At 45.5% G+C, this 72,089-nt stretch overlaps 1 protein-coding gene across 1 annotated transcript; it reads left to right on the forward strand.

The window, feature by feature from the left end:
• Positions 1–16,482: 16,482 nt before the first annotated feature.
• LOC146183066 (uncharacterized) lies at positions 16,483–41,274 on the forward strand. Its single transcript, XM_084608687.1, has 4 exons — positions 16,483–16,551; positions 17,173–17,283; positions 25,582–25,687; positions 40,798–41,274. The coding sequence occupies exons 1-4, from the start codon at positions 16,502–16,504 to the stop codon at positions 41,197–41,199; spliced, it is 669 nt and encodes a 222-aa protein (XP_084464813.1). The 5' UTR covers positions 16,483–16,501; the 3' UTR covers positions 41,200–41,274.
• The last annotated feature ends 30,815 nt before the right edge of the window (positions 41,275–72,089 follow it).

Raw genomic sequence — 72,089 nt, forward strand, 5'->3', positions numbered from 1 at the left:
GCCCTGGGTGGCTGGGGACAGGACATCATTATAGATTATTGTGTGATGTCGCCAGAATTGTACGACAAACTTAACTTCATGGAAATTGATGAAGAGGGTCTAAAAAGCCTAGGCAGTGACCACAACAGTATCCGACTGGTGTTCGGGGGCAGCTGTCAACATAGGGAGTGTGCAAAAAAGCAAATTTATCGACACAAGCTATCACCCAAACAGATAGAAAACCTCATCACACTGTTGGAGGAAGATGCTGAAAATGTTGAGGTTGAAGATTATGAGAATTTTATTCACTGGGTGAAAGAGTGGATGATGAAGTGTCAAAGCAGTGCACCGAGAAGTGGAAGAAGACTGAAAGGATGGTGGGGTCAAGAAATAGCCGAGGCAATGCACAGGCGGAAGAAAATCTGCAGGGAACACCACCATGCGCTCCGATGAATAGAACAGTCCCAGATAACAACTCTATGGGAGTAGTATAGAATAGCTAAACAAACTGCTCCACAACTTGTACAGGAGAAGGCTCACAAGCTCAGTTCTGAACTTATTGAAGATCTCAAGGCGGCTGGTCATGATGCCCCCGAAAAGTTTTGGCAGCATGCCCGTGCAGAACAGGCCGGGCCAACTCAGACGGCGACTACCCTTAGAGATCATGTCTCTGGGGAGCTACATGAAGGATCGGCATGCTTGAGGTATGTTCAAGGTTTCATGGCACAGAAACTCGCCCAGGTCATGCCAGGCGAGCACCACAGTGCTGAAGCGCTGACAGCTGGGCAGGACCGGGAGTCTATCACAAAGCGTGAGCTAGAGAAAGTCATCAAGCATATGAATGGATGCACAGTTGAAGGCCTCGATGGTATACCAGTACAGCTAATGAAGGCACTGCAGCCAAAAGCGAAAGAACATTGCGCCAGGCACTCAGCTCCGTAATGGCGAAGGGCACAGTGCCCGATGATTGGAGGTGTTGCAGAGTATGGCTGATACGGAAGAAAGGTGGAGATGCCCAGTCACTAGCTGACTACCGACGGATTTCAATAACATCGGTCCTATATAGACGTTTCGCACTCATCGTCGGCACAAGACTACTCCTGGGCTGAAAAAGAGGGCATCCTTGGGGACCTGGAGATGGGCTTTCGACCAGGTCATCGCTTGGACAACTGCCTGTTTGTAGTCACCCAAGCCTGGGAGATCGCGACGCAGGAAAACAGGACTCTCCTGCTAGGATTTCTTGACATCTACCAGGCATACGATGCTACAGCGCACAAAACACTCTGGACAGTATTGAATGACCTTGGACTTCCAGCTCAATGGATACAGCTGATTCAAGAACTGTATAAAGGAAATCTGGCAGTCATACAGTGGGGCAGCGATTGCTCTGAAACGGGGAAGGTACAGCGAGGTTTGAGGCAAGGGTGCCCGTTGTCCCCCCTCTTCTTCAAGCTGTTCATATCTCCATTGACCCGACGGCTAGAGACGAGTGGCCTTGGTTTCAACTTCACATATATGGAGGAGGAAATAACCAAGCAGCGATATCTTCCGGCGTTCCTGTATGCCGATGACATTGTTCTCCTGAGGAATTTGAGCGAAGAACTCCAGGCACTTTTGGAGATCGGCTCAAAGGAAAGCGGCAAACTGGGCCTGAAATATAACCCTAGAAAGCCGGCTATTATGGCGGGAAATGAAGCCAGCGCTGACGCTACAAAGAGAGGACCCATGCTGTTCCAGGGGAACGAGGTAGAATGGGCAGACACCTATACATACTTGGGCGTCTTGCTCACGAATGACAAACATTACCTCCGAGATTCGAGACAAAGCTTGGAGCAAAGGCGGTGCAGCGACGGGCCTACCTCATGCACAGAACCCTTTGCACTTTTACTCGTTTCGAGGGTGTGCGCGCACTGTGGAAACTGGGGGCTGTGCCCTCTCTGAGCTTTGCGAATGCGGTACTGTGCCTCTCCTCCCTTACACGACAGGCCCTTTAGGTCCGTCAGCGAGAAGCCGGACGTGCGGCCCTGGCCGTGCACAGATTCGTCCCTAATGCTGCCATTCAAAGGGACGTCGGATGGTTCATGTTTGAGGCCCGTGAGGCCAAGTAAAAGCTCCTATTCGAGCGACGACTCAGCACATTACCGGACTGCAGGTGGGCCGGAGATGTCTACAAGTATGTGCACCTACGATGCCTACAAACTAGGTGGATCAAGCGGACCCGGCGGCTCGAAGAAAAGTTCGAGATACCGGGAGTGGCACTGAAAGCTATACACGAACCCACCTGGCGCCGAAATGTGGGCGCAAAATCAAAGAAGTTGAGATGACCATGTGGAGACAGGAAGCAGCACGCAAGTTGTCCCTAGCACTCTACAACACAACAAACAGTGATTGAAAAGGGGGCTATCTACGATAATACCACTGGAAGTGGCCTCCTATGCGAGGCTAGGACCGACGTGCTGCGCACCCGACAACTTCGAGCGAAGTTCTCCTCTGGGCTGGACACGGCATGCCCCCGATGTCAATTTGCTGAGGAGACGATCAAGCATATCATATTGGAGTGCCCATAGTTATCGCCACCACCCCCTCCGGCCGCACACGACATGACGGACAAAGACGATATGCTGGTGATGGCCCTCGGGGTGCGCCATGAAGTGCATGACACAAGCTGCAAAAACAAGGCAGTGGAAACAACAAAACGACGCCTTGAGCACTGGTGGCGAGGACATCTGGACAAGAATTTTTTGTGAACAACGCACTTGCGTTTTATAGAACGTTTGCTTTTGGCCTGATACAGAACCGACTGTGATCACCCGTTGAAAAGGGTTTGGGCCACATCATCATCATCATCGTGATCTTTAGCTAGTCTATTGGGAACCTTATTGGCTGTCCCATTACTGTGGCCTGGTACCCACACTACATGTGTGAGGATGAAATGTGAGGGGAGCAATGAAAGAAAGGTGTTTAATATTGGCGATTCCATATTCTAAGAAAGCGACAAGCATAAGCAATAAGAGTCTGTAATTACAGCCGCTTTTGAGTATGGTGGGTCTAGTTGGCGCAGAGCAAGCACCACCGCCAGCAACTCCGCCTGGAAAATTGAGGTAAAATCCGGAAGACGGAGTGAAAAAGCCCAGTCTAAAAGAGGACAGTATGTTCCAACTGTGGCGTTTTCATAAAAATGAGAAGCATCAGTTGCTATATCCATGTTCAAAAAAAGCGACAAGCACAAGGATTAAGAGTCTAATTACAGCCACTGTTGAGTATGGTGGCTCTAGTTTGCGTAGAGCAAGCACCACCGTCAGCAACTCCGCCTGCAAAATTGGGGTAAAATCCGGACGACGGACTGCAAAAGCCCAGTCTAAAAGCGGACAGTATGTTCCAACTGCGTCCTTTTCATGAAAATGAGAAGCATCATTTGCTATCATTATGCTAACGGGAATACTTTGTAAATGATGTTCTAATAATTAATTTAAAATTTGAGGTAATAAGTGCTTTGCATCATTTCGGAAAATGTCATCATAGACAATTTGAACCGAAGATGCACTTACTTTTGTTGGAAGGATGTTAGAAAGGACTGCGTGCAAAGGTTGTAACAGATTTTGCACTAGTATTACCTGCGGAGTGTGAAACCTAGGTCATCTGACTCCAAAAAAGAAAGCTGGCTCACAACAAAAAATTGATAGGGAGTGGTCGCATTGTGATATTCATATATATTTAGATACGTCTGGACAGTCAAGAATTGCAATCTAGCTAACAAGGGTGGTATTCTGGCATAGCCTCCTTTATTTGTTCTGTGCCTGCTGGATCCCGGAGCGAACAATGGGAGCGCGCCGTCGCTGCAGTTGCGCGCCGCAACCACTGATCGTGGTGGGGGCGCCACTCACGTAGGGGTGCTGCGCATGCAATTTCAAGGGCGCATTGATTGTCGCGCGCCGCTCGTGAAGCAGGTTCCGCATTTTTCTGCGAATTTCCTGCCCAGTGTAATAGCGTCCACGAATAATTTTTCCAAGCTGGCTGATTCTGAAACGTATGCTGAAGGGTACATGCATGAATATTCACGCGAATAGCACATGCATGCTAAAGCAAGGGACTTGTACTTACCACGTCTAAAAAGCATCATTTTAAGCGAGAACTTTTACACCTCGTTCGGTAGCAGCTGTTGTCGGCACCGCATGTCGGAAATAATCGGGGGCTGCGTAAAAAAATCCTATCATGGTATTTTGTGTTTCTAGTGATTGATTGTTGTGTGGCATAGCTAAACAATGTCAAGTAATGTAACTGATGAATTGAAAAATAATGAAATGAAAATATTAAAAAGGGGGCTCAAACGTGTGAAAATGCTCAGAATAAGAAGCGAATACTTAATGATGTTAATTCATGGAATAAAAACTTTCATTCCGCGAATAACAATTAGGGCGGTGTTAAAGGCTCTATATCGGCATCTTCTCTTAAGGCAAAGCTTGAGAGTCCCTCTAATTTTTAGGTACGTAAACACTGCATGCACATCAGACAGAAAAACCAAACTTCTTTTTACACACTCTTGAATAATTCGAGGTTGTGTTCGGCACCCAGTTGTGCCTCCGTATGGCTTTCAACCACTGCCCCCGTAGCGCCGTGTCCGCCGGAATTTCGTGGAACGAGATTCCTGGAATCTTGCTTTTCCCACCTGAGCGGCAACGTGGCACACAGCAGTATGCCATTAAGTACCAGCAAGGCAACTGTCAGCGGCTTAATAATGCGCTTTGAAATTACAATCGTATACTTAAAAAGTTCCGTGCAAGCACAAGTTCATCGAGCACAAGCACAACAACAAAACTAAGGGCTGGCAGTCTGGGAAAATGCGACCACTAATATTGATCGAATTATAGACAGAGTACACCACAGGCAGATTTAGGCAGGCTACAAATAACATTATTGCTATCCAGGCAAAACAATTCTTGGCTCACCGTTGGAAGGGAGCAGATGGTACCGCATGCGTTGATCGTCACCGATTTTTGGGCCCCTGACGCATGAATTTAGCGTCTAAGCAGTGCTGTCACAATAACGAACGCCAGCAAGGTTAAGTTTTTGCACGTGTGAGCCAAAGAGAGTGAATCATGAGTGTATAAGGATCAAAATACGCGCGACGGAGCGACTGCGTGGTGCAGCCGCGGCGAATGCAGACGAACCCCAACGTGACTAGCGCCACCACTCGGCGCTAAGTGGCGTAGCAGCAGAGTCGCGTCGACGGCCGCGGAGGGCGCATCCGGCAGGCACAAAAAAACAGAGGAGGCTATGATTCTGGTGTCAAGGTATAATACAATGTTAGCCACAAATTTGGAGAGCCCAAGGCATAATCTAACCGCTTCCCGCTCTAAAAGAACAAGCGGTCGAATTTCGTAAGCAGGTGAACCGGAAAACAACGTAGGTGTTCAAGCAAGCATCAACCTTTTCTTCAGCTTCATCGTCTGTCCACGGCCGCTCAATGGAGGCGCGTGGTCTGTCACTCTGTAGTCCATCGTCACCCTCTTCAGTGGTACATATGTAAAAATAGATATGATTGTATATGTATATATTGTCTTTGCTTGCATTTTTGTGTCTTTTTATTAGCTGCTGAATCGGTGTCCATAGAGCAAGTGTGACAGATACTGCGCCTTTCCCTTCCTGTGAACCAATTATTATTTTATATTATTATTACCAATTTTAGTCCTTGACGTCATCCTAATTGAGTGCCTTAATTCACTTCTTCAGTCTTTGGCTCATTGAAATTGAGCGCCAATCGCTTCCTATGCCCTTTTTCGGCTCTACTTCTGGTTGCAGGACGTCACATCCTTGAAGTCACATTAATGAACTTGTTTCCCCTTTTTGTGATCTTCGGTAAATCCAAATTGCGCGCCGATCTCTTCCTATGCCCCTTTTCGGCTCTACTTCTGGTTGCGTGAAGTCACATCTTGGACTTCACCCTAATTGACTGATTATTTTACCTATTTTAGTATTTTATACATTCAAATGTGTCACCAAGCCATTCGCTAATGAGACCATTTCACATTTACATTTTTCGTTTTTTTTTGCCTCTAAATAAATACCCTGATTAACCTATTGGCCTAATAATTTTTTCGCACTCAACATTACATCGCCCTCTATCGATTGGCACCACTCATTATCCTCTACGACCTATAAATTGCTCACAACTGCTGCGGACACGATTTTGTGTGTTTTGCCTCTAGATAATTGCTTAACTATCTTATTGGCATAGTTATTATTTCGGACACAACAGTACGTAACTCTCTATTGATTGACACCGCTCATAACCTCTACCACAGCTCAATTACTCACAACTACTGCAGACGACTTTTACATGTTTCGCCTGCAATTAAATACATAATTAACTTATTGGCTTTATTAGTTTTTCAGCAGGAGCTACACGTCAGCGTCTATCAATTGACACCACTCATTAGTTTCTACCACTTCTCAAATACCCGCAAGTGCTGCGGATACGATTTTGCGGACGCTGTCTGCAGACACGGTCTGCGGACAGAAATCTGTGAATATAGCGAAGTAACGCTTTCGTGTTAATAATTGGTGCAGAGGAAGGGAAAGGCGCAGTATCTGTCACATTTGCTTCTGTGGACACCTGAACCGCGCCATAAGGGAAGGAAGGTGGACTGAAAGTGAAAATAGAGAAAGAGGAGCCATAGCGGAGGGCTACGGGGTAATTTCGACCGCCTGGGAATCTAACATGCGCTGACATCGCACAGCACACGGAAGCCTCTTCGCTTCGCCTCCATGGAGACGCAGCCGCCGCGGTCAGGATCGAACCCTGGTACTCCGGCACAGTGGTCGGGCGTCTTACCACTGCACCATCGCGGTTAGGCGGAGCGATGGTGCGATGGCGTACTGTTTAAGCGCACACTTGCTGTAGAAAGTGAGACAGATGCTGCGCCTTTCCTTTCCTGCAAACCAATTATAACTATCTGCAGCACACCTTAGAACGTCGATAAAACGCAAACAATGAGAAGCAAATGGTAGTAAAGAAAGAATAGGCTTTCGCCCTTCTTCGCTTCAGAGATATCTAAGAGATCATCGAATTTTTATAGCTCCTTCTGAGATCTACCGAAAATAAAAATTGCGGCGATTCTGGTAAAGTAAGACTGTTCAGTTCTCTGAGGTGCATCACTCAGATTGCAGTAAAAAAAGCCCAAATGGTTGTTCTAAGCATTCATGTATTAAAAAGTAGATATCCGAAGCGTAGTTAAAAAACATTCCGAGATCACCACAGCATCTGCACTGGATAAGTGCATAAGCCGGAGTGTTGCTGTGTTTTCTTTCTTGAGATGTGTCAGCGGGACTTCGCGAATGGTGCGCGATAGCGCGGCTTTCCTTTGCTGTAATGCCTTGCCGCGGTGAGACGCCGACCACTGTGCCGGAGTTACTGGGCACGATTCCGACCGCAGGAGGCTGCGTTTCGATGGAGGCGAGACGGAAAGGCGTCCGTGTGCTGTGCGATGTTAGCCCACGTCACGGAGTAAGATAGACAGGAGCGCCGACTCCGCTCGTTGGAAGGGCAAAATTTTGCGACGTCGAAGAAAGCTTGGTGGCGGATCCGATAGATGACGCTAGTATATATCACCGACTGCTTACCCAATGCATCGAAATATCTAGAGTGGAAAATAAACCTCTGTATTTGGCCTTCTTGGACATAAACGGGGCATACAACAACGTAAAGAGGGAATTCCTGTGGAACATATTGAAAGAAGAAAGTATCGGTTATGAGATAATAGAGTTCCTACAGTAAATATACCGGGATAACAAAGTAGAAATTGCATGGGAAGGGATAAGAGGTACGGAAGATGTCAAAGTGTGCAAAGAATTAAGACAAGGCTGTCTTCTATAAATTAACTAACAGAACAAACATATTCATCCCCCCCCCCCTTACGTAAACGCCTGTAGCCTTGCGAAACAAGGGGACAAACACAAAGCTTTTGAACATTCCATCCACATTAGCGCGACCCTCACAGCTATGGCGTAACTAATACATCGGCGGTCGTGGCCCTAATACAGCTACACATTGATGAAAAGTATCATTAGCACCTGCAAGAGCACACATTAGGCGAAATATGTTCACAGTTTCTTAAACCGAGCTGTCACACAAACGCAGCAATACCTTATTGCTTGAACAGCAATTGCTAAGTGTTGACTTCTTTTTTACAGATTAATGTATTTTAAAGCGTTCACCCGCTTCAATTTGCAGCTGTCGCCTCCTCAATTTTGAAACACGGGAAGAAAAAAAATACGTTAACGTTTTGCCTTCATGGAAATTCCCTCGATACCGCAGCGGGCAATCGATTCTCCATTCTGCTGCTTAGCGTGCGCCTGCTGCAAAACCGGGTAAAAGGTGGCACCTAGTGGACGCGCGGGGTATATACTTTAAAATTCGGCTGGGCGGCCATTTCTCAATGCAAACAGTAACGTTTGCATCTTTTACAACAAATATCTGCGTTACAGGACGTGTAAGACAAAAGTACGACGCGCACTAACAAGTCCAGCAGCAACCAAAACCGTTCACGCGTCCGAGAGCAGACCTCCGCTGCCCTTTCTGGCTGCCTTGTAAAGCAGAAGACTTTCGGGTGACTTTAAAAGACACGATCGTGTTACATTTGCCCCAGGGACGGGTAAATGCAAAAAAATCGGAAAGGGAAAAGCGTGAGTCAGATTCAAGGAAAAAAATTGTACAGGCTGATATGGGGGAAAAAACAGCAGCATGTTTTTCATCAAATAGGTTTAAAGCGGATAAAATATGTGCATCGACTGACACGTACGTAAGATAAATATACCCCAAAAATCATAAGGTCTAACGACGGTTAAGGTTCCTGGGAGGTATCTACAGGAGGGGAAAAGGATGCACACTACTGCTGTCTACACCACAACCTCAGAGTGCTAACCTTGACCATGCAAACGCACCTCTCAGATTCCTCAGACCACCGAGCCAACTCGCAGCGAGTCTATGCGCGTCATGTTTATATCAGTAAAATAGAAAGGATTTTAACCTGCTGAAACTTCTTCATAAAATGCGCAAACAAAAGGCTCACAGAAACATACTGCATGCGTATCGTAGACGCTCGCTGAACAGTTGCATGGAGCAGCTAGAAATGGCTTCATAACCGTATAGTTAGTGTTCGAACATCCCCAACGTTAGCCCTAAAAGCACTGAGGCTACGGACTGCGGCTACCGTCAACCATTGTCAAATGCCGCCGACTTACGCTTTAGTACCAGCCAATGCACCTTTACAAGTGCCGTCGAGGAAGTCTTGGAGAAGCGAGGCTTGCGCAACGTCCGCCGAGAACAGTGGCGCGTGCACGAGGCGAATCACAAGAGCTGTGTTTGGATAAAAGAGCACGAAGCATAATGACGCTGGTACGCATCTAGAGTGCACGATCCGAAGACGATAAAAAATGTGCTTTCAAATTAAACGCTAAGGCGTTAAGGCTCCGGTTCAGCGGACAAGCCTACGGCGCCGGTTTCGGCCGCCTGCGCGTCGTTATAATCATGATTGGGCGAAAAGGTTTGACGCCACAAACCTAACAATGACGTTTAGAAGGGCATGCCCCCCTCCCACCCCCCCCCCCCCTCCATTTCGCTGAAAATAAAATTTAACGAGGATGGGCTGGTGACCATAACTGACAATTTTGAATCCCGGTTCAGATTCGTGATCTCACGTTCTTACGAACTTGTTAAATAAGTAATTTACATCTCTCGTGTGGTTCCTCACACAACGCTGCATCTCATCGTTGTCTGCTAATCAGTGTGTGGGTTCAGTAAGCAATTACTAGTGCAGTAAATGGCACCCCGTACGCATGCTGCAAATCAACACACATCGGGAAATGTCAACAAACATCTGAAATAGGATGTTGATAATGAGGATAGTACGAGATTGTACCCGTCGTTAGGCTATAGCAAGGCTCTCATTGGTGGTCTTGGAACCGCCATTACGCAAGCCTGATACCTGGCAATAGGCGGCAGATTTGAACCCACTGCTTAAGGCAGAAGTATCACGGCAGAGCACCTGCGCAGAGGTCCATGTCGGTCTAAATAAAGTCTTCTCTCTATCTCTCATGGCGGTAATATTGAAGAATTGAGTAAAACAGTGTTAGGCAAGACTGGGCACGTGAAGGAGTGACACATGCGCTGTCCCGCTTTCCCTAGCACTGTTTTACTAGATTCTTCAACATGTACCAACCAGCCCGTATTCGCCCTTTTTGGGCATATAGCTAGTGGTTCAGATTCTTCCGCCAAGCTACAATACTTGTTTTTGTATTGCATTTTCCCTCCCAAATTCTCCTTCCTACACAGAGTAGCATGCCAGCGAAATCTAAACGACGGCAAAATTCTCTGTTTTTCATTAAAGGGTCTCTCTCTCTCTCTGCGCGAGTGATTTCTGTTCTACTTTTGTTGTGAATATGTCCCTCTTGGTTTAAAGCCTGAAATGGCGATGCAGGTAAGAAATAAGTAAACTTGGTACGAATGCGAGAAAGACGTACGTATAAAGAATAAAGAGGACCCAGAAGATGATCCAAACGGAAGAGGAAAAAGGGACGGCCTAACCGCCTGCAAAACTAACCGCTTCTACCTGCTACGTTGCTGCACAACTGCCTCCTATCCCCCCGTTCCATGCGCTCTTTTACCCAAAAAGTGTGCTCTTAATATATTTCGGCAGCCTCCGTGGTACTTGCCCTCTTAGCAACGATTTGACGTTCCTTTTTTCAGTGTCGACTCTTCTCAAAGATAAAGTTCAGTTGGCCACTACCAGCTTCTCTCTACTTTTTAGGTTTTCAACTCTGCTTCTATGGTTGGACAAGTGCGAACTGAAAAAGAACAAGTATGATTGTAGCTTGAATTCGAGGTTATTTTAATTGTATTAAATATGTAATCGTCATTGATAGAACAAGCTTTTGTTGACTGCGAGAGAGATGTCAGTTTACATCCTGTGCAGGTATGTTCGGACTCCTGCTATAATTCTGGAACAGCACTCACAACGTGGTTGCACAACACAAAATAGGAGCATGAAAAGGAAGGCACAAAAAAGTTGTCGACTACAGCCACCGGCTCAAGATGGAACTGCCAAAAATGCAGCACACTTGGGGCACAAAAATATTTTTGCGTTGTCGCATGTTTCTTTTTTGGCATCCACTTTCGTTTTATGCTAAATTTCCACCACTCGACAATTTCGGTCATGTATCACCAACATTCCCAAGCCAATTTTGCACTCTATGAAAAACAATGAACAGAAAAAATGTCTTAAGGTCGACATTCTTTTATTTTACATGTGTTAGCCAAGCTATCACTCTGCAGTTCGGCTATAAAGTGTGGTTTTGGGAAGAACAAGGAGCAGGGAGAGAAAGTGGCATGCGAAAACTGGCACGCTTCCCCCCCGTACGGTGTGGAGGAGTATCGGTTTTGCCGTCTTGAAAAGCCCACGCCTAATAAAATATAATTCTCAATAAAGCCGAATGAGCCTCCTTATTTTCTCTAAAACACTGTCCACTTACCGGCCGACTCCTCGGCACTCCCCAAGTACCGAAACTCTAACAGCAAACAGTATATATGCGCTCGCCGAAAATCAACTTATACTGCAGAATAAATCCACAAATTTATTCGCCACCAAATGAAACTCTAAACACGAAAGTGGAGGTTATGTGGAGAAAATCTAGTACTCTAGAGCAAATGGAATCCTGAAACCTACGGATCCAAATATAACTTTATTGGCGTGGCAGCAGCCTTGGTTGTTGACATGTCTGACTCACATGGCGACTAGCGCACTATAGAATCTTGGCAGGCTCTATTCAGCAGCCCATACCCTCACGTTCAGCAGGATATCATCTGTCGAGCCCTTATGGCTGCTGTCTCTCGAGTGATCACTGCCGATGGCTGGAGGCGACGGGGGAGATGGAATTTGTTGTGTTGGCGTGGCTGCCATGGACGCTATGTGGCCCGCCGAACGGCGGCGTGCAGGAAGAAACAGATAGCCGTAATCCACGACAGCCAAACGCAGACTTACTTTAATTCCTGAGAGAGGATGCAAGACGGGAGAAAGAGTATGGTGGCGCCGCCACTGCGCAAACCTTGGGTTTCGGTTTCGAAACCAAAAGGACGATACCACAGGTTGTTGAATTGCCTCAAGCTCACGGGATGTCATTTACTGCATTATTTAGTGGCTCTCTTAACTCACACACTCATTTACAGACAACGGTGAGATGCAGCGTTGTGTGCAGAACTACACGACAGAAGTAAATGGGTGCTTTAAAAAGGTCGTACGAACGTGAGATCGCAAGTCTGATCCGGGATTCAAGATCGCCAGTTATGGTCAACAGCCCATACTCGTTAATTTAAATTTTTAGCTAAATGCATTGCCTTCTAAACTTCATTGTCAGATTTGTGGCGTCCACCCTTTTCGCTCAATCATGATTATAACGACGCGCAGGCGACCGAAACCGGCGTCGTAGGCTTGTCCGCTGAACGGCAGCCTTAACGCCGTAGCGTTTAATATGAAAGCACATTTCTATCGTCTTCTGAACGTGCACTCTAGACGCGCACTAGCGTCATTCTGCTTCGTTCTCTTTTATCCAAACACAGCTCTCTCGTGATTCGCCTCGTGCACGCGCCACTATTCTCGGCGCCACTGTTCTCGGTTCTCGGTGCGCAAGCCTTCCTTCACGACTTTCTCGACGGCACTTGTACAGGTGAATTGGCTGGTACTGAAGCGTAAGACGGCGGTATTTGACAATGGTTGGCGGTAGCCGCAGTCCGTAGCCTCACTGCTTTTAGCGCTAACGTTGAGGATGCTCGAACACTAACTCTGCGGTTACGAGGCCATTTCTAGCAGCTACCTGAAACTGTTCAGCGAGCGTCTACGATATGCATGCAGTATGTCGCTTCGAGCCTTTTGTTTGCGCATTTTATGAAGACGTTTCAGCAGGTTAAAATACTTTATATTTTACTGATATGAACATGATGAGCATAGACTCGCTGCGAGTGGGCTCGGTGGTCTGAGGAATCTGAGAGGTGCGTTTGCATGGTCAAGGTTAGCACTCTGAGGTTGTGGTGTAGACAGCAGAAGTGTGCCGCCTTTTGCCCCTCTTGTAGATACCACCCAGAAGCTCTAACCGTCGTTAGACCTTATCAGTTTTTCGGTATATTCATCTTACATGTGTGTCAGTTGATGCACAGATTTTATTCGCTTTAAACCTATTTGATGAAATGCATGCCACTGTTTTATCCCCAATATCAGCCTGTACAATTTTTTTTCTTGAAGCTGACTCACGCTTTTCACTTTCCCACCTGCGCCTTTACTCTTCCCTGGGCAAATGTAGCACCACCAAAACCGCCCCGAAGCCACAAGACAGCCGGAGAGGGCAGCGAGGTTTGCTCTCGGACGCGTGAACGCTGTTGGTTGCTGCTGGACTTGTGAGTGCGCGTCGTACTTTTGTCTTAGACGTCTTGTAACGCAGATATTTGTTGTAAACGATGCAAACATTACTGTTTGCATTGAGAAATGACCGCGCAGCCGCTGTTTTAAAGTATATGTCCCGGGCGTCCACTTGGTGCCACCTGGTACCCGCCTTTGCAACAGGCGCACGCTAAGCTGCGGAATGGAGAATCGATTTCCCGCTGCTGTTTCGAGGGAAAATCGCTGAAGGCAAAACGTTAACGTATTTTTTTTCTTCCCGTGTTTCCCACTTGAGAAGGCGACAGCTGCCACTTGAAGCGAGTTAACGCTTGAAAATAAATTCATCTGTAAAAAAGAAGTCAACACATAGCAATTGCTGTTCAAGCAATAACGTATTGCTGCGTTTGTGTGACAGCTCGGTTTAAGAAACTGTGAACATATTTCGCCTAATGTGTGCTCTTGCAGGTGCTAATGATACTTTTCAACAATGTGTAGCTGTATTAGGGCCACGACCACCGATGTATTAGTTACTCTATAGCTGTGAGCGTCGCGCTAATGTGGATGGAATGTTCGAAAGCTTTGTGTTTGTCCCCTTGTTTGGCAAGGCTACAGGCGTTTACGTACGGGGGGGGGGGGGGGGGGGGAGATAAAACATGAATATTTGTGTTCTGCCAGTTAATGTTTTTTATTGGAACGTGACCTTGGTGGTAGTGAGCAACCGGTGCGTACATACAAGCGCGAAAAGTAGAGCGTGTAGATGTCGCGTTCACTATTCAAATTTATGTTTGTTGTGAAAGTAAGTCACGAACGCGGTGCTTTTCACTTTGGTGGAAATAAAATCCCATGCTACCGCCGGTTAAGCTCTCAGTCTATAAAATATCTTAGTCAATCACATGGTCTGAAAACGTCTGAACCCGCCGAGGTGTCTCAGTGGTTAGGGCGCTCGACGTCTGACTACCTGGTGTCGTAACGAAATCAAGATTTGCGGAGCCCACAACTAAGGTGTTTCTCACAGCCTGAGATTGGGACGTTTAATCCTACAGACCAAGCAAACCAAAAAGACTGAGGTCTTATCAGTTCACAAATCAAATCGATCTTGACTGTTTACCAATACGAATGTTATCTCACACTTGTTAGAGGGCATGGGTAAGGCGTTGATGTCTGTCGCCTGATGCTGGGGACATCCGGTGATCTTGTACCAAGAAGCTTGAGCGGATATCGATTCGTTGCTAAACGAACTCATCCTTTATGCACTATAATGCTGTTAAGAGTACCTAACGGCTATTGAATTTTGAGTAAACGATGAAAGGTTTAGTGGTTATGTCTGGAAAAATGGCAGCGGAATAGTTTTCAAATGATGCAACATTCCTTAGAGATTTCTTAGATTTCTAATCTTCTTCCACCTTCATAGTCTATCTTAGATCAATCCTGAAGGTTATATTTTGCTTAAGCCGAAAATAACGGTGAATATTTTGCGTATCAATTCAGTTTATATAAATCACGGCCCGCGACAAAAATACATCATGAGCATATAGTGGAGCAATATATATTACTGCAAGCTTCCGAAAGCACACACTACTTGTGTGGTGACAAGGAAAACAAAAAAGTGAAGAATGAGATTGAAACCATAGTGAAAGGAGATTTCCACAACTGGGGTTGCAGGTGACAGTCAGATTTCTATATTTGACCGAGGCGCACAAGAGAACGTCACCTAAACGTTGGAAGGCGGGGCGTCGTTACTTGGTAGAGGCTCCCAAGGGACGCTAGCAGCGATACATGAGGCGCTCTCATCGACGCAGGAGTTACATCTGCAGAATGCCTGTCGGTAATAATCGAAAGATTGTTATCCGCAGCTTTTATAAATGCGACCGTTACGAAGAGAGTGCTGCCAAGCAATTACACGCAGCTGGTTCCGAGGTTGCACCGGATGATTGAGCAGGTTCCTCTTGTCTAATTCGTAAGAGTGGCCAGCGCGGTAGGTCAGTGGTTACGGTGCTCGCCTGCACATCCAAAAAGCGCAGCTTCAATCCAGCTGCGGTAGTCACTGAATAATGCAATGAGGGTTTTGAGGTGTCCACCTGCAAGTGGTACAGTATTTGCCGTTTTTCACGCAGAAAAGTTTGAATTTTTCTTTGGTGCAGTGAATTGTCGTCCGCTGCGAAGGCATTAGGGCTAAATGAAGGCGTGGTGCGAGGAAAGGTAAATGAATTGCAGCTTTTAACCACTGACGAAGAGAACGTTCCTTTGTATTCGGGCGCAGGTTAAGGCATCCTTTTAGCAAATGCAAAGGCGGTGCAACGGCATTTTCTTGCGCCGGCATTTTCATCGTTCACATATATATTGTTCGCCATAGGCCTTTATACCTGTCCGAAATTCTACTTCTACACATCTCCCCTCCTTACCTCTTTTCTTCGAATAACCTACCACAATATTTGCTGATACTCATATTTTCTTTAGAAAAACAAACCAGAATCCTTCTGCTTGGGAGCGCTCTCTCTGGCAAAAACCCTAGTGGGATCCAAATTTCGCACAAAGACCCTTGGCACCCGTGCTACTTCAGCGGTTTCAGTTGAAGCCTTTCTTCCTCATCCGCGACACGAGAAACATGCCTTTCAGAGGGCGCTATTTTATATCAAGCGTTGCTTTAGATAATAACAGGGTATGTAGCGCAAAAGAGACACACGCAAGGATTGCACGAAGCGCCCATGATGCCCTCTTTCTTGTTTGTATCTGTGTTGCGCGAAATACCCTCTTATTATGCCTGAAAACTCACTAGCTCAACGGTTAACTCTCTTGAAGGATTGCATGTCCTTTCTTTGAAACAAATATGGAGCTCGAAAGCTCTATCTTAAGATGGCTCCTTGTGACAAAGTTTTTGGGGCTCGTACTTATTACTGGATAAAAGAAACATTTTCAGTGTTTTCACATAGCAGAGTCATCGTTGGACAGAGGCTTTCAGCCTTACCGTTAAATCTGCCGTTGAATTCACACCTGGTGCCTCATTGGATAGCCTGTGGAGTAAAACCGTGCATTTTCCTACATATACAGTGGTCCGCACCTTTGTATTGTCCAGAGCCCCACGAAGTGGCCGATCAAGAATGGGAGATATCCCAGTATCTGCGCGCCATCTTGAAGGCAATCAAGATGCGTAAGTGTTTCAACAGCTTTTATCAGCGAGTGATTCTGTGCCTTCCCTGAATGGAGAACCATCACGTACGCTGTAGAACGCTTTTATTAATTTATGCTCGGCTCGGACAGGGGCATGCTAAAATATTTGAACATGTGGACGAGCGGAAAGAGGCTTTGTTTTTCCGTTAAATCCTTCGTTGAATTCACACCTGTTGCCTCATCAGATGGCCTGTGGAGTAAAACAGTACATTTTCCTACATTATACTTGTAGCCCGCACCGTTTCATTTCCCAGCGGCCCCCCAACCAGTCTAGCCAGCATGAGCGAGACTCCAACGTCTCCTCGCTACTTCGAAATCGGGGAACAAGCGTATGTGACTCAACAGCTTTTATAAACCAATCATTCTGTGTCGCTCACAACTTGAGCGCCATTACGCATCTTTTGCAACGATTCTATTAAATTATGCCTGGTTGCTAGAGGGGCGTGCTAAAATATCTGAACATTTGGACGAGCTGAGAGAGGCTTTGACCGTTTCCTTTACATACGTCATTGAACCCATACCTCTTGCCTTATGCGTTGCCTCACCTGTTGCTTTTCATCTTCATACTTTTTGGTGGCCCTTCGTCTTTTTTCCTCATCAGCCCCCGAAAAACAGAGCCCCCTGATGCACTTGGAAAAGCTTTGACATCGGAGTTGGAACCGCAGTTGGGACCCCAGGCTTCTGCGTGTGATACAGAGAGCGGCCATGAAGCGTAAGTGCTTCAAAACATTTTACCAGCAAGTAATTTTGTTACTTTCATAACTTGAGTGCCGTTATATCTCTTCTTCAATGATTCTAAATATTTATTTATGCTCAATTCATACGAGAAGTGCGCTGCTTTATCTCAAAATCAGCACGATGGCGTGGCTCTCAATCTGCAGAGGTCTTTTGTAAGTCCGCGTGGGCGTCCATTTGACCTTGAAAGAGCACGACAAAACTATTTTTATTCTCGTCAGGTCTCCACGGAGAAACTTGTGATATATACGGGGCTTTTCTTTCTTATACAGGAAAACGAAAAGGACCAAGTGTGGCCATAAACATTTTGTGCCTTCCTTTCCCGCCAAACTCCGGCCACTTGGCTTTCCAAAAGTTGGCATGATCTTGGCCTGATTAAGTTTAGGTGTCCACCCAAATGTATACTGCGCCTTCCTTTCCCCAAAACCTAGGTTATAAAAATTATGTTCCCCTTCGCAATGGCGAAGTGGCTATGACGCCCGACTACTGTTCTGCCGTTCCTGTGTCCGTACGCGACCGTTGGGGACTGCATTTTGATAGAAGCGGAAAGGAAAAGCGTCCGGGTGCTGTGTGATGTCAGTGCACGTTAAAGATCCCCAGGTGGTCGAAATTTCTCCGTGGCCCGCCATTAGAACACCTCATTTTCTTTCCTCCTGCTTGGCCACAATGAAGCCACTTCTAGAGCAAGGTTCATGCGTCCATACAAGAGATGTGATAGCTACTGTGCCTTTTCATTCCCCTATTTAAAATATATAAAGAGAAAACGCGGATTGAAGGCGGTTTTATATAAATATCGCGGCTACTCTTAATGCTTTCGCTTGAATCACTAGGTTCAATTCTTGCTTAAACCCCAACAATTCTTTGAGGGAACCACTCATGCACTAACGGCGGCTTTCTCACTATCCCCGCCCCCCCCTCCCCCCCAAAAAAAAGCTACTAATCAAATGCAGATGGCCAAGGCCTTCTGCTATAATGGATGCATACATCCTGCATACTTCAGTCGTAATGTGGCCGCTCCTCCTTTCTATATACCAGTGAGCGACAAGAAAAATCAAACAAAAACGAAACAAAAATCACTCTACCCAAAGTGATGAAGTCACAGTACTCTACTACCGCGCATACTTGTTTGAGGAGTAACATGACCAACCCTTTCTTTTTATTGAACAGCCCCTGTAGCTGTGATTCTTGCTCTTGCACGGCTACTGAGATGACTCGATGGAATACTGCGTGCCTTGGATCGGGGCTCGGGCTTCCGGAGGGCAATATTTTTACTGTGATATCTTTTCTCGTTCATTACTCAACCTTACACAGTCGAAACTAGTTTGTATTCTTCCACTAAACGGCGCTGTTTCTTTTTCTCCATCGCTCATAATCGAGACAGCGTGAGAGGCAGTAAAAGAACAAATAAATATATATACTAGAAGAAGGCTCCGCATTAACTTCGCCAAGAAAATATTTATTAATTAAAGTGCAATGACATCGCATAGTATACTAGGGAACGTCGTCCACGGCGTTGTTACAAAGATTAGAGCATTCATTTTTCCAACACTGTAATCACTGTGTGACCGCAGCGGAAGACTCTGATTAGCCCAGAGCTCTAGCGACTGCCTTTAGCCAGGTTGCACGGTGGCCAAAAATCTTGCGTTTCAATTGAGACAAATGCAAAATATCCAGTGTGCAGTGTTTTCCAAGTGGTCGTAATTACTTGAGAATCTGCGATGCCGGGGGAATGGAATGGTTAGGGCACTCGACTACTGCGCCCAGGGATGAGAGATCGAATCCCAGCCCCGGCGGTCGCTTTTCGATGAAGGCAAAAATCAAGGCGCCCACATACTGAGAGATGTCAGCGCATGTTAAAGAACTGAAGATGGTCAAAATTTTCGGAGCACTCTACTGCGTCGTCTGTGATAGCTTGAGTCGCTTTGGGACATTAAACCCCATAACCAAGGCAACCAATTATTTCAGAACCCTTGACTACGGCATCTCTTTTGATCTCACTTTTCACCTTTCACCCACCGGGGTGGCGCACTGGTTACGGCCTTCCACTGCGGTTCCCAAGAACGCGGGATCGAATGCTGGCCTCCGCGGTCTCTCCGTCGGTGGCGAACAACACGGCGCCCGTGCTCTGTGCAATGTCAGTGCACGTTAAAGAACCCGAGGCGGTCAAACTTTCCGGAGTCCTCCACTATGGCATTTCTCATAGCCTGAGTCACTTTGGGATGTTAAACCCCACAAACCAAACAAACCAAATTTTTCACCTTTCCTCACGGCGTTTTCAGTGTCTGTTGAGAAGATAGACATTAAGTTTGCGATTTAATTTCCTCATAAGAAAGAAAAGAAAAATTTGTTCGATAACAAAAGGTTGTGTCCACCGATTGAGGAACAGCATTAGTGCATTATAATGCGGTAGCCTCGGTGTGTGCCTTCGCCGAAAACCCCGCCTTTTCGAAAAGCAAATTTCCTGATTCGTTAACGTAGTGATGACTTTGCAGACCCTGATCTAATTCAACCGAAGTTTTTAAATGGTACAGAAAAGAGCACGGTCTTGCGGAAACGGAAATAGGACCGAGTGGGAATCTCTTCGCATGCCTTTGGACAGCAAACCAGGAGGAGAGTTGGCCCAGTGCGATTGTTTCTTCTCTTCTGCGCCCGCCCCATGCCTTAAAATCCGCATCAACCACCCATTCACTGGAGCAGTACATAGATGAAATAATACCCCGTCACCACTCTAAGTAAGACTACTCTTAGTACATACATATAAGCAGCACCACTATATCCAACTTTTCAGCCCGTGCAGCAATGGTTAGAGGTCAAGGCTGTCGTCTACTGACTAAGGGGTTGATGACCCGGTTGCGGCGGGCGCATTTAGGCGGAGGCGCCGCGTTAGACGTCCGTGCATAGTGCACTACGCGATGCCACTGCACGTTAAAAAATCCCAACTAGTCGAGATAATCCAGATCGTTCCACTGCAGTGTTTTTCGTAGTTAGGAGGGCTTTCGGTTGTAAAATAGCCGGAAACTGTCGAAATGACTTCCATAATGTTCGCGTGGGAATCCTAAAGCGTGCAGGGTGCCCGCTTTTTTGACGCAAAACAATAGTGGCAGATGGCATGGCCAAGTGGCAGGCAGGTTCTGTGACGCCAGGAGGCATGAAGAGGCCGATTGGGTGGAAGCAGCAAGCTCTGGCCGGTGTTTTGAGATGTGAAGGTTAGAAGGAACCCTCAGGAAATCATGGATGCCGGATCTCACCACTCCTATGCCCCATGGTCGCGTTCTCGTTGCATTTTACCTGCGTCTGTTGGGCTCCTGCATGATGTGGTAGCTTATGCTAATTCATAACTGAGATGACAGACGCACCAAGCAGCTTTAGTGCTTAAGCGAGTAGGAGAGCGCACGTACGCGAAGGGCCGGAACGGTAGCCGTCAAAGTTTTCTGTGTATCCCTTCATAAAGGTGGAGCAGTTAATTACCTGCCGGATGCATTTTTTTTTAGTTTTGCTGCTCCTGACGCATTAGCAAAAGCAGCCAAACACTGTGCCTCTTGTTCGCAGCACCAAAAGCATTTGAAACATGCACAGTAGAAGCACGTTGACTTCTTCGTTTATTAATGGGAAACATGCTACATATTAAAGCATACGCCACAATTCCAGAGGCAGTTTTAAAAAGAATGCGCCTCAAGCAGGCCCGACTCTATTTGAAGCCAGGTCCCAAAAACCTTCCTTAATGTTTATTGGAAGTGTCCTCATTATTTAGGCGCTATCCTTAGCCGGAATATAATTTCGCAACGCATTTACATCAGCGAATGACTTTAGAAATAGTGCTGGCTTCACGGTTGTGACAAACGTCGTTTCCAAAATCTTAGCACCCTTTCTTACCTGTAGTGTGAACATGTCGGTGGAGCAGCCTCTGCTCTACTGCTTTTCACGTCCCGCTGTTTCCCCAACTCAGGTTCGGCAGGCTCCGATTTTTTGGCCAGGCGGGACTCACCGTCACTCATCTCAGGGTGATGCTAACCTGTTCTTTATGGTGATGACGACACGACTTTATTCTATCAAAGGAGAAATACTCATACAATATTTCGCTAGTCGGTTAATAAAAATCTAATTACTAATCACTAAACATAATTATTCACTGTAAATCCGTTGATTATAAAAATAAGAAATGGCTGTGGTGCGCCATATGGCTGGCATCTGGTTACAAGTGGTTTGTCTTGTCTACCTCAAAGGTTCAATGACTACAATGGCGATAGGAGCCGTTTAAATTAAGCTGGTGCTTATAGAAATGTGATCAATTTGTAATGAGTGACTATGCTTCCACATTTATTCGCGAATATGCAAAATGAGACCTGCTACTATTAAGCATTGCAGCTTGCATAGTTTAATACACGAGGTCTTATTTCCTGTTTGTCATTAACTCAGCAGCTACATTTAGCATTGTCAGTGTACGTGCTGGAAGGCAGAGTAGTGTTATAACGTATGAACACCCGGCGTATGTGCTTGCAGATGGCGTTCTTCAGTTCTAAAATTTCACATGTTTCAATGCTGTGGGATGCGCCCACTGGGCTCTGAACTCCTGAAGAAGCTTCCGATATTTTGGAAAGCAGCGCATCCTACACGGTTCATTGTTGCTGATTGACGTTCTTGAGAATAGCGCTTGACGTAACGCGAGCTCCCTCTCGTTTTATCGAGTTTTCTCAGAATACGAAGTTAGATTTGCATCCAAACAGATATCTTCAGAAGCATATAGCAGATTTCAGGCGTGAGTCACGACGAGATTTGAAGCGCGGACTACTTTTAATGAAAAATCCTGGCAGTTGCCTGGTAACAATTTGGACAGTACGTGTTTTAGATACCGACTTCCATTCATGCCTCCGGATGATCGGACAGGTGGCCCAGTATTCACCGTTGATATGGGTTTGATCATTAGTGTTGCCAGCTTCCCACCGGTATTTAATGGAATAGAAGGTTTCCCTGTCAGCCTGCTTCGGCCTTCCTTGGTGAGATTCTGGGTTAGAGTGCCTCTCGCCAAACCACCCTAACTGAAAAAGTTAATTTTACCTGCCTCGAATTGGTTTTAGTAGCTATTCTCAAATGAGCATTATTAGTGTTCTTTCCGCATATCTATGGGCGCTAACGACAGCGAAATTAAGTGTACCATAGATGCAGATACAAATTTTTGTTTGCAACTTTACGCCGTACGGCAAGTTCCTTCTATCGGTAAACTAATTCTTGTCAGGCGGACAGCCCTTTCCTTGCGCCTGATTTTGTACTGTATTGTGAATCTCTTCGCAGGTTATAGAGCTTCATTCTACTTGATTTCAGGAGCAGAAAAAGTCAGGGAAGACTTCACCTTCGCGTTTTGAGTATAGCTGTGACGTGCTGTAACACCGCATTGCCACTCGGGAACACCTTTATAGCTGTAGTTTAAGCGGGTTTGCGCGGAAAGGAAGGCAATATTCAGTCGATACCTACACTTATCTGAGGTACACTCTTCGTGGAAAGTTTCGATCCCAGGGGGACTGGTTCTGAGACACACTGTGTGGCCCGTAATGCGTGCGCTTCAAAGCTCTTGAAGGTAATGTGTTTTATCCTACACTCCTCAACGAGAAGGACATCCCTGAATGATAACAGCGCGCCGCTACACTGCTACGAAATAGACCCCCTGGACTGTAAACTTTCGACAAACACGGCATATATCGCCGGTTCGAACTCCTACCGGCAACTGGCCTACAGTGGAACTACCAGATTGATGCTAAATGGGAAACTATACGGGATGACACCACCTTGAACATCTGCCAATTGTAATACGAAATCACATGCATGTTTTCCTGGAAACCGTATTTTGCAGGTTTGTTCTACGGCGATGGCTTTTCCAACGAACAAGCTCCATACTCTTCGCGTAAAATAAAGCTTTTAAGGTCAAATGCTGGCGCGCATTCACCTCCAGGATTGTACACGGGAGCTAGCATTTAGAATATGGGGCGAGCTAAGCTCCGCCTTTAAGGATGTGTTTCATTTTTTCGAGTTTATAGAACGCAAATAACCTCGGCTCTCAAGCTGAAGAAATGTTATCTATTCCTCACCTGAACACGTTCACTTTGGAGGAAAACACTATCAGTACAGTCACTCACCGGGGAAACTGCACTATCACCTTTTCCTGACCCGCCTGCTTTGGGCCGTTACTTGTGCGGTAGGAGAGCGCAGGGCTTTTAAAGCGCCAGTCTTTAGACTTGAGATTGTCAAAATGTGTTGAGCCACAGCACCAACTCTGATAACGGTTTATCAATTCTAAAAAACTGATATGGCTGCAATAATGGCCGGCTAACAAACCACACACTGCAACTGGATGGCTACGTGAGGAAGTTAACAAATATGCTATTAATAACGCATTTTAGAAATTAACCGTATATATTAATAATAAGTAACTAGCTACCTAGCGAACATAACCTTATTATGTTGTTTTCTGAGGTCTGGAATTAAAGGTACAGATATACCGCAGATGCCGTCTCCTAGTTTATAAAAGGCTATATTCTAAAGATTTATGGCCGCACTTCATGAAACAGTTCCTATACAGTGCCTTGTCTGTGTCTTGTGGATCTTTTAGTTCATCATAATTTACGGCGGCCTTAAATTTTCCTCTATTGTAGCGAACGTCCTACCCACCTTTTTTCGTCTGATACTGCAAACCCATGCAGCAATAATGCTTAGCGGAATGAAATCCTTACTTTTCGCACCTTGAGCTTTTCTGCTTTTTTGTGCTTTGGTTAAAAGCTATTGTTTGCTGCGGCGGCACGTTGCAGCGCCATGTGAGAGAATGGGGATTCATTCAAGTAGGGAACAGTTATATTTCTTGGAGCTTTCATTACCAACCATGAAAGTCAGATTGTTAATACCTGTTAATTACGGAATAGAGTGAAGAAGCAGTTTCTTTGTTGCGTAGTTATGCTTGTTGCATATCATTGATTTCGTGAGTTGCTATGGCGGTCATGTTTCTTCGATTGCCGTGTATACCACAGTGCCACTGTTCTAAAAGGTAATGCATTCGTTCATCACATGGTTTTTCATAATGCAATTTCCACACATACTTCCTACGACCTTCGTGTTCTTTCGGTCTGTTAGCTACGACATCGGTCATCGTTGATTTTCGCTGCTCTGCTCGTCTTGCCTGTTGCAGTTGGCGTCGTCGCGCAAGACTATATTTCTCATCAGACAATCCAGACGGCACCTGGTTGGTGTCCACGTTAACACAAAAAGCGGAGTCACAGCACACAGTGATGGAGCACGCCTACCTGCGTAGGCAAAGGGAGACGATATTCTTCATGAACCCCTGCGCGGCCGCTGTAATGCAGCAGCATGTCACGTCATCTTTGTTGCTTCGCACATCTCCAGCGTTAATACCCCATTGTCTTTCTTCTCCCTGTTTAGTGACTGCTCAGTACGTGCCGCAGTGTTTTCTCTCCCGACATGAGATGCAGGCATGTTCACCGCACCTCCTGCGCCACGCTGCAGGCTTTGCTAACCGGGCCGCAAACACGTTCTGGAAGAGGTCCACTAGCTACCCCTTGGTGCAGCTGCTTTGTACTTCCTCCTTTCTTCGATTTCCGCATTTTAAGATCAAAGTTCAAATCGATTTCAGAAGGCAGGTTTTTCCGAGAAGAAAGCAATTATGGTTCTGCATAAACCGCAGTGCTTAGTCGCTTAAGCCGCAACAGCCTGATTACGCGTTAGGCATTCCCGCAGCCGGTTTGTTGTCGCTCTTTCACGAAGGATATATCCGCGCTAGCACCAGTGTCGGCCGCCAGGTCAAGGTTATATACTTGAATAGTTTAAATCATTGATAATTAGCTGTAACGAGCTACAAAAAGAGGAATTGAATTATCTGCAGAAAAGACTAAAAATAACAGTTTGGTTTCAAAACATTAAGAAAACTTCATCGATGACAAGTAATTGATTACTTTAAGGCATTCCGATCTGCACGAAACATATGTCATCAAATTTACAAGCGTCTAACTAGTTACCAATTAGGTTTGTACTCTCAAATTGGCATTTTTAACGCTTTTCCCAAACTGCGCAGAACGACACGTGTGAGGATGGTAGGTGGCTCAAACCAGTTTGACAGTGTGATTTTCCTTGCCCACGTTCGTCACTTGCAGATGTCCTTACAGGTGTCCGTAGCGCTTAATACTGTATTGTGTTCTTTTTTCGTTTAGTTCTTGTAGTTTTGCTGTTGAGTGCTTTGTTGCATCATTTAGGTTACTAGAACTTTTTTGTGCCACAGCTGTGAAGGAATGATCGAGTCTTGGACCCTCGATGACTTGGGCGAGCCGCTGGGCAAGGACGGGCTCGCCAGGGAGAAGAGAACCGAACATGTTGTTGCTCTAAAAGTAAGTACACAGTATGTATCGGGAACAGTGCCCGTACTTGATATTACTCCTGTGCACTCTTAAAGAGACGATTTGTTTCTTACACCACTCGACTGCTCCGGCATGGCCTCCCCTAAGTTATCATAGAGGAATGCTGATACAACACCAACAACAACCGCCCTGGAGCTTAAGAAAATGACTAAAGTAGATTCACTAAAGGAACGATAAATGGAGCTGGAAAGATGTCGCCCTTGTTGATAGGAACAAAAGAAAAAAAAAAAGCCTGAAAATTTTGTTTTCAATATTCTTTGCTTCAAATGAATTGACATTTCGGGAATTTGTGGGTGCATTAACCTGAGAGCTTTAGAGTCCCTGTTTAATGGGAAATAAGCCGTCGCCATTGTCATTGTAATAAACACGTCACTGGCAAAGAGTGGTTCGAAGGCGACGAGGCTGGACAGACACTGGTAGATCGGTGGATCATGTGACGTCCCGAGACCACGTGAAACGGCAGAGTTGTAGGCGCAGCAAATAATCAAGCTCCTATAGATAAGGTGAAGTGAGAATCGTACCGGGAGCCCGCGGATACCGAGTCAGGCAACCTACCGCTAGGTGCCATAGGCATGTTTGCAGGGCAATTGGTTTCAACGGAACGGGTGGTCGGGCACAGAGTGCAGCAGTTTACGACGACTGTACGTTAATTATGCATTACAAACAGACGCACAACTTAAGGAATATGTACAGCCTCGTCCACTTCTAGCTAGAACACGCTCACTGTTTTCAAGGTGCCATTGCATCCGACCCGGCCACGCAGTAATCTAAAGTGGCTGGCCATGTGAAGCAGCACATCCGTGTCTCTGTGTGCTTGCATCGCTTTGCATTGATATCTGCCTGCGTCAGATACAGTGTTGCTTTAAAAGCAGTGACCGTGTTCTAGCTAGAAGTGGACGACCCTGTACATAAGCGATAAGCAAAATTCATGTGCGCATACGAGGATCCAGCGGATGACCGATCCAGTGACGCTGCTGCATCATATCTTCTAAGCGCAACTTAAGGTCCTCAAATGTTTGCCGCGTTTATATGTTCCCGTGCTCGTTGTTACAAAATGCGATAATCTCAACAATGTAACCAGATTGGTTCTAACGTACTCTACAGAATTGTAAAAATTCAGCGCATTTTACTCAGCGAAAAACAGCTGATAATTCAATTGAGCGGTCTTAACAAGCAACTAATAAGGTGGACCACACGTGAATACTCTTAGAAGCAGCATCGCAGCATCTGGAATAGCCAGCCCAGACTGGGGGGTTGACGCATACCTTCGAAAGGCATCAGCACTACTATACACGAAACTAAGCAGTTGCCAACGCAGCGCATTGCCTGGGCCCTTTATTTCGTTTCAGATTAGTCCAAAATTCGGCTACATTAACGAAACCTTTTTTCTGTCCAAATTTTCGCACTTTTTATGCATTTTGAGGGCCAGTTCCTGTTAACAGACAAGCTACATTGAGGCCTTTCAATCTGGGTGCCGCTGCATCTAGAACTCGTTTGATTCGCATCGCTGCTTAACTTAGGTATTGAAGCCATCAGTACTTCGAGCAATGGCCACTGCAGAACATAAACAGAACTGATTGCCTCTGACGTCAGATTTTGGTGTACGCAAATGTTTGGGAAGTTAGCATCCATAAACCAGATACTAGCTGCACATTACCCGGTAGGTGATATCGACAAGCCATTTGTAAGGCCGTGCGTGTACAGTCAGTTTCATTCTCCCTCGCTTCGACAGAAATCGCGCGGGCGTACAAGCTCGCAGTCATATAGGCATGTCTCTGAGTCTACGCCTGCCGCGTCTTCGGGGTGTGACAGTTGAATGAGGTTAAGGTCTTGATTGTGTATGAACTACGCGCAATAAAGAAAAAAAGACTGCAGAGGAATAGGGTCATTAAAAAGAAACCATACGACCTGAAATAAATGCTTTCCCCGAGGTTGCGAAATAGCCTTAGTAACGTCTTTGGCCGCTGCAGGATCAAGCAGCAGTGCATTTCCTTGGTATACTGTGCGGTATTAGGTGCCGCCTATACAGGAGCTCATTAACATGCGGAAGTGAGGTTGCTAACAGTAGAATACAAAGTAAAGAGACGTCAGATACGGTCATGAGTAAAATCATTCTCTGTAGGCTTTTGGCGACACTTCCTGCTATCGGTAAATATATTCATGAACTTATTCACCATATGCACAAACGCGATGAAATTCATAAAAGGGAAATGGATGTCGACAAATTCAATGCACTTGTGTTTGAGCAGCTTGAACGGTGTTATGCATTTTGTAGCTGATCTGCGACTGAATTATATTATTCAGAATTTGAGCTTTGCTTGACGTGCAGGTAGCTGTAGCCACAATGGAACACTTGCATGTGCTCTTTATGATGTGATGTCGGTCACCTGGCGAAGTCGTTCTACGATATAATGTCTGGCGTTATAGCATGCGCACAAAGGGAGTCAACAGCCGCTAAACGCAAACAAAGTATATGATTTCATTTTTATTGTTCAATGTGACACATAATTTAATGGGTGATTAGGCTTCGCCTTAAGAGTATACGCGATAGCGTGCGCACACATTTTCTCATTTGTCGTTACTCTTACTCTGCTTTGATCACACCAGCTTCTTTGCGTATTATTAAATGACATTGAAGTTGCTGCTCAGTAGCTTTGGTTGAAAAAATATTTAGAATTGCTGGGAGCTTGCTGACATTCCAGATCGTCTTCCTTTGGTAAACTTAGTGCGCTTCGCTTCCGTCTCGGAGGTTTCTACCTCGATATCCCACAATGGGTTGAACCATATAGCTGCCTTATGCCGATTGTTCTTCTCCGCCTTCTCCGCATATGTCTGGTCTTTGCGCAGGACCATCACGACAAGACAAAACCTCAAACGAAGCCTCTCTGCCATTACACGCATTTGGTTCAATGGCAGACAAGGTTATCGCATTTGTACCAGCCACAGGTCATCGCACATGTTGAAATTAAGCGATACACATGAGGGTATTTGTATGCACCTCTCTGGTTTCATGCTCGTCACTACACATTAATTAATCGGCCAACCAATCACGCTATTAATCATCCCTAATCGATGAACCAACAATACGTATATCACACTCTTTACGTTGAGTTTAAGATTTTTGAGTCATCTCTTTCAATTCAACCTCGACGTGCATTTTAATGATGATACGCTGGAACGTGAAGGCACCATTTATTTTCTTTAACACAGGCGAGATCTGTAGCTATGGTGGGCAGCCGCATCGCATGAGGCGCCATACTAATGTTCGCGCCGGAAGACATTTTACTTATATTTGAAAGCTTCCTCTCAAACCGGGCTACGGTGAGGGCTTTTCAGCACAAAGAGAAGAGTAGGATACGCGAAATGTTATGGACACAAAAATGACTGATTTGAAAGCAAACACTGAACCCACCATATGGCGCTAGTGGAATCCTAACCAACAAGCCACGAATTTTGATTTCGTTAATCTCTGTAATCTCCAAATTTCTTAGGTATTTATGCCGTATGTAACCTGTACTGTAGAGTGTTCGCCAGCGCCATTCTCGTCCTAGCGATGGACACGAAACATCCTCATTTGCTGCGATTGTGACATTGAATGAGCTCTCAATGGAGTGGTAGAAACTGCATTTTAACACTCTTTCGCTACTTATGATATCAACAGTGCCAGATTCGAGGCCTTTGCTAGACGTTTTTCTGGCCGTTTATCGCCATAGTTGTGTTATTATTTCACATTTTTAAGCACAAAATCCAATACTTTGCTTCATGTGAGTGGCTGTTGTCTTCTTTTGTATACACATAGCAATAACTATTTTAGCAGGCAAACAAACTGAGATTTTCGTTTGCAAAAGAAATTACCTTAAAGTACAAAACTGGAACTACAGCTATAAGCAACGCCCTTAGCATCGCTTTACGTACGGCGATTAGCCTTCCACTGGCCTGTTTTTTAGTCTCGCTGTTGTTTTGAGAAAAAGGGTGTTTGAAAGGAACACGTACTACATTTTGAAGCTGCACTATCGGACAGCCGATCTTCTTCAGACCACGATATCCCATCTACGCATGCATTCATAAGCAAGCACAACAATGCACATGTTATCAAAGGGGTAAAAATAGAGTATACTGAATCCACGCACAGTCATGGCTGCCACACACATAGCCAAAGTCGATGAGGTTATGCGTCTTCAATCTCATGCTAGAAATGAACAATATCATGCATACACCAATCCGTCTTGACGGCATGCACTTTGTGGAACAGGTTTCAAGTCACTCATCCAGCAGTGCTTTCCTGTGCCCGCAACAGGAGACATAATATGTTGCGTCTGCAACTAGTTCTCTGTATTATCCAGGTACCTTTATTTATTCCAAGAAACATTTAAAGCTCTAAATTTGTCTGTTCTTTCTGCACATTACTTTGAAAGCGGCCAAAATTTAAAAACTAGCAAAAGATGAAAAACTAATATAATTTAAGAAACTACTGCAACTTCCACTGTTATCGAAATCTCTGGAAACAATGTTAAGTACTTTATTATATCAGCTACTAAATGTATATCATTCTGCAAATTAAAAATATCAATGAAAAAAATAAAATAAAAACGCATGTTTTTATTGTATAGATGTGCTATGGCTTCTTATGGAGCAGGCAATAAAATTTCAGTTTGTTATTTGCGGAATTTAGTTTTATTTTATCTTATGTATAATATGCAATGCGTTTTTAGTGCTTATAAAGTCTTTTCTGCTTGCTGGCAAGGGTTGAATATGCTTAAAAAAGGCATAAATTCGTTATTCCTGGCAGAACTTTTTCCTTATTCTGCATTCTTTTTCGTTGCAACTTGCAGTGGTATTTAATTCAGTTTCATAATTATGTTATTCCATCTCACGGTTTAGAAAATAACAATAGTATATTTTGAAGACAATTGTTTTATGTGCACCTAATTACAATCATAAGCAAATCGCTTTGCAGCATGATAGTTTCGGCGAAGCTTTAGTGGCGTTGTGAAGAACACACTTAGAGCTCTGGAGCAAAACTTCTGCCTTAAATTACGAACATAACCTGCCTAATAAACAGAAAATGATTTAGTGCAAACAACGTAAATCACGATTCCAGTATGTAAGTTTTAAAATGAAAATTTTTTAGCAGGTTGCACGTGATGAAAAGTTTGCGATTTTTTATTTAATGAACTGCATCAAAGAAGTTTTTAATAGTTCTTATAAATGTAAATGTTATGTCAACGTGTTGAGAGAAAATAATGGATGAGAAAATATTTGTGTGCAAGCACCGAGCCTTAAAACTTGCAATTTTTTGAAATGACAAAAACGAGTTTTTCGCCTTTAGTGATGTAATGTTTTTTTTTTCCGACACAATGATGTGCATCTTGCAAAACTAGTGGCATTCCATTGGGTACAGACATTAGCCAGATATAAAAATTTCATTGCAAACAAAAAATGGTCATGGGACATCGATTACCGTTTTTGTCCAAACACATGCGTATTTATTTTCATTTCGTCCCTTCAAACAGACTGGTTTGGGCAATGTGGGGAATAAAAATAGTGTCAAATATAATAATGTTTTTTCACCCCTTATTTGATACCTCAAGCCACCTCTAATGTCAAAACTATGATTCGTTATTTGTAGCTGAAACATCACAAAAGGAATTCGAATGTAAATTGTTCACCAGTTAAATAGAAGTATCCGAAATAACCCACGTATACAATAGTAGAATACAATTTAAGAAACAGCAGTCACTAATTATAGGGAAATTAAAGCCATGGTATAAAGCGTGCATATTACCCTGATTAAAAGTAAACAAAGTCAATTTTTAACATTTGAATATATCCGACATATTATTCTTTCTTCACATAAGGAACAAAATTAGGGAAGCCATCCATGCATTTATTGCCTGTGGGCATTAGTTGCGTGGATGACCTCGTATTATTCCAATGAGCGCACGCCTCACAAATCGCACAAAGAAAAGTTTGATGCCAACACATTTTTCAGCGAGCATACACCAAATCTGCACTGAGGGCTCCATCTATATTCTCAACACCTAGTAAGTGAAATTGGACAACTGAGAATGATTACTCTCACGAGCACCTTGATCTGCATTTCGCTTTTGCGCCGTATTTAGGGTTTAAGGTAGGCTTTTCCACGGATTATCCTCTTCTCTTTTCCTCGCCCAACCACAGGGTACAGATCATCTGGAGGTGCCAAACTTTCGGCATTCACACCAATGATTAAACTCAATTGATCTATTTCCGCGTAGAAACCACATCCGATGTGTATCTAATAAAAAACTATGACTATTTATGTGCAGGTGAAATCATTCAGAAGTGATAAAAAAAGATTTGGACGATAAAATCAAATGATCACACTCGGAGCAACAAGAAATGGGTAGGTTGCCGAGGAAACTGTGAAGCTAACACTAGAATACGTAAGGACACCAGGAGAGCCAGTTAAAGTTCCCGGTCGTGTAAGTTGCCCGGTAAGCTGAAATTATCTCTAAAGGAAATTTATAGTTGCTGATCTGAGGAGTTCTCTTCAAGGCATGGAGCTTCACTCCGAACACTGGGACAGCAGGAAAAATGTTATCTAAACATGAGTAACCAACAGGCACATACAGGTGAAAATGTGAACAGTGCCGACTGGAGCTTTGCTAGTGGTTGCTTCAGCTGATAGCATTGTAGTAATAAACGTGTAGTAGGCCAATGAGACCTGGAACAATGATATAAGAGATGTATAAAAACAGACAAATTTGGTTGATTGTTGCCCAAGCTGGTAGCCAGAACTCCCCAAGCACTATACAAAGCAGTCTTTACTTGCTTTACTAAGAAAAGAGTTTTTAAGTACAACGCTTGAGCTTTGGCGCAAGTTGATTAAGAATATGGCCCACCAGCCAATGAGTGTAAGCTAAGTAGGAGATAAGTAATGATCAGACATATGGATGCTGACGACTGTAGCAACCGACAGCTTACGAAGGAAAATCTTGGACGACAACAGTTGACACGAAAAAAGAGAAAGACGTGTATTGGCGATCTGAGCGGCGCATGAACACAAAGAAGACGAAGCAGAATTCTTTTTGTGGAGATGGCATAGGACAAACACCGAGAAGGAGAGCTAGAACTTCGAAAGAGAGAGTGATTCTGCCTGTGCCTGCTCGCTGAACCTGCTCTGCTCTGCTGTCGGACTGAACCAATGAGAGGCGATTGGCCACCATATAGTTAGTGTAGCTCATTAGGCTAGGACCTTTCCTACGCCTCTGGTGGTTTTTCGGCCAGGGTTCTTCGCCCTGATCGGCTACTAGTCCAGCAGAGTCAGTACCTTCAGATTGCTTCCTCAGATATGGGGTTATTACTGTCCCGGTTGCTCTTGTTTTGGTTGATGGCTGCGTCATTCGACTAAATGAGACTGACGTTATCCAGGAGGAGCTTCTCTTTATTACTCCACATTTTTAGGCATTTCGCAGGTGAAGCTATTTGGAAAGACGGGCATTATATGTAAATTATCAAACGCTGACTGCCTGATTGGCCGTCTGGCGTATATCAGGTTCGTCACCTCAGCCGTAAGATCTTTGTTCTCCCGCATCTCTCGCTTGAAAGGAATTGTTCATGGCGTTCCCGCAAACCTCTCTCCGAAAGCACTTTTGTAAATATTTGTCCCTGCTGGCGTGATGTCCGGTAATCAGTGCACTGGGCCCGCAGGTGATTCTCACGTACCCACAAATAGGGACATTTTAAATTTCGCCGCTCTCAACTGCCCTTGGAATTTAAAGCGCGACCATACATGTTTTGAGTCGAGCCCTTGGCCCTTAGCTCCTCGTTCGCTGTAATGCCGCAATTGCTGGCGTTTTCGTGACAGTGCTACTGACTGCAGGTCTCCAATTCGCAGTGGTTCATGCGGTGGTCCCGACCTCACAACAGTGTGTGTATCTGAGGTGCTGAGTTGCTGCCTATGCTTTGCTTCGCACGCTGGTTCTGATTAAAGTTGCCCTGCTCGTAACCATGTGTTTGCGCTCCTTCAAATCATAGAAAAACGTCGTTGTTCACGTGGGGAGGCTGCGTAGTATTAAAGGAGCGCAACTCTGGTTTTGCTGCTATGACTGCAACTCAAACAGCTTCTTTGGAATCTACTGTTTCTTCTGCTTTAGGCACTGCCATTGAGAGGTCTATACCGGTTGTGATGGACCGCTCTGCTGACACATCTTCTCAGATGCTTATGGCAAGAATAGAGACTTTTTTTCCAAACTCTGACAGCTTGTGCCTGTGTAGTCTCTGCTATGCCCGTGGTCTCCTACGTGAAAGGGCCTCCCAACGAAGAAGCTACTGCTACGACCCATGTAATCAATTCTAAGGCGACCGGCTCTAAATTACGGTGCTTCTAGTTCTAAAAACGCTGAAGCATGCAGTAAGTTCACCAGCTTCCCAGCTCTAAATCTCCCGAATCAGCCCTCTAAATCCCGAAACAAGATAAATTTTTTTTAATAGTTGCTCCGATGTGGCAGTGATAAGTTCCGCCATCGTCCAACAATAAGTCCACCTTATGCGGCAAAAGCCCATTATGTTGCCATTTTTCTTGAACCAACATTTTGGTTCATGGCCCCTTTTCCCAAGCATTTCACCCCAGAAGAGCCGAGCTCCAGGCAGGGGGAAATCTTGTACCCATTCGAAACCAGTGGGTACCCGGCGGAACCCCAGCACACACGTGATGTGCTGATTTCTACTGCAGAGTGCATAATTGATTCAAACAGGTTCTGTTTTAATCTTGCAGTGGAACTGCCGCTCAGGTAATTCTAGTGTTGATGACCTCTTCTGCTTAGTCCTTAAAATTTACCCTGTCATTATTTTACTTCAAGAATCCTGCCTTTCATCTCAAAAACGATTCTCTCCTAATCACTTTCCGACATTTAAATTAAATCGCCCATGCAGAGGCGGTGGTTTAGTGATCTTAGTTTCGTCTAAATTGTGTCATAAGGTTTCAGTTTCATTTCAATTGGTTTGGCAGGATTGTGAAAATCTCGGTTTGTAGCTTATGCTACCCTTTTATGCCTCTTTACCTTTGGCCAAAACATACTTCGAAATGGCGTTCGTTGTACTTAGCAGCTGGATTCGCTTTTAGCTCGTCGTTGTAAGAACCAATTAAAGGGTGTGTTCAATGCTCATCGTAATTCTTGGGGTCTGGAAACTGATTCTTGTGGGCCTAAGTTGTGGTACTGAATTCATGACAATGTTCTCTATTGCCACAATAATGAGGACATCACCTATCATCGAGGAAGTGCTCCTCAGCTTTGGATCTTACGTTTTCAGCAGTTGGCCTTCTTACATCGTTGTGAATGACCATAGATACTAGAACCTACAGTGATAACCTTCCTATTACCTGTAATTTACTGTTGTGGTTCAAGCGCTGTGTTCTCGTCCGTTCTGTGAATAGAGCAGTGCGCGTTAATGAACAGAGCCTGGCACCCCTAACCGCGCGTCTCCGCGGCAACTCGCCCCCTGTACGCACCGAACGGGAGGCCCTGCATGGCGGGCTCCCTCACCCTCCTGTTCTCCGGGGAAGCAAGTCCCGTTTGTGGACATTTGTGGATGGGCGTTCCCTCCCTTCTTCGGCCGGCCAGTTCGGATTCGCCTCGGCCGACGCTTATCGCACACTCTTGTCTCGTTAATATACAAAGTTAATAGTACCGCCTACGTCTTTGCTACATTGACGACGCGCGAACACATCTATTTTTTTAAAAACGTCATGACGGGGCCCGCCAGAGGCGCTTTGTGAATTATGGGAAATACCAAACCGCTCTTCATAATACTTTCCTTTCATCTATTTCCCCTTCTGACGTTCAGTCACTTACTGGCGTCTGTGGTGTCATGGTTGCACAATGCCATTGAACCTTCTGAATTTTTCCCTTGCCTCATGCAGTCAGCCCTCAAATTCTTGGTGGAATCCTGAATGCTCTCGTGCTTATCGGTGCCGAAACGCTTCATGGAAGAGACCGCGTCTCAATCAATCCCCCTGTAATAGGTTACAATTCGCTTTACGCTGCCCTTTTTAAACGTGCTGTGTCATCTGCCTAGCAAATGCATAAGACTGAATTACATTCCTTTTTATCCAATACTAAACACCGAAGTGCACTCTCGTTTCCTGCACCTTGCTAAATCTCTGCAGCAGGTATTCTGGTGTTCATTTGTGGTGCTGAACCCTACTAAGGCGGCAAATATATTGGCTAATTTTGATGGCGGTACAAACATTCGCTTCTCGTCACCATGCCCAAGGCCCCTCTCATTCCCGGTTACTACGACAGATTTTTCCGAGGTGACTCTGTCAGACTTAGCAACTGTAATCTCAAAAACAAGCCATCCAGCTTCAGGCCCAGTTGGTATACAACTGGCATGTTAAAAATCTTCTTGCAGATTTCTTCACCGAAATGATTGAATATCATTGACTGTTCACTAAAGTACTCGTAGATACGTAGCTCCTGGATGCTTGCTGAAGTTGTTCCACTACTCTAGAATCAAAGCTTTGAAAATGTCATTGACAATATCAGACCGATCTCTCTAGCTTCTATTCTGGTGAAAACAATATAGCGCATAATTCATTTACGCTTGTCTCCGTTTATTTAAAAAAAAGAAAAAAAACTTCTTTCTCCCAGACAGATTAGCTTCCGTCTAGAATGCTCAATATGATCTGATAACATTGACCTGGAGAGGAGATTTTGTTTGGCTAGTCGGCCTCGGCAAATTTCTGCTCTAGTAACTGGATCTTTCAAAAGCTTAAGACAGAGTTGATCACAGACAACTAATTTCTGATTTAATTAATTCTCAAATTCCAAACTACGTAGTTGGCTGGGTTCAAAAATTTGTATCACGAAATTTTTTTTCTTTTATCATGGTGGCCCTTCATCTCGCATAAATTCTCAATCTAAAGGTGTTCCTTAAGGTTCGGTCGTGTCCCATCTTTTGTTCAACACTTTCCTTTCTTAAATACCTTTCCGAGACGATGTTCACCTGTATGTCTACGCTGACGACATTGGCTCTTCAATTCATCTGTAGATATACATACCTTGTATTATACCTAAGTGGGTCAGAGAAATAACTCAAGTTACCGACATTCTAGTAGAAATTAAGAAGAAGAAATGGACATGGGCAGGACATGTAGTGCGAAGAGAGGATAACCGATGGTCGCTGAGGGTAACAAACTGGATTCCAAGGGAAGGAAAGCGTAGCAGGGGGCGGCAGAAAGTTAGGTGGGCGGATGAGATAAGGAAGTTCGCAGGGGTCAAGTGGATGCAGCTAGCACAGAACCGGGTTAAGTGGAGAAATATGGGAGAGGCCTTCGCCCTGCAGTGGGTATAATCAGGCTGATGATGATGATGATACCTAACTGATCTTGAATCCTGGCTAGATACTCTTACCATAACTTTAAATTTCAATAACCATTTCATTCAAAATCTCTTTTTCTATTTCTCTTTCATACCCTCAAGAGCCTTTACTTCAGGTTACTACATTGAAGTGTTTGAGCGTTTTTTTTTTTCTGATTGTTCAAGGACTGGGAGGCCTCATATTGAGCATATTAGGAGTAAAAGAAAGCGTGCCTTGGGTCTTCTCTGCCGGATCGGCCACAGGAAATATGGCATGAGAAGAAGATCTGCCTTTGTTATGATCTATTATCTCTATCTGCGCCCTATTCTGGAAATCGGATGCGTCTTGTTTACAGGCTGTGCTGCTTACAAGCTTCGACCACTTCTCTTGATTGAATGGCAAGCATTGCGGCTTTGCCTACCTAGTAATGGGGCATTAAATGTCTTCTACTTTGAGGGTCGGGTACTTTCATTGGATTCCCGTTTCCAGCCACTTATGGTACAGTCTTTTCTAAAATACATGATTCTTTCCTATCGTGTTCACAAATTACTTTTATTACTTCCTCTAATTTATTTTGTCTTACTCAGTGGTCTCGCTATCACAGGCCGCAGGTCATATATGTGCAGTCGCTTTATCACCGTCGTCAGCAGATGTGTGCTCTCTTTTACGAGCCACTTCTTGTCTACCTCAGGTTAATTTGGTCCATGATGACAGTCATCCCAATCATGCCATTTCTTTGCCAGTGTATACCTTGGTTTTCGTTTTGTATAACGACTTACAATATTTTCATTGATATGATGTAATAGCCACTGATTCTACAGAGCGTGAAAAAAAAGCGGGGGTTGGGATTTTTTTCTTCACAACTTGGTTGTTCTTTTTCAATCCGCCTTCATGATTATACCCTCCTGTTTATTGCCCAATATTAGCTATTGTTTTAGCCGTCGGGAAAGTTTGTTTAGATGACTACAAAGTTATTAGAGTGACGGACGCGCTTTCAGTTTGTACTGCCTTGATTTCTTGGACTGCACCTTCTTTGCGTCGGCCGTTTTATGACCACGCACCGTCTCATATCGGTGAAATTAAACTTGTGTGGATTCCCTGCTACTGCGGAATTTCAATGAACGAATCCGAGGATGTTCATGCGTAAGATCCCCTGAATGGCCCTATCCTGTCATTAATTTCACACTTCTTATGGATGACAGTGCAAATCAAACAATATCTATCGATATAGTCTTCACATTCGGCCTTCATATCTTTTGACCACTTCCAGAATTTGAAACATAAATGATAACCTGGTCAGTGCCTTTCCTGTCAGTGCTAGGTGTGTCTCAGTGAAAATTTCAGTTGCAGGATTCCTCTACCTTAACCTTTATCTTTATAGATCTGGCTGTTCTTTAGCAACGTGTTTGTACTGTAGACGTTAGACCATTTTTTCCTGTCCTGTCGCCATTTCGCCTCCATACAAAGACTCTTGCTAGAAATTTGCAAACATTTATCTGTAGACTTGACCGTTGCGTTTGCGGCTACTCAGCTGGGCTTCAGCAGTAGGATAGCGCGCTCTGTGAAGCACAAATTTGTAGGTGCCAGTGGTAGCATTCCCTGCTGTGTGTGACGCTGTTTCTCCTGTTCGGTTACTTATTGAGTGGAAATTTATCATTTTTGTTTTCTGATCAGTAGAACTTTCTTCTACCGTATTGAATATTTATATGTATTAGCGTTTTTTAAATTTCATATACCGCGCAACTCTATTTTCTACTGGGTTAATGTGTGGCCAATCCCCCTCATGGGTATGCGCACCATCTGAGGGCATAAAAACAACCGAGAAGTATCTGCTGCTGTGCTATTAGTGCAACATATGCAGCTCCTGTTTGAATATATTCGTTATTCAGTTGCGTCTCAAACGCTTGCAAGATAAATACGCGACGAAGTTGAAAAGAATTTGCACGTTAGTACTGAACCAACACATTGCTGCCGCACTTGTGGGGCTGACAGCGCACCGAAAGAACCGGGCTGATGAATTATATGAGTGCAAAGGTTATACTTACCGATATTTCTACTTGAGATGATTCATTTTTTCTTTGATCTGTCTTGACGTGTATGAGCAGTCACCCGAAACTAGCCTCAGTGTTTATCACTGCTGGTGTAGCGGCATGTTTACGCGCATTAGGCGTATTTACACGCACATCAGTTAACTGTTATTTCAAGATGCAAATTTAAGACAATGTTGACACATCACGCAAGTTGATAAGCCTCAGGAAAGAGGATTCCTGCGACATAGAGGCTGCCTCCGCCATCCCTTCCGTGGCCGCCATCACTTTGTCGGTTTTCGCAAACGAAAATTAGCCAGCTCGCGTTAAGGCAACCGCGGTTCGTGGCGCAACAGCGGTTTTACTTGCCTTGTGAGCTCGGCTAATATAGCTGCAAGTAGCTACTTAACCGTGGATAATGGTGGCCGTGTAAGTGCGTCTCTGCCAATGCTAGGCGAGACCAGTCCTCCACTCAAATACTACTTGGAAAATAAGGCCACCCGAATATTGTCACGTAGTGGTGACGAGGTCGACGACACAAATGAAGGGTCGATGATTGCACTAAAGAAACTCCTTATTTGGGCTGACTTGCGCCCGCAAAAGAACTAAGCAACTCGGCGGCGGCGATAGAAAGAAACGTGCTCGTCGATCGTCGAACAAAGAATGCCCGTCACACTCAACGCTCAATTTAAAGGCAGCAGAGAACAATCTAGATAACGTCGCAAACAGCTACCAGCACGGGCTGTAACATTGTGGAAAGACACCCGAGTGGCCGGAACTTTCGAGACAGATCTCGGTGCATCTTGCGCTACAACAAAACTGATAAAGGTGTGACTCGCGACATCGAGCATTAACAAACAAAGATTACGGAACTGATACGCGGTCCAGAATCAGAGTGATAAGCCTGTACGCCGGCGGCTGTTAAAAAACAACAAATACAGTCTTGAAGGTTTCGCGGCAATATAGTGAACAAATTTCTGCACAATTTCTGTGTAACCTGTCCCGTCAAATGTGCTTTTATATTTAAAGGATTGTGAATCACGGGAGCCACGTTCTGGAAAAATGCATACGCTTCTGAAGAAAATAATAACCTGGTACCATTCAAAGCGAACACTGACCTTGCGCGTTGACAAGTAAGCTGGTAGTACTCTGGGAAGAAAAGCAGGGATAGGATAAAGGAGGTACTTATGCTCAAGGGTATGCGAAGGCCACCTTCAACCAGCCATGCATATCACGCCTAGCAGCTGACTCGAAAGCACATCTCAACTTTGAATTTGCAATGAAGGACTTGAACCTGCCAAGCGAAGGAGATGAAGACTAACTCCCCCACACTTCCATTCTAATTATCACTGGGGTAAACATTTCGTTACTTTTCATCGATATCTCTCTTGACGCATCCGCTTCCGAAAGCAGGAGGTGCGTGCATTATTGGGAGCTTAAACTTTCGATCGTTAAGTTCGGATTACTAATAACGTTTCTCACACTTACCACTGTGTTGTCAAATAAAATCACTCTAATAGGGAACATTTTTCGACTTGATTGATGATTTCATAACTCAAGCTTCCTTTTCAATGTGGAATTCGAGCCTATGAATGATGGGCTCGTCTGAACCGACACGTCAGATGAGAAAAACTAACAACCTTTCTCCTATTTGTGGCTTGCTATTGAGCTTCGCTGAAAACAACATGTGGTTCGTGCTTTGCATTACAGACGGTGATGGCGAGTCATAACAGGACACAACCTTATGGCCGGGGCCAGGAGGCTGGGCTTTGGGTCGCGGACCGCGACGACTGGCCGCTCCCACTGTATTCAGTCCCTCCAACACCGCCGGCACCGGCACTACCTTTTTCCCAGACTCTCGGCGAGCAGCCCACAGTCTCTGGCCGCCTCGAATCCGGACATGTTCATGATGATGATTACACGGAAACTGGGCTGAAAGAAGCGTCAGCGGTGGACCAGTCCTACTGCAAGTGCATGTATCATGCACGCGGGGACTGGTGCCATCCTGAGCACAATGCAGTCCCAGATCCTGAACATCAACAGGAACCATGCAGATGTGGTCTAGCCTGCTTTCGATACTTTCTAAGTGACGAGAGCTTCGACGGAGAATAAAACGTGGAAGATGGCTCAAAAACAAATTTAGTTAATTTTTTAATGCAGTGCATTTTTTACGTCGATGATTAAGTGAATAGAAAAAGGGTGGCTGATTTTATGAAGTCCAGAAGTGAGCGATGATGAGGTCCCTGCGTCCAAGTGATGTATGAGGCAGGATTAGTTGCTGAAAGGCCAGCTATGCTCAGGTGCCGGATTCGTGTTGGCTTGAGTTCTGGGCAGTCCCACAGCAAGTGGTGGATGTCGGCCTCGACATCTTCGTTGTTACAGATCGGGCATCCTGGGCGAGGATATGTGTTGGAAGTATGACCACGTCCTAGTTACAGCTGGTGTAAGGGCAACACCGACTCCGATACTCCTAAGCGCAACCTCCTCTGCACGGGTAAGACCGCGGGGAAGGGATATCGCACACGGAGGGATAAGTGCACGTGTGCAGCGCCGGAGGTGCTCCTTTCTTGACAAAAGGAGGGTAGCGTCGTCGACTTCGAGAAGCCGTGGGATTGATGCGTCTTGGTTCACAAGGCGGGTTGCAAAATCAGCTTGACTTTGGGAAGGCAGCAGATCCCGTGGGACCCACTCAATGCGTATTGATTGTGGGATGCGCGCCGCAAGCTGGTGGATGTCCTGGCAAATTTTAGGGCAGCGGCTGACACGTCGGAGCAGACGTACTGCTTGAAGTGCGTCAGTGCGGAAGACAACGTGGGCTGTAGGGAGCATGGTTATAGCAGTCACGGAGCAGAGTGCCTCCTGAGCTGCCACAAGCTCAGCGCAGAAAGATGTAAGTGGTTCCGAAAGCTGAAACTTAGTTGTCTGATTCAGGCTAGGTCTCCGTGGACAGTAAATTGCCGTTTTGGCTTCACAGCCTTGCAGGCTTCCATCTACGTACACTACTATGGAATCTTGAGGCAGGTGAGTATCTTGCTCTTCATATTTCTGGCGTAGCAACGATGCCGAGTTGGCAGACGTCGGTCTGCGGATGTCAGTTGGCTTGTTGTCTCCTAAATGTATAAATTTCCAGGGAGGGAGAACTGGCGCAGGTGGCTGAAGAATAATGTGTGGCTTTGCATATGCCCTCAGTGCTTGCGTGAAATGTGACAAAGTGGCCTTGAGTCTGCAAGCATCACGGCGCTGCTGAACCAGTTCATCCATGGTGTTGAGCTGCGCATTCTCCTGTAACGCTACGACCGGTGTGATTCGTGGAAGGCATGTTATGGTCCTCGTAGCTTTTCGATTTACGGCTTCAAGGCGATCCCATTATGCCCTTGTAAGATGCTGGAACTGGGCCTGATAAACAATACGGGGCTGCAGAACCGCCCTCACTAAGTGGCGTGCAATAGACGAGCCAGCGCCACCCGTTTTAGGTGCAATTCTTCTTATTAAACTCATAGTTTGAAGTGCTTGCTTTTTTGCCTGAGAAAGCCAAGCAGTCGCTGATCCTGATTGGTGAATTGTTAAGCCCAGAATTTTCAGGCTCGAACTTTCTTGTATTGGGGTGCCTGATAGAGAGAGACGAATTGGATTTGAGGTAAGTTTACGGCAACCCCAGCGGTTGGCGACTGACGTGTATGAAGTTTTACACACAGAAAGTTGAATGCCACTGGAGGATGCGTAATCAGAGGTTACGTCTAATGCTGACTGAGGGACGCCCTCGAGTGAGAAGATCATGGTGAGGGCTCCATACCGTGATATCATCTGCGTACTGCAAAAACTTGATTTCAGGGATATCATGTAAGCGCCACGCCAATGGGATGAAAGTAATATTGAACAACGTCGGAGACAATACTGATCCCTGGGGCACTCCACGTAGTGAAACGAATGAACCAACAGTGTCACCGCTGAGGCGTATTGCAAATTTTCTTCCGTCCAAAAATGATGCGACAAAAGTGCGTACTCTCGGAGGGAGATGAAGCATGTCAATGGCATTCAGGATTGCAGCATGACTGATGTTGTTATATGCCTTTTCAACGTCCATTGCTAATATGGTACGTACATTGCGGCTGCGGGTAGATGATAGAGCTGCTGATGCCAAGACAGCCAACCCGCCGTCTGTACCTATGTATGGACGAAATCCAATTTGAGCAGGGTGATAAAAACCGTGCTGTTCACGCCACCAAGAAAGTCGTGTGGCTAGCATTTTCTCTGCGAGCTTGCAAAGCGTTGATGTTAAGGAGATTCGTCGTAATTTGGCGAGGTCCGTTGGAGGCTTACCAAGTTTGGGAATAGGGATCACGACAGCGGTTTTCCAGCTCTCGGGTACGACACCATCAAGCCACACTTTGTTTACGGTGTCTAGCAGTTGAGGAAGTGCAACAGTTCTGAGGTTCTTGTAAACCTCATACTGAATTTTGTCCAGGCCGGGCGCTGTTTTCCGTTTCGCATCGTCAATTGCAGCCAGCAGCTCGCACATTGAAAAGGGGCTCGCAATTCCATCTGCGTCGGCAGCAGATGATAGTTTCCATGCCTCTGCAGGGATACCTGCAAATTAAGATTTACAGCTGCAGGATTTACATTTTCGAATAGCTTCTTTGGCGAAATCGCCCGGCGACAGATTAGCCGCAAAGCATGCTGTTGCTGCTGCGTCAGTAGAACGACGACCATCTTCTATTGCACGAAACGTTCGCCAGAGTGAGGCATTCGATGATTTATCAGAAAATTGTTCACACCATGCATGCCACTGGCGTACACCAGGACGACCGGATTTCGCCATTTTTTTGTGCTAGTCCAAGCGCTGTAGTATCACAGATGTCAGGTTGGACACCTGGTTGACCATATAGCGGAGCAGCGATGTTGCAGAGTTATCATTGGGCGTTGGGTACTCTGGGAAGAGGCAGCAAATGGCCCTGTTGCGCGGGATGAAGGCGGCAGTGTTGGGCAAATACTAGATTTCGCGGTGTTGCCGGAGCTTAGAGACCTCTGCTAAGAGACGACTGATTTGCTGATCCACTACAGCCATATCGTCGTCTGGTAGATCAGTACGCTGCTGTATTGGCTGTTGTCGACGGCGTTTCTTAGCACCGTACCATTAGACTTTGTCTTAGCTGGAGGTGCATTCGAAGCGGGCTCAGGAAGCTCTGGCCACTCGTCATCATCCCACTGGAGAGCTGCAAAGCGATTGGATGTCTGCACAAGTCTCATGTCCTCTATTGGCCAACGCTTAGTGTTCCGAAGACGAGCCTTCTGCGACGAGCCTTTGTCAAACAACGTGGAGGTGTTATCTCGTGGTCGTCCGATTTGCAGAGGCCGCATCGGTAGGTAACTTTTCCTTCAGACGCACCTTCATCGACAGTAGCAAAGGGGCAAGATTTGCGCATGTGCCCTGGCCGAAAACAGTTGTAACAGTAAACCACACTCGGTTTATACGGCCGTGGCTTTAATATGCAGCCGTAGTAGTACAGACAGGCTGGGAATGTCAGAGGGCATTGCAAGGTTATCATGCAGGAACGCCCCTTTCCTATGTGTCGGGCCTGTATGACTCGGTGCGTTGGGCAGTACAGCTCACGTTGAAGGGTGGTTTGATCTTCGTTTATGTCGACGTTGTAAACGACGCAACGCTGCAAGTCGGAGCCTTCAACTAGATACACTTACACAGACACTGAGATGTCACTTATGACTGAAATATAACTAAGCGTTTGGACACGTTCCACCGCAGTAAGTGTCGGGAGCCACACAGCTATAGTGTTTGACTTCTTCCTCGCTGTGAAGCCCCGAAAACCTCTGGTTCCGAGACACGCGTCCAAGTTGGCCTGGATGATCCTGTTTGGTATATCGGTGAGGCTTTTGTTGGCGAGAGTTTTAATCGCCACTTTATAAGATGACGATCCCGGTGTAGGTGCAACCTGGTTTTCGATACTTAAACAGGAGCGCTTTCTTTGATTGCCACCACTTTCCGAGGACGAATTCGGTTGATTATCTTCCGAAGGACGCTTGTGAGTGGCACGAGCGCTCATTGATACGAATGGTGGAGCCGATAGGTCCATTGGAGAGCTTGTCTCCTCAGGTGCACTGTTGGATGTGCATCTCGTCGTGTTAGCTGGGTGGCCATAGCCGTGCTCCGCCAAGAGAACAGTTCACTTACGGGCTGTTCTGCATTTTGGGAAGGCTGAATGGGCGCTGGTGCTGAAGAACCGGGAGCACCAAGCTGGACCTGAGGCCGATGGTCAGGTTGAGGTATCGACGGCAGGGCAGGAGTTGCAGCGAGCAACTCCGGCGAAGCTACCTCTGCCAGCGTGGCAGCGGCAGCACTAGGCCTAGCGTCCGTGCCGACCTGAGCTGCAATCATGCATGAGTAGCATGCGCCGGAGGTCTCGCAACCTGACGCCGAGAGGACGTCTTGAGCTTCCTCGGAAATAGGAGATCCACTTTTCTGGAGACAGGACAGGTGCTTACAAGGACGGCAAGAATTTTCAGAGGAGCGATGAAGCCACCTTAGCAGGAAGACACTTCTTCCACAGTGCATTTATTATACATCAGTTTAATGCGCAGGACTGCCGTTCACGCTAAACACCATGCCTCTGCTTACTACGTTCATCACAGGTGCCACGCATAGCAGTTGAATTACGATATGAGTACCAGTTCTGCTATGCTACTGGCGCATCAAGTGAATGTGTATTGTAAAGCCGCATTTCTATTTGAAATTCTTCGCCGCGCGGCAGCACACCGGTTTCAGTTGGATGCAGTGGATAATGAAGGCGCATGCTATCGCTCCATCTTGTTAACCTTTTTTTTATGCCAAGGAGCTTATATACAGCTTCTGGAGTGGCGGTCCTTCATGGACCGCCACTCCAGAAGTTATTTAAAACGGCCGTTTTACATTTCTAAACGACATGACCACTCTGACAATTAGAGAGTACCGTACCAGGGCGAACCAATTCATTTTTCGTTAAAACAGTGCAACAGTGGAACCGGCTTACTGAAATGCAAGTTTGTTCCGCAAGTGAAGATGTATTTTTTGCCAATCTGTAACCCCCCCTGCTCCCCGCAGGGGGCATCTGCTAAAGCAGATGTTTGGTGTACCGTGCGACACCACGGACCCCAGCACCCACGCTTAGCCGTGCGTGGCATCGCCGTGTCCGGGGAAAAGGGGATCCTGGTGGTTGAGCCGATGCCGAGTGTTCGGACCTTTAAGGCCTCTCGGCGGAGGCAACACACCACTTTGGCCCCAGCTTCACGTAGACGGCACCTCCGGGCTGACCCACCCGGGGGAAATCGGCAGTCGCCTTTTCCTGTTCTCCCCTCCATCTTTCACTTTCCTATTTTCTTTCTTAGAACTGTCCTGTCCTCTCTTACCTTCTTCATTTCTTCCTACTTCCAGGCGGCGAGGGTTAACCTTGTGTGGCTAGCTACCCTGAGTTACGCCGTATTGGGTTATAGTTACGGTGTACAGCTGGCGTGGGCAGGAATTGACAATTTCTGTCCCGTCCCCTCGTTGGGCTCCATGGTGGGTGGCTGGCACTGCAGCCGAACAATACACTTTTTTATGGCATCTAAACTCCTTAACCCCGATCGTCCTCCTTCTAAAAGGGGGCGCACCGAGACCACCATGTTCTTCTCAAAGAACATAAACAACTTTCCTCGTTTCCACGTGGTCCACAGTGACCACGAGGAAATGACTGCACGACTTGTGTCCCCATTTGTTGTTTCCCGAACGTTGACTGAGGCCATTGGCCAGGGCTATAAGATAAAGAGACTTGGAAACGGTGACCTGCTACTAGAATTAATATACAACCATCAGTATCAGAAGCTAAGTGCAGTCGAATCATTTGGAGAAATACCGGTACAGATTAGCCCGCACCGATCACTAAACACTGCCCGAGGAGTCATCTCTGATGACGACCTTAGGTACGTGAGTGAACAAGAACTTCTTGAAGGCTTGAAGGAACAAAATGTAACAGATGTTTACCGGATAAAAATCAGACGAGATAACAAAGAGATAGAAACAAAGCACATTGTACTCACCTTTGCTGCAAGCACTCTCCCAGAATCTATCGAAGTAGGCTACACAAAGATAAAACTGAGGCTTTACATCCCTAACCCACGCCGTTGCTTCAAATGTCAGAAATATGGCCATGGCTCTCAGAGTTGCCGTGGCAAACTCACATGTGCAAAGTGTGCCTCGCACGAACACTCTACAGACAACTGCGAAGAACAGCCGCTTCTCTGCTCAAACTGTGAAGGTAACCACCCAGCTTATTCACGCTCATGCCCGTACTGGAAAAAAGAAAGAAATAATTACACTGAAAGTAACCGAAAACATATCTTACGGAGAGGGACGAAAGCGGCTTTCTCTTCCTCAAAAGCCACACTACTCCGTTGTGACGCAGCAGGGCGCGGCATCACAGCGGTCGTCGGCACCTGCCCAGGAAGCACGCAGTTCTTCCAGGGCAGCGCCACCTGCGCCCTCGGTGGAGTCAGCTAGCGCTACTCCACCACCACCCGCAAAGCTGGCTGCGCGGACCCCCAGGTCAGCCGGCCCAAAGGCCTCGACCCATGAGTCGAGGCCTAAAACTGACAATCCTGTGCTTTCTGCACAGTCGTCCACCGCATCTGAAGATGTGATGGACACAACTTCTTCAACCCAGCTGCCTAGGCGGCAAAGCTCACTGGAGCGAAAAAGAAGGGGAAAAATCCCAATAACAGGTCCCAAGGACCTACAAACCTAAGTTTAAACTTGTCCCCTAAATAACTTTTAATTATGGCACTCCTCATTTATTGGAACTGTCGAGGACTCTTAAAAAATTTAGATGATATATATGAAATTCTTGCGGACTATCAACCAAACATACTTTGTCTGCAAGAAACCCATTTAAAACCAGCAGACTCAAATTTCCTTAAGCAATATAATATATTCAGGAACGACAGGCAAGGCAGCTCTCACTCCTGTGGTGGCGTTGCCATTGTAACACAAAAATGAATCCCCTCTCGAAACATCTCACTCAACACAGACTTAGAGGCCGTGGCAATCAGAAGCTTAGTTTATGCTAAAATAACAACGGTATGTTCCCTGTATATTGCTCCAACTTATAAGCTAAGTAGCGAAAGTTTTGAAAAATTGATTGATCAACTTCCGGAACCTTGGTTGCTGGTCGGATACTTTAATGCTCACCACCCATTATTGGGATGTACAAGAACGGACTCCCGAGGTGTTCTAATCGAAAAATTCTTATTGTCCTCGGGATCATGCTTACTAAACACGAAACAGCCAACTTACTACAATATAGCACATAACTCTTACACATCCATAGATCTAGCCATTGGCTCCTCGATGTTCCTGGCAGCTACAGAGTGGACTGTCATTAACAACCTATACGGAAGTGACTATTTTCCGATCTTAATAAAATATACTGGGAACGGAAATGAAAATGTGTCGAATCCCAGAAAATTCAAAGAAAATGCAGCCAACTGGAAGATGTTCAGGGAACACTCATCACTGCCTTGTTCATCCATTAGTGGTCTAGATGTAGATGAAACTCAGCGCTTGATCACACTGCACATTATAGAAGCTGCAGAAAAATGCATCCCACAAACGTCAAGTAAGCCACGAAACAAACGAAGACCCTGGTGGAATGCAGAATGTAAGACTGCTCGTGAAGCTCAGAACAAGGCATGGTCGAACTTGCGACGACACCCCACTGCCGAAAACCTAATAGCCTTTAAGCGAGCAAAGGCAAATGGCAGGCGTGTTCGACGCATCTCCAAGCGAGAAAGCTGGGCCTCGTTCCTTTCGTCTGTGAACTCTTATACTGACGCACACAAAGTCTACAACAGAATAAGAGCACTCAAAGGATATAACACTCTCACACCTCTTGTCAGCACTAGTGGCGACACAGTAGAACATCAAGCAGACACACTAGGGAAACACTTTGAATACATATTTAGCTCGGCACACTATACAGATTCCTTTCTGCGGCACAAGGTGACCGAAGAGAGTAAACCTATACATGATAAGAGACCATGCACAGGAGGGTACAATAGCCCGTTCACACTACAGGAGCTGAAGAGTGCACTAGACACATGCAAGAACACAGCAGCTGGTGCTGACAGGATCACATATGCAATGCTCAGGCACCTCCATGTGGACACCCTCGAAACCCTACTCTGCCTGTATAATAAAATATGGGCCACAGGACGCTTTCCTCAAGCATGGAAGGAAGCAATCATTGTCCCGATATTAAAATCTGGCAAAGAACCCACACTTGCAGCGAGCTATCGGCCCATCGCCCTAACCAGTTGCTTATGCAAGCTTTTCGAAAAAATGGTAAACCGTCGTCTTGTTCACTTCCTAGAATACAATGGCCTTCTTGACACAAACCAAGCTGGTTTTAAGGCTGGGCGATCAACAGACGATCAGCTCATTGCATTTGAGTCCTATGCAAGAGATGCTTTTGTACACAAGCAACACTGTCTATCTGTCTTTTTCGATCTTGAAAAAGCATATGATACCACATGGAGCTATGCTATTATCCGCGACCTCTTCTCTCTCGGTATCACAGGGAACATGTTGAACACGTTAAAAAGCTACTTGTCTGAACGAACCTTCAAAGTTCGTGTTGGCAATACATACTCGAAGCTGTTTATACAGGAAAATGGTGTCCCACAAGGTGGTGTCCTCAGCTGCACGCTTTTTATTGTCAAAATGAACTCGCTAAAGGGCGTGCTGCCAAGAACCATCTCTTATTCTTTATATGTCGATGACGTCCAGATAAGTTTCAAATCTAGCAACCTGGCCATCTGTGAACGCCAGATTCAACTAGGCGTCAACAAACTGTCTAGATGGGCTAACGACAATTGGTTTAAGTTTAACTCTGCAAAGACCGTCTGCGTGCTTTTCACTAAGCAGCGTGGCATTAGACCTGAGCCCAACATTACACTGAGTGGTCAGAGCCTTGCAGTTCAAAAAGAACATAAATTTCTCGGTGTAGTTTTTGATGAAAAGCTTTCCTTCATATTACACATAAAACAGCTGAGATTAAAATGTCTGAAGGCAATGAACCTGCTAAAAATTCTGTCCCACCAGTCCTGGGGCACAGATCGTGACTGCCTCTTGAGCCTTCTGAATAGCGTAGTTTTGTCTCGTATTGACTATGGCTCAATGGTTTACGGGTCAGCATCACCTTCTGCCCTAAAAATGCTCGATCCAGTGCACCACCTTGGCCTTCGCCTTGCCGCAGGTGCTTTTCGAACTAGCCCAATTGCTAGCCTCTATATGTTGAGGCTAACCGATGGTCATTACAGCGAAGAAGACAATTTACTGCTGTAAGATATGCTACCAAAATATTGTCTCAACTGGACCATCCTTGTCGCCGGCTCCTGCTTGACACAGCTAACACAGAACTTTTCACAAGAAAACCGTCACTAACACCACCATACCCAATAAGACTAGCCACTCATATTGAATATCTGGACATCCTGGTTGGCAGCCTCCATACAACTTCCATAAAAGACTTCATCGCCCCGTGGGAAATGCACACTGTTAATTGCGACCTAACATTCCTTCAAGTCGGAAAACATGCCCTTCCTATAGCCATACAACAGCACTTCATGTCTCTGCAGGCAAAATACATTTGTAATGAGTATTACACTGATGCTTCAAAGTCGACTCAAGTCTCATGTGCCGCACATGGACCACAATTTTCACTAACAAAAACACTGAACAGACATACAAGTATATTTACTGCAGAATCCCACGGTATCCTGTTAGCTGTGAGACACATTATAGAAAACAAAATACAGTCATCGGTCATCTACACAGACTCCCAAAGTGTTTTAACCTCCCTAACTTCTTGGAAATGGCACAATAAGAACCCAATCCTGAATACTCTATTTAACAACCTTATTACTGCCCATAAATTACAACTTAAAATTACACTTTGCTGGGTGCCAGGCCACCGTAGCATACCAGGTAACGAGGCGGCTGATAGGCTTGCTGTGTCAGCTGCCTATCGAAATACTACAGACATCGACAAAATAATATACCAGGACCTCAAGCCCCACATTAAAAACAAAATTCGACAACAGTGGCAAGAGGAATGGGACACAGCAACTGAAAATAAACTACACACTATAAAACCTATCATAGGCAGGTACACTACAGACAAAAGAGACAGATTGAAAGAAGTAGCCTTGTGCAGGCTGAGAATAGGTCATACACATACTACACACTCATACCTTTTAACAAACTCTCCTGCACCACACTGCTCGAGATGTGGTGATCGACTCACTGTCATTCATGTTTTAATCATATGTGCACAACTGGAACCAGAAAGAAGACGTCATTTTCCCTCCTTGTTCACTCATCAAATACCTGCACACCCATCCATTTTTATTGGCGGCAACCCAATGTTTCCTTTAAAACAGGTGCTTAAATTTTTATTACAAGTAGGCTTTTTACATGAAATTTCTTATCGACGTGTGTCTCAGCCCGCTACTCCTTGAGAGGACGGATGAGATCTTTTAATACATCTACCTATACATTGCGCATCCATTATATATCGCAAATGAATTTTAGGCCCTATACACCATTGTTTTTAGCGATATTACAGAGCGAATACATTTTTAGGCCCTATACACCACTGTTTTTTATCCCTTTATGAAAAATCAACTATTCCATTATATCAACTTGAGTACACCCTTAACCTTGAGTTTGGCGCTCTTTGGCCTGAGTCGCCCTTGCGCCATTAAAATCCATCATCATCATCATCATCATCATCAACAACCCCCCTGCTATAACGCCTTCCGGCAATGCGGGGTAACTCTTGAATAAAGAATAAAGAAGCCATAACTCGCGGCGAAACACGGGCTGGGGAAAATGCGCGGCAGAGGGAACTGCTGTCGGTCTCTTTTCTTAAGTACAACGGTTGACAGCCGTGCGGTGCGGACGCGTGTTCCATCGCTCCTCCGATTGCATGTGGCTACTGGAAACGGACGGACTGGCGACAGCGGGAGCTTCCCAAAGCGTCAAATAGACGAGTTCTTTCTTTTATTAACTTTATTTCGTTTTCAGCTAGTTAGGCAAGCTGCAGCCTAAAGAATAGATTTTAGCTCTTTGTCCTAGCGGCCTGGTTTTTCGTGCTGGCAGCAAGGTTTTGTCGACGTTGAGTCTTTAACTATTTTCTTTAGATACATATTCTTTTCTCTAGGCTAATGGCATTCCCAGAATTTATTTGAACGCGTGTTTGCTAGTTACTTTTTTGTGTCTTCCTTTTGCAGTTTGTATATTCTGAGAATTCATAATAGAAATCGTTCATTTGATACATGTTTAAGATGTGCAATCAAAAGAAGGTAAAGTGTACTCAGTGCGAGGCGCAGGTGAGTCTCAAGCAAACGCGTTTGCACTCTGTAGATGAAGCGGAAGGCCGTGACTTTTTGTGTCAGTGTTGCATGCCGAGTGGGCGCCTAGATAGATTTGAACGAGAAAAGTGTAGTTTAGTATCTCGTGTGGATAATTTAGAAAATCAAGTAGGTTTGTTAGAGAAGAAAATCATAAACTGCTAGGACAGCTTCTTCAAATGGAAAAAAAATGGCCGAATTTATTCTTGGAACCAACGAGGACGAACATTCCAGTGCGGGCCACGTGGCTGAGACCAGCACTGGCATTGAAGGCATAAGCAAAGTAGGCCAGGCGGATCCGACTGAGGTATTTAGAAGCAGCTACTAAGAAGTCGGGAAGAAAGGAAGCAGTAAGGAAGAATGAAAATCCCAGAAAGAAGGACACAGATAGCCGAAAGCAGGAGCCAACAGTTGGGAGAGGGAGAGAGAAGGCCCAGGTGCTTATCGCCGGAGATTCTAACTTGAGCAGGTGCAAGCAAGATATTTTGGAATGTGTTAAGGGGAATAAGCGAGTATTAGTTGTAACCTTCCCAGGGCGGACAAGGAGGGCAGTTCTGAAAGAGAGTAAAAATAGGCTGTTGAAAAATTCCGCACAGCGCATTATGGTGATAGTACCCGCGTGGCTAAACGATGTCCTAAATGGTGACGCTGCAAGACTGGTGGAAAATTTAGCTAAGGGTGTTGACGATATCAGGGAGATAACACAGCAAGCGCAGATAGTTGTTTGCACAGTACCGGAGGTGCTAAGATCGAACAGAAACTGGAAAAGGACAAGGTGACAGTTAATCTGGACATAAGATAGTTAAGCCAGGAGAAGCGTTTAGAAGTGGTTGAGGTGAACAGGGAGGTTCATAAAGCAGGTTTTGATAGGGCTTTTCAGTGAGATGGCATTCATTTTAACAGAAGGGTGGGAGCACAGATCGGCTGGCGCCTGGCAGGCAGGGCTGTAGCTTTTTTAGGGGGTCCGCGATGACTCCGTGCACAGGGGTAGTTAGAAGTGAAACAGAAGAAAGCGTAATAACGGAGGCTGAGCCCCAAAAATTACAAGGAGGAGGTCGAGAAAGAAAATTACAAAAAAGAGATTTAACACTAGGATCAGCTACATAAACATGCAAGGAGGTAGAAAAAGAGCAAAATGGCTAGAGATAGAACAGCAGTTGAAGGATGACAAAATAGGTGTGTATGCTCTAAGCGAGACTCATCTCAGGGATCTGGAAGATCCGACGTTTATAGAAGGCTACGTCTGGGAAGGGTGCAACAGAACGAGAGCGGAAAGAAAGGGTGGAGGGGTAGGTATGTTGATACACCAGCGAACAAATTGGCAAAGAAGAAAATCATCTTGTAAAGAACATATCTGGGTATCAGGAACAATTGCCGGCATAAGGACATGGCTAGGGGTAGTTTATTTAGGAAGAGGACACCAATGCAGGCAAGAAAACGAGGATCTTGTTGAACGCCTCAGTTACGATATAAGCCAATTTGGAGACGGGGCCGATATTATTCTGCCAGGGGACATAAACGGCCAAATCGACGATCTGGATAGACACACGGATTGTAACGGAAAACTAATGCTAGGTTTCTGTGAGCGACACGACCTAATTATAGTAAATAGAGAAACAAAATGCGAAGGCCAAATCACGTGGGAATTCTGCAACAGACAGACGACTATTGACTACTGTCTAATGTCGCAGGGAATTTATAGCAAGGTCAAAAAATGGAAATAGACGCAGAAGGGGAGTGTAGTCTGGGCAGTGATCATAAACGTATTAGTCTGCAGATGGGGCCCTTGATGAAAAGAGAAATGAAACTTAGACAAAAAGTAAACGCAAAATTATACGACGATCAAATAGCGCATATAGCAATAGACATAGAGGAAGCAATAGAGAAAAGCCCCAAAAGACTGGGATTTTGAACAGGTAGAACTGCTCATAAGGAGGAAAATTAAGGAGGTTTAAGTAGCAAACCGCTGGAATGGAAAGAGGAAGCCACGGAGCTGGTGAAATAAAGAAATCAAGGAAGCCATTGAACAAAGACGGGCTGCTTCAAGGGAACACCGAGAGGCAAAGAAAGCACAGGTATCACAGGTGCAAATTGACCAAAAATGGGAATCATATCGAGAAAAGAAACTTGGTGTACAGGCCCTCGTCCAAAGTAAAATAAAGCAGTCCACCGATCGCTGGATGGCTGACATACATGATGCCTCTAAAGGCAGAGCAAAAAAATTCTGAAACCATATAAGCTGACTAGGTAAAAAGAATCAAAGAAAGCAGGACCGAATTCAAGATAACGAGGGAACTTGTTTAAAGGGAGAGAACGTAGTGAACTACATTACATGAGTTATAGCTAGCCGAGTCATTTAAGAGCGACGATAGGGTGATCTCCGCAAATCAGGCGGCAACACAAGATAGCATAATAGAAAGCAGCTTAGAATTGACCAATCTAAGCTGGAAAAAGGCAGAAAAATATATTCCTAAAAACACATCTGCAGGAATAGATGGACATCTGATCAAGCTGATTAATTAACTTGGTCCAAGAAGTAAGGAAACGTTGTTAAAAGCTTTGGAAACAGTCATAACGAATAAGCGAATTCCGGACAGCTAGAAGCAGAGTAAAATGAATTTGAGTTTTATAGGGAAAGAAGAAAGGATGCACATAAAATCCTACCATCCGATTACCATAACATCTGTTATGTACAAGTTAGCCATGCAGGCGGTAAAATTAAAGGTGCAAGCATGGGTAGAAAGTAACAAGATACTCAGAGAACTTCAGAACGGCTTTAGAAATGGTAGCCGCTTAGATGATAGCCTGTTTGTGCTTACCCAATGCAACTATATATCTAGAGTGGAAAATAGACCTTTGTATTTGGCCTTCCTTGACATAAACGGGGCGTACGACAACGTTAACAGGGAACTCCTGTGGAGCGTATTAAAAGAAGGTATCGGTTATGAGATAACAGAGTCCCTACAGGAAGTATACCAGGATAACAAAATAGAAATTACATGGGAAGGGATAAGAAGTACGGAAGATGCCAAAGTATGCAAAGGATTAGGACACGGCTGTCCTGTATGACCGCTGCTGTTCATGATTTATTTGATAAACCTTCAACGGAGGATACAAGACAGGAACCTAGGTTTTAACCTGTTATATAGATTAGGTGGAAAGGCGGTAGAGCCGCGCCTGCCCGGTTTGATGTATGCGGACGGTTCGTGCTGCTAGCTGAGAGTCTGGAAGAATTGCAAACTCTAGTTAAGTATTGCGAAGATGAAGGGGACGCTCTAGGCTTCAGTTTTAGCGCAGTAAAGTCGAGTCTGATGATTTTCAACGGCTCAACTGATCAGGGTCTTAAAATACAAGGCCATAAAATACCCAGAGTAGCAAAATATAATTATCTGCGGGTATATGTAAACGAAGGATTGGCATACATTGGAAAGCATGAGCAATCACTTAACGCCAAAGGACGAAGGAATGCCGGGATAATGAAGCATAATGCATTGTGGGGATGCATTAGGTATGAGGCTTTGAGGGGTATCTGGAAGGGAATTATGGTACCCGGACTTACTTTCGGAAGTGCGGTTTTGTGCCTAAAATCAGAAGTACAGTCGACATTAGAAGTAAATCAGAGAGTCGTCGGATGATTAGCGCTAGATGCCCACAGCAAAACCACAAGTGAGGCGGTACAGGGAGATAGGGGCTGAGCATCTTTCGAAATACGGGAAGCTCAGAGTAAAATATTATATCAGGAACACCTAGGAAATTGGACAGTAAGAGATGGGCAGCTAAAGTATTAAAATACCTATACCTAAGAAGCGTTGACTCACAATGGAGGAAAAGAACTAGGACACTAACAAGCTAGTCACAAGGACGGAGAAATAAAGAGCGTTAAGCAAGAGGTGGAAAACACAGAAGGTAAAAATAGGATGAATTCAATGGAAAAGAAACATAGTGTGGAAATATACCAAAAGTGGAAAAGGCAGATCAGGAAGGAAGCTTTCTTTGATAACTCAAGAGGCAGTGCCCTACTTTTCGAAGCTAGTTCAGGGTGCCTTAGAACACGCAGCTACAAAAATAAATGTAACAATGAAGATGAAGCATGAGCTGTATGTCGTAACTCCAGTGAAACAATTGACCATATTATACTCGAATGCAATGGTATCCATCCGGAAGTCGATGCAGGCGCAGTCACTGTTCCTGGAGCTCTGGGGTTTAGAAGTTTAGAGATACCAGTGGCCGGGTGAATAAACCGGCGGTGGAAGCAAGCAAAAAATGACTGGACGATTGGTGGCTTAAAAGCATAGAAGTGGCATAATGTTATTAATGTAGAAACAAAAATTTAATAAATAGACTGAAGGTATAGTTAACCAATCTAAAACAATAATTAGGATAGAGGGAGAAAAATGAGCATGATAGCTACTGCTACCACCCCGTTTCAAAAGGGACGCTCCTATATTCCATCCATCCATCCATTCATCTCAGGAACACGCCTGGACATAACGTCCCTTTGAAACCGCCGCCCGCGCGCAACCGACCAAGGACAGTGATCGGAATTTGGAGCCTTAAGTTTGTGTGTTGTGTGTTTTGCAAGCGCAACAATCGGCACTGTTTGTCTTTATGACTGCTACTGGCCACCTCTTGCGTGAGATGAGGGAAGATATTGGAGAGAGTGTAAATCGCGGATGTGTGTGATAATGCATGAAAAGTATGACGGTAATAAGTGGTGCTCCGCACCTTATTCGTATTGGATTAACTATTTTTCTGAACATTTTCCCTGAAATTTTATCTCATGTGATCCAAAAGAGGGTGAAGATATCAAGACAAGTGCAAAGTAGCGTAGTGCCAGAAATGGGACGTTATATAGGGAAGGCCCCTCGGCAATACCTCCTTCTTGTCTCTTGCGAGATGTGGGTTTGGTTTATGGGGTTTAACGTGCCGAAGCGACTCAGGCTATGAGAGACGCCGTAGTGGAGGACTCCAGAAATTTCGATCACATGGGGATCTTTAACGTGCACTGATATCGCACAGTACACGGGCGCTTTGCTTTTCGCCGCTACCGAAAAGCGGCCGCCGAGGCCGGGATTCGATCCCGCATCCTTGGGAACAGTAGTCGAGCTCCGTAACCACTGCGCCACCCCGGTAGTCCTCTGCTGAAATAGTTATCATGAGCGGCGCCTTCGTGTGTTCATCCAACGAGTTCGACGTGAGAGAGTGCAAAGACGCCTGCGCAAGTAACACTAAGAATCGTGTTGCACCGAGGGAAGTGGACGCTTCGCAGCGAGCAGGCATCATCATCATCATCATCATCATCAGCCTGATTATACCCACTGCAGGGCGAAGGCCTCTCCCATATTTCTTCACTTAACCCGGTTCTGTGCTAGCTGCATCCACTTGACCCCTGCGAACTTCTTAATCTCATCCGCCCACCTAACTTTCTGCCGCCCCCTGCTACGACTTCCTTCCCTTGGAATCCAGTTTGTTACCCTCAGCGACCATTGGTTATCCTCTCTTCGCACTACATGTCCTGCCCATGTCCATTTCTTCTTCTTAATTTCCACTAGAATGTTGGTAACTTGAGTTATTTCTCTGACCCACTCTGCACGCTTTCTATCTCTTAATGTTACCCCTACCATTTTTCGTTCCATAGCCCTCTGGGTTGTCCTCAACTTAAGTAGAACTCTCTTGGTTAGCCTCCACGTATCAGTCCCATAGGTGAGTACAGGCAAGATGCAACTCTTGTATACTTTCCTCTTGAGCGATACCGGTAAGGTGCTAGTCATAATCTGCGAGTACTTGCCAAATGCGCTCCACCCCAATCTTATTCTTCTTGTTATTTCCTTTTCATGGTCCGGATCTGCGGTTACTACCTGTCCCAAGTAGACATAATCGCCTACTACTTCCAGTACTTCGCTACCTAATGTAAACTGCTGTTCCTTCCCGAGGCTGTTGAACATTACTTTAGTCTTCTGCAATTGATTTTCAAGCCTACCTTTCTACTTTTTCTGTCTAGGTCATCAATCATTATTTGCAGTTCATCCCCCGAGTTGCTTAGCAAGGCAGTGTCATCAGCAAATCGCTGATTACTGAGGTATTCTCCATCTACCCTTATCCCTAACTGCTCCCATTCCAAGTCTCTGAATACTTCCTCTAAACATGCTGTGAATAGTACTGGGGAGATTGTGTCTCCTTGCCTAACACCTTTCTTTATGGGAATTTTGTTACTTTCTTTATGCAGAACTATGGTTGCTGTGCAGCCACTATATATCTTCCAGCACTTTCACGTACGGCTCGTCTACGCCCTGATTTCGCAATGCCTGCATCACCGCCGAGGTTTCAACTGAGTCAAATGCTTTTTCGTAGTCAATGAATGCTATGTATAAGGGCTGGTTATATTCCGAGCATTTTTCTATAACCTGATTGATGGTATGGATATGATCGATAGTAGAGTACCGTTTCCGAAACCCTGCTTGATCCTTTGCTTCATGCAGTCTAAGGTTGTCCTTATTCTAATAGCGATTACCTTAGTAAATACCTTATACGTAACAGACAGTAAGCTGATTGGTCTGTAATTTTTAAGGTCCTTAGAGTCCCCTTTCTTGTGAATGAGGATAATATTTGCATTCTTCCATGCTTCTGGTACCGTCGATGACACCATGAACTGCGTATACAGGGTGGCCAGTTTTTCTAGCTCGATATCCCCCCCGTCCTTCAGCAGATCTGTAGTTATATGATCCTCCCCAGCTGATTTCCCCCTTTTCATAGTTTCTAGTGCTTTCTTGACCTCGTCCTTCGTCACTGGTGAAACGTCTGACTATTTTCCCTACCGCCAATCTTATTACGGTCCTGACTACTTTGGCTACTGTAGAGATCTGTATAGAACTCCTCGGCTACTTTGACTATCTTGTCCATATTAGTGATGAAGTTGCCCGCCTTGTCCTTTATCGCATACATCTGGTTTTCGCCTATGCCCAATTTTTTCATTACCGCTTTAAGGCTTTCCCCGTTCTTTACAGCATGCTCAATTTTCTCCATGTTATACTTCCTTATATCGGCCACCTTGCGCTTATTGATTAGCTTCGATATCTCGGCCAATTCGATCTGGTCTGTTGGATTGGAAGCTGTCATACTCTCGCGTTTCTTAATCAAATCTTTCGTCTCCTTAGACAGCTTACCGGTATCCTCTCTAACTATCCTACCGCCTACTTCTACCGCGCAGTCAGTAAGGATATCTCTGAAATTATTGTTCCTTGCCTCTAGGGTAATGTCGCCATCCTCAATTAGAGCTGAATACCTATTCTGCAGCGAGATCCTGAACTCTTCTGCCCTCCCCCTCACCGCTAATTCGTTGATGGGTTTCTTTCTTACTAATATGTTGCGTTCTTTCTTCAGATTTAGGCTAATACGGGACCTCACCATCCTGTGGTCACTGCATCGCACTTTCCCGATTACCTCTACATTATGCACAATGGCGGGGGTTGAACACATTATGAAGTCGATTTCATTTTTAGTCTCTCCGTTAGGACTTTTCCATGTCCAATTCCCGTTCTTCCGTTTGCTGAAGAAGGTATTCATGATTCGTAAGTTATTGCGCTCTGCAAACTCAACTAGTAACTTCCCCCTGCCTTCCTAGAACCAATGCCATAGTCACCTACTGCCTTGTCTCCTGCCTGTTTTTTTCCCTACCTTTCATTGAAGTCGCCCATTAGTACAGTATACTGCGTCTTTACTTTTTGCATTGCCGATTCTACATCTTCATAGAAGCTTTCAACTGCCTGGTCGTCATAACTACATGTAGGTGCATAGGCCTGTACAACCTTCAGTTTATATTGTTTATTAAGCCTAATTACGATGCCTGCAACCCTCTCATTAATAGTATAGAATTCATCTATATTACCCGCTATATACTTATTGACAAGGAAACCTACTCCTAGTTGTCGCCTCTCTGGTAAACCTCGATAACACAGTACATGCCCATCCTTCAGTACAGTATATGCCTCATTCGGCCTCCTAACCTTACTAAGCCCTATGACATCCCATTTCATGCCCTCTAGTTCCTCTAAAAGCACTGCTAAACTACCTTCATTAGCTAGGGTTCTAGCATTAAACGTTGCCAGGGTCAGTTTCCAATGGCGGCCTGTCCAGTGGAGCAAGGCTTTCTTAGCACCCCCTGCTGCGTCACAGGTCTGACCGCCGCCGTGGTCAGTTGTTCCGCAGCCGCTGGTGACTAAGGGACGGGGTTTTATGGAACTTATCATAGGAGGTTGTGGCCAATTACTGCACCAGGGTGGCCAACTCTTGTTCTGGTGAGGGAGTGCGTTGCCGGAGGTGTTCACCGGCATCAGGTCGCACCCCAAACCTGTTTATGCAAATCCATCGACACGCGGATTTTTTTTTCATCCGGTGGAGAATTGCGCGGCGTCGGGATTTGAACCCCGGTCCTCTTGCATGCGAGGCAGATGTTCTACCGCTACGCCACCGCTGCTCCTGCATAACGTTCTCAAATTACTCCTCCATGGCGAGGTCGGCTAGCCGTCCGACTTCCCTGCGGCCGCTTTTGAAATGGATACTTCAGCACCTTCGCGTCAGTCTCCAACAGTTTTCAAGTGTGACTGAGAATGAAAAGACGCGTGCGTGAGTTGTTCACATACTAGATGAGTGGACGTTGTGAATGGTGTGTTGGCTTTTGCTTCACTGTGCCGCGACGTCGTCGTGTGCACACCAGTACAAGTGCGTGCGTGCTTTGTCGTGCTTCTGACTTGCGGAATATTTCTGCCTTGATATGGCAGCCCTGAAGAATATGCTTGAAACCCAGTCTTGTGTCTTGCTGGTGGCAGATATCATCGTAAGTGTTTCTGCATTTGTCTATTTGGAGCGGAAAATCTCACTTTATTTTTTCCTTTTTGCACCTTAATCGCATCGAGCCCCCAGTAAAGAACACTTGAGGGTGCTCCAGAATAATGGAGTGTATTAGAGCAGGTATACTGTTTTAGGATCTCGTTGTTTTTGTCATTTGCATGATTATACGCCTGTGTTCGCACGACGCATCGTTAGTGCATTGTCAGTGAAGTACCTGCGTTAAATTTAGCCGAGCCCAGCTGGCGCGCTCTGCGCTATTCTCATTTGTCTTCACTGATATTTACTGTTGCTAGTGGAGAAAACTTTTCAGCATTTTTATTCAATTAGACAATCTCAGGAGTAACTATCATTTTCGTTTTCGTGCATATATGTAACATCTTCTGCCATTCGTAAACTTCTTGCCTAATCGCCTAACTGGGTGCACGCAAAGCTAGAACTTCTTGTTTTGAACGGATCGTTTTTTTAAGCTGCAGTACACAGGGAAACATTTTTCTTCTGTGTGCGTTACACGAACTGCTTTTTACCTCGTTGGGCTCCATGGTGGGTGGCTGGTACCGCATCAGAACAGTATACATTTTTGTGGCCTCCTCTTCTTGTTCAACTGATCGCCCTCCTTCGAAACGAGGGCGCACCGACCAAACTGGCCATTTTTTTTTTAAATAACGAGCACCTTCCCAAAATTTCATGTAGTTCATAGTGAGCACTCAGAAAAGAACGCCAAACAAGTCTTATATTTCGTAGTTGCAAAAACACTGACTGAAGCTATAGGCAAGGGTTACAAGATCAAGAAGCTTGCAAATGGAGACCTGCTTTTGTAACTTATCATCTTCAGTATGAGAATCTCTCAGGAGTCAATGCTTTTGGTGACTTTCCAGTTGTGATTGGATCACATAGTTCTTTGATAACTGCTCGCGCTGTTCTTTCTGACCATGACTTGAACTACATGACAGAGGAGGAACTGCTGGAAGGGCTAAAAGAGCAACACTTCACAAATGTATACCAAATAAAATAAGACGTTACAACAAAGAAATCGAGACTAAACACTTTGTTCTTACCTTAGCACTGAGCATACTACCTGAGTCTATGGAGGAAGGGAACACAAAACTCAACCTGAGACCCTACATCCGGAATTCACGACGATGTTTCAACTCTCAGAAGTACGGCCATGGTGCACAGAGCTGTTGAGGCCGACTCACTTGTGCAAAGTGTGGTGCACACGAGCATCGAAGTGCCAAACTTAACCCCCTCTCTGTGCAAACTGTCAGGGCAACCATTGCGCCTATTCTAGTAGCTCTCCTGTGTGGAAGACTGAAAAAGACATAATCACTTAAAGGTAAAGGAAAACACGTTCATCGAAGTACGCAAGCGATTTTAAATACAACATACTTCCTATTCTGCTGTGGCGCAGCAGGGCGCGGGACCACAGGAGGCTTCACCACCTAACCAGGTCACACAAAATGAGTCTGGAGTGATGCTATCCGCGCCACTGGTGAAAGTAGCTGGTGCAGCTCCACTACCCCCAAAACAGGCTGCGCTGACCCCCAGGTAAGCGGGCTTGAAGGCCTTATCTCAAGGGGCGAGGTCTAAAATAAGTGCACCCGTGCCTTCTGCACGAACGTCAATCACATGTGAGGATATGATGGACACATCTCCCTCCGGCGGCAAAGCTCTCTCGATCCCAGAAGAAGGGATTAAGTCCCAATAACAGGTCCAAAGGACTATCCCCAACAAATATCCCCAAATGACTATCGCCGACTATCCCCAACTAATATTTACCAAGGCATTTCTTGTTGACTAGAACTGTCATGAATATTTAAACAACTACACTGACATAACAGATATATTAGGTTTATTCTCCCCAGTCGCATTGTGTCCCCAGGTTGTGGGACCGTTACCCAGGTTGTGGGCTCATAAAATCGTAAGCCGCTGCCTTGAAACATGAGCCGGGTCGTAACGACGGCCGCAGAACGGCTCGCATAGCGGCCTTGCCAGATACATTAGAGAAAATAGAAGAGGAACAGGGTGCCACTCTCTTCACAGACGCTTCGTTACCCATGTTTTCATCGAAAGCCACGCTGGCAGTTACGACGCGGAATATGCTCGTAATCTGCGCCTCTATTGAGACGTCTTTTCCAGAGGTGGCAGAAGAGGCCGCGATAGCGCTTGCACTCGCGCAGCCCAAAGTGGGAAGAATTGTCATCGACTCGCAAAAGGCGTATAACAAAACAGAAATGGATGGGTGTCTCTTGCGGCACTAAGAATTCTCAAAAGTAAACGCGACTTTCCTGAAAGGAAAGTTGAGTTGATATCGACACCGGCTCACTGTTGGCTGGAAGGCAACGAGCTTGCCCACCAGTTCGCCCGAGAGATGGAACACCGGGCAGAGGAAGGTGAGCCACAGTCCATTACTAGTTATAAGGAAATTACGAACTATTACAAGACGGAGAGGTGACGTTACCCTGACCCTCACAAATCGCCTACCAGAGAATAGCAAGCGATCTACAGGCAGATACAGGCAGGATCCTTCCCGCACCCGTATACCTGCAACACAAGATGTACCAGGAAAGGTACCAGAAGGAATGTGAATTCTGCAAGACTGAGATAGGCACGCTCCAACATGTCATTGGAGTATGCAACTTCATCAAGGAAATCCCCCACCTCTTACCTGCCCCACTACCCCACCACCCCATCCCTCATCCTCCCTTACCGAGAGATGGGAGACCTTGCTAACCAGCCCCGCCGTAGAAGACCAGCTCGTCCTGATCTCCAGGGGCCAGGCGGCCAGGGATGCATATGGGTCCCGTGAAGAGGGAACCACTCCCATCGACGGCGTCTAAGTAGACGTCGTATTTAGCTCGAGCAAACAAAGTTGTTCCTCTCTCTCTCCCAGGCGACAAACCTTGAACTGAAGAAGAAAAACATCCTTGAAAAGCATCGCCTTTCGTTGCGACAGACAGAACCCAAGTAGACTCTCTGGAGGCACTGCTATTGTGGTTCAAGGTTGTATTCCAACTTGAAAGATCAACCTTAAAACCTCATACGAAGCAGTTGCAGTCACAGTACTTCATTTTAAAACCATAACAAAATGTTCCATATACATTGAACCTCATCTAACCGTCACAATTCACGACTTAGAAAATCTTTTAATACAACTACCAGAGCCATATCTTTTAGTTGGGGATTTTAATCCTCACTCTTCATTTTTGGGAAGCAGACAAACTGACGCCATAGGTCAGGTTAGAGAAGATTTTATTATGTGCAACAATGTCTGCTCCCAGGTAGCACAGAATGTGGGTCCCCAGTAGGCCCGATGTAGGCAGGTGGGGCTGGGGCAACTATCATAAAACCTGCATCGGTCCCCGACGGTGCAAAGGTGGGCAAGCCCCATTTGGGCTTGCCCCTGTTCCTCCTGCATTGGTCCCATAGCAACTATCATGAAACCTGCATCGGTCCCCGATGGTGCAAAGGTGGGCAAGCCCCATTTGGGCTTGCCCCTGTTCCTCCTGCATTGGTCCCATAACAGCGTTGCTCGGGCTAAGGCAGGGGACCACAAGTGTCCCTTGTCGGATATTTGAGGGCAATCCAACCTAAATGTGGGCTCTTCATGGGAAAGCCCTCATATATTCGAAATGAGGCCGCCCCCATGAAATCTTTGTGGGACCAACATCGGACATAGTGGGGCAAAAAAAAAACAATTGACATACCCACATGGTGCCCCAATCGATCCCTTGTAGGTTACTTGAGGGCAGGTGAAATATGAATAGGAACTCAATTTGGGCAAGCCCCCTGAAGCCCAAATGAGGCACTCTTGGCTAAACCGCTTTAGGTCTCACATAGGCTGTAATGGGTCTTGAAGGCGGGCGCGCCTTCATGGTACCGAAATCGGTCCCTTGTCGGGACTTTGAAGGCACGTGCAACAGCAAGTGTGCTTTAGGTTCAAAAACAACACCCAGCCCAATTGGGGATGCCCACACAAAACCGCTGTAGGTCCCACATGGGCCGTACTAGAGCTAGAAGGCGTGCGTGCAATTGTGTAATCATCCTTTTCAACCTTTATTTTTATTAGATGTTGCCTTAAATACTAATATAGATGATTTGTATAACAGTTGTAGAAATGTTTACTCGGTTAGAAATATTACATGGCTTTAGTTCTCGCGGTCGTGCAAACTGCGCTAATAATACTAAAATGTACTGATTGCTAACTGGTGCTCTTTATGTGGCTGCTGTGGACAGCCTGCAACTCTCAGCCCAACATTACTGTTCAGAACACACTTCTCCATAGCCTGAACAAGATGTACATGAAGTCATCAGGCTAGAATAATGTTATGAATAATTGTAGAATATAATATTGTGGCTGTTTAGAAATTGCAGAAATGCATAAAATAAATAATTATGTGCACAAATATTGTCACGGACAACAGGGCTAGACGTGACTAAGACGAAAGGACGAAGCTGAACCAGCAGGCAAAGTTCCGCACACAGCACGCGAGGCAACTTTGGCGTCCTTTTCTTCCAGGCGCCACCTAAGAACATCAGGGACACCAGGTGGCATTACTCCCCTTCTAAAAAAAAAACAAAAGCACAGACTGGGCGCGAGCGATGGGCGATGCAAGTCAGTATAGAAACCGAATATAAAACGAAGGCGGTGCCCTACACAACTAAACAAGTGCATAGTACACTGCACATTACCGCGTGAAATACGGTTTCATGCGGACAACGTGCACCACCTCGGAGTGTGGTTGCCGACGCGAGGTCTGCACAGTACCCGCTGGAAGGACTTTGTATGTCACTTCTGTGACACGGCGCAGAACCATGTAAGGTCCAAAGTATCGCAACCTCAGTTTTTCAGACAAGCCGGGCCGGCGCACCGGTGTCCACACCCAAACTTGCTCTCCTGGTTGGTACGTGACGTGTCGATGACGGAGAATGTAGCGACGCGTATTCTTTCCCTGCTGTTGCTGAATGTGATGCGGGCAAGTTGACGTGCTTCCTCGGCGCGCTGAGCAAACTGTTCAGCGTCAGGGATGAGAGGATTATCCGTGCAGCACGGAAGCATGGCATCTAACATCGTCTGAACTTCGCGTCCATGGAGCAGGCGAAATGGAGTAAAACGCGTAGTCTCTTGGATGGCAGTGTTGTAGGCACATATAACGTACGGGAGAATCTCGTCCCAGGTCTTGTGCTGGGAGTCTATGCACATTGCAATCATGTCGGCGATCGTTTTATTGAGTCTCTCCGTGAGGCCATTCGTCTGTGGGTGATAAGCAGTGGTTTTGCGATGGCTCGTGTGACTCAGCTCAAATACGTCGTGCATAAGTGGTGCCGTAAACGCCGTGCCTCGATCGGTGATTACTTGGAACGGTGCGCAATGGCGCAACACGATACAGTGAGCGCGGAATACAGTGAGCCTTGATCGGGTGGCGGTAATGGCGCCAAAGCAGGGGCAGGCGTCGCGCCATATCTGCATAAGTTGGACGCAGGTACTCCGTGGGGAAAGTTTGTGGTTCAGCGGACGCTACCGAAGGCTTCAACGCTTGAAGCTCTTCGCGGACAATGCTAGCTAAAGAGCCGACGATTGGCTGTGGAGCACCGAAAAGCTTCTGGAGCTCTTCGCGTACAACTGAGCGGATGATGTCGCGTAGGTTCGGGGTAGTCCCGAAGGCCGAAAACGGCTCCACAACCGAAGCGGCGATCACCGGCCTATTGTAAGTGGTAGACCGCTGCTGGAGCATCCTCTCTACTGCGACAGCTTCCGAAAAAACTCGGGAACCGTCCTTGGTGGATTACGCACGAGGCCAGTGAACAGTTGCTCTTTAATACCGTGCATAGGATGGCGCACCTTTTTGTCTTTGGTCATGGCCGGGTCAGAGCGTCGGAAGAGCCGGGTTATGTCCTCCACATACACGGTCACAGTCTCATTTGCCATCTCTGTACGAGACTGTAGAGCCCTTTCTGCGCGTTCTCGCCGATCCGCGCTGGTATAGGTCTCACGAATGCGTCGGCAAAACTCAAGCCATAATGTTAGGGCGTCTTCTCGGTTCTCGTACCAAGTACGAGCGCCATCTTCCAGGCTGAAGAAGACGTTTCGAAGCTTTTTGGCGTCGTCCCACTGATTAAACGAGGCGACCCGTTCAAATTTAATAAGCCAGTCTTCGATGTCTTCCCTCTGACTGCCGTGGAAGGGCTGAGGCAGTCGTGGATTTTGCAGGGTGAAGTAAGTTGGAGCTCCTTGCATAGCCGGGCGAGGGGGGCCTGCGGCGTTGAACTCCAACGGCCCGCGCTCAGGGGGCAGGCCTTCATTCCTTCGGCTAGTACGGTGCACAGGGGTGTCGACTGGCGCAGGAGTTGCGTCCTAGGTATGCGGTGGTATATGGGACATGTACTGGGATCGAAACCTAGCGCCTACACCAAATATGTCACGGACAACAGGGCTAGACGTGACTAACACGACGGGACGAAGCTGAACCAGCAGGCAATTGTTGTTGTTGTTGTCCAAATAACTTATGGCACATACCCACAGAGGGGGATCGGCCAAGAATTGGGTAGCAAAGAATTTTTTTTTCCGCGCACAACACGCGAGGCAACCTCGGCGTCCTTTTCTTCCAGGCGCCACCTAAGAACATCAGGGACACCAGGTGGCAATATTGTTTGGGAAAACTTTGACTAGGGCTTCCCATCAATTTCCTGCGTCGGACCCTTATGAGAATACTGTGGGCAAGCCAAAGTGCGGCTTGTGCTGTACCCGCATCGGTCCTATGACATTCTCTCAGGGGCGAACCGAAATAAAAAAAAATGTTCATCCAGAGCGGCTGCCCGAATCTGTTCAAAGTAGGACCATCGCGGGAGTTGGCGGGATTTGCCCCTTTGGGCAACACCGGAAAATTGTGGGCTGCCGGCACGGCTCCCAAGTGGAACCCATAGGACCTACTGGAGCCCTCCCTATACACACGATTGTGTATAGTGCGCAAGTTCTACGCACTATACACAATCGTTTGTAAAGTACAAATCAACAGCTGAAAAACAAAAACTCCCAACGACTGGTAGTGTAAATGAACAATTTAATGATTTAATTACACTAGAAGAGATACATAGAGTACTGTCAGCTGGCAAACACACTGCACCAGGACCCGATGACGTTGACAACGAAATATTATCCCATTTATCAGAAACCTCTGTAGGAGCATTGTTAAAACTCTTTAAAAAAATCTGGATAACAAAGAAAATTCCTGAGACCTGGAAGAAGGCCATTATAGTGGCACTTTTGAAACCTGGGAAGTCGACAAATTCTTCAGGTAGTTGTAAGCCAATAGCCCTGACGAGCTGTCTTGCGAAGTGTTTTGAATGTATTCTAAATATTAGATGGATATCTGTCCTCGAATCCCAAAAACTGATTGACATTCACCGCTGCGGCTACTGGAATACATGTTCCACTACTGTTCCGCCTAGAAAATACAGTGCGAGAAGCGTTTCTGCATAAGCAACACAACCTTGCTGTCTTTTTTTACTTTGAAAAAACTTACGACACCACGTGGAGGTTTGGGATCCTACGAGATTTGGGAGAGTTTAAAATTCACGGCAGGATACATGCAGGATACATAACGGATCTTTTCAAGTACGTATTGGTTCCATCTTTTCTAAAAACTTCCCACAAGAAACTGCTGTGCCCCAGGGATGCATATTAAGTTCCACGCTTTTCATTGTACAAATGAACTCTATAGAGAAAACAATACCGTATTGCATTTACCTAGTTTGCGTAGACGACCTGCAAATTGCGTGCACATCATCAAACGTAGCAACATGTGAGAGGCAGATTTAGCTAACTGTAAATAAGCTGGCAGCGTGGGCAGATAAGAACGGTTTAAGGTTTACCACGCAAAAACCTTTGGCTGTTCTCTTTTCTCTTAGACGAGGAATGCACAATGACCCCACCATCTACCTAATGAAATCACATTACCGGTAAAACATGAACATAACTTTCTAGGTTAAACGTTTGATAGGAAAATCTATTTCCTTCCTCCCATACACATCCTGAAAAAGAAAGCCTCCAAATCTCTCAATATACTCAAAGTCCTCTAACGCAAACACTGGGGGACTGACCGGACGTGCCTTTTCCATATCTACCGCTCAGTCATTCGCTCTTGCCTAAACTATGGCTGCATAGTATACGGGTCAACAAGACCTTCATATTTGAAGCGCTTGAACCCTGTACGTAAATAAGGTTTGCGTCTTTCTACTGGCGTTTATAGGACATCACCTAACGCAAGTCTTTATGTAGACACAAACAAACCATCCCTAGAACTTAGGACTATACTCACATTTTCATATATCCTGAAAATACGCTTCCGACCAAAACATATACGCTACCCCATTGTCACTAAATGTGCCTCCAGAGTATTATCCAAAAATAGGTCTCAATCAAACCCTTGTTACTTCGATTTGAGGATAAATGCGAAGAATTGGGAATACTAAACGTCCTCCATAATATTGCATCGAGACACAATCCACTGCCACCATGGTACCACCTTCCAGTTGTGTGCGGTTTCACACTAACTCAGTTTTATAAACATAAAACATCTCTTGAACACATACTGCAAGAATTTCGAGCTCTTAAAGAAAAATATGACAATTGCACACATTTTATTTTAGACAAAACACGTTGGAAGTGCAATAGTTCGCGAAAATGGAAAAAACTGCGCGATTACCTCAGTGTGCCAATATTTTCACAGCTGAGTGTTATACTCTGGCTGTGGCTGTCAGCAAAATAGCCAAGGAGAACATTACAAACAGTGTTATATGCACAGACCCCTTGAGTGTTCTCACAGCCCTTAACCAACAAACTGCAGTTGCTCCACTGCTCAGGGAAATCATACACAACATATCAACAGTCGCTGCTCGAGGACATAAAATAACGTTTTGTTGGGTTCCGAGCCATGTCGGCATTGGAGGCAATGAGAAAGCACACTTTTGCGCTCCTTAAGCCCACAGAACATAGATATGCCGTACAGATACTGCATGATGCTAGTGCACAACAAACTAATGGAAAAATGGCAGTCATCATGAAGTAGGGAGGCAAATAATAAGCTGCAGTTGGTGAAGCCAACTTTAGGGTAATGTAAATCATGTCACCATCAAGAACGTTTCATAGAAGTGATTTTATGCTGTCTCCGCATTGGCCACACACACATGACACACAAGTTTTAATTGAGAAAAAAAAAACAAACCTCTGTGTGAAGAATGTGGACAGGAACTCCCCATAAACCACAATTTACTTTCAAGGACAAGATTTGAAATGCTAAGGAGAAAGTATTTTACTTGATTTTACGATGAACACAATGCTTTCCATCCAGCTCTGATTTTAGGTGGAAGCGGACTTGTCGATCTATCATGTGTTTTTAGCGTTTTAAATGAAGCAAATGTTTTTCAGAAACTTCAGATATAATAGTGTACGCCACTTACAACCTTGTGCATGGCGCATGATAGCCTGAGCTGCTTATGCGCAATTGAACCCAAATAACAACAACCTGAGGAAAATTTATTTCGTGAATTATACATCACTGCCATAAATTAAAAATCAATGTCCTGGTTTTCTGTCAAACAAAAATGGATTTAATGACCCTGCCCCTTCTCGCTCGTGCCTTTTCCATGCTGACTCATTGTGTTTGGGCTTTAGGCGTTGATTTGTTTTTCCGGAATGCAAGTCCACAGTCCTAAGCATAACATTATGGAACGCGTTTTAGCTATCAAACAGTTGTTACGCCGTACCGAGCATAAATTAGGAAGCCCTTCATACGTTTGTTACCTAATGTCGCTGGTGCATTTGTTCGTGAAACTAAAGAACCATCGTATTTTTTATGCGGAATGCATGAGAGAACGTCGAACGCCGAAGTGTGGGGCCTAAAATTTTCGCCACAAATCTTCATGTTTGCGTGTGCTTTCAGTATCGTTTTTCATTTATGTATTCTGATTATTTCATTCTTGTGTTATGAATGTTGTTTGCAATGGAAGAGAAATGGGCCCAGAAACTTCATGCTCAGCCCGGACCTGTACTCTATGGGGTAGTTTTTGTTTAGCATTTTTTGTGAACCCATGTTTAAATAAATCCGCTTTTTACATGATTTCTAATGTTACTTCCTTTGTTCTTTGTATGGTTCCCGCAATATTTTTTATCCGGGCATTAAGGACGGTACAGAGGAATCAAAGGTTAACGTGGGAGGTCTAGGCGGCAGCCATTGTCACTGCTTTTAGGTTCGATTCAATTTCATATTAACAAAGTGTAAACTGCCTCTACGGGCATCGTTTTGTTTCCGCTGAATACGGTGATATGCTGCTCGTGGCTGCGACGTAGTGGATATATATGGCGTTACATTGTAGCAAAGTCAGCATTCGGAAGGATGTCAAGACCGCGATACGATGCGGTTTTCTTTTGACATCTTTGCTTTATTTCTTGCAGCACTAATTCTGAACGATGTTGGTAGAATATATTGTTACGGTACGCAGTCTCGGAGACGATGACAAGGTGCTGGGCTGGGAAAAAAGACAACGCTGCAGCTAGATCTGATGGTCCTGTGGGTGTGTCCCTGACGGTTAACTGTTGCGTCTACGACGTAACATCGCCTCGTTACAATCGACGTGCCTTGTAACATCTTGGTGGCGGTGCCTGGTACGACACCAATACCACAATCTGGATATCCGCAGTGACCGCCAGCTTGGCGCTAGCA

Source organism: Amblyomma maculatum, chromosome 7 (assembly GCF_055883805.1).
Source record: "Amblyomma maculatum isolate TAMU_Amacu chromosome 7, ASM5588380v1, whole genome shotgun sequence".
NCBI lineage: Eukaryota > Metazoa > Arthropoda > Arachnida > Ixodida > Ixodidae > Amblyomma > Amblyomma maculatum.

Coding starts and splice junctions, on each gene's coding strand:
- LOC146183066 (XM_084608687.1), top strand. CDS start 16,502: ATGGGAGATATCCCAGTATCTGCGCGCCATCTTGAAGGCAATCAAGAT. Junction 17,284..25,581: donor ACAGAGAGCGGCCATGAAGC/GTAAGTGCTTCA, acceptor TTTGTGCCACAG/CTGTGAAGGAATGATCGAGT. Junction 25,688..40,797: donor AACATGTTGTTGCTCTAAAA/GTAAGTACACAG, acceptor TTTGCATTACAG/ACGGTGATGGCGAGTCATAA.